The 60,948-nt window shown below is 39.5% G+C and overlaps 1 long non-coding RNA gene across 4 annotated transcripts; it reads right to left on the bottom strand.

The window, feature by feature from the left end:
* Window positions 1-21,021: 21,021 nt before the first annotated feature.
* LOC124235927 (uncharacterized) lies at window positions 21,022-28,487 on the bottom strand. Of its 4 annotated transcripts, none has more exons than XR_006887605.1 (6): window positions 28,407-28,487; window positions 27,762-27,889; window positions 26,575-26,755; window positions 25,516-25,656; window positions 22,605-22,798; window positions 21,022-21,583 (listed from the first exon to the last, which is right to left on the bottom strand). It is a non-coding gene; the product is annotated as an uncharacterized LOC124235927 (long non-coding RNA). The 4 variants fall into 4 exon arrangements; XR_006887604.1 differs by lacking the exon at window positions 28,407-28,487 and adding an exon at window positions 28,004-28,142; XR_006887606.1 differs by lacking the exon at window positions 28,407-28,487 and adding an exon at window positions 28,004-28,142 and having other exon boundaries at window positions 26,575-26,725.
* Window positions 28,488-60,948: the final 32,461 nt, after the last annotated feature.

Here is a 60,948-nt window from a genome sequence, read left to right as displayed (position 1 = left end):
GTGTTCTCTGGAGTACTTTCTTGCAATCTTCATAAGAACCCTATGAGATAGGGAATCTTGTTCTCCCCATTTGACAGATGGGGCAGCTGAGGCTCTGGGAAGTTAAGTAACTTCCTTTTGGTTGATGTTGAAGATCATCTGGAATGGAGAGAGGATGGATCCTCGTAGCAAAACCCATGAGTGGAATAAACAATATATTACTTCTCCCCACTGGGAATTTTAAAAAGAAAAAGGGTATGGGGGAGTGGGGCCTTAAGTCAGGGAGTGTTGGCTTGAAGCTCTTCCAGCTCTTAAGACCTGTCAGCAGAACCCGCTGTACCAGTGTTGGGCAGAAAGAAGGTCTATGGTCAGGAGTTACAATGCCCTGAGTTCATGGTCACCCTCCAGGTGACCAAGACAAGCCATTTTAACCTCTGTGTGCTTTAGTTTCCTAATCTTTCAAAAATGATAAAAAATAGCCGGCCACTTTTGTGACAGAGGTGTTGTAAAAATACAATGAGGCAATGAATGTGAAAATGGTTCATAAGCTCAACAGGACAAAATAAACATAAAGGGAGCATTATTAGGGTTAATGACCATCAGCATTATTTTCAGCTGTTCTCAGCCTGATAATGAGTGTGTATTTTTTACTTATCTAGGGAGGATATGAGACTGGAATCTGGTTTCGAAAGGCAAACAATTCTGGCTGGAAGGTTATTCAGATGGAGTACAGAGAAAGAAATCTGTTTAAAATGGCTTTAGGATTGGTAACTTTTTTTTAATATTTTATTTTTCCTTTTTCTTCCCAAAGCCCCCGGGTACATAGTTGTGTATTTTTAGTTGTGGATCCTTCTAGCTGTGGCATGTGGGACACCACCTCAGCACGGCGTGATGAGTGGTGCCACATCCGCATCCAGGACCCCAACCGGCGAAACCCTGGGCCCCCAAAGCGGAGCGCACAAACTTAACCACTTGGCCACCAGCCGGCCCCAGGATTGGTAACTTTTATAAGAGCTGGCATGTATTGACAGTTTACCACTTGCCAGGCACTGTTCTAAGCACATTTTGCCTGTTTTAACTCATTTATTCTATATAATAGTCCTATGCACTAGGTACCATTTTTATTTTCCCAAAATTTATGGAGGAAGACACTGGGAAGGAAGGTGAAAAATAAGCTTCCTCAAGTTTGCAGAGGTAGTAAGTGACAACCCCAGGTCTCCGGGCCGCAGAGTCCGTGCCTGGACCTGCCGCACTGTGCTCCCTCCGCGGTACCTGTCATTCTTACATTAAAGATAAGTTGGAAGGGTAACACATCAGCAAGTGGGCGTGTAAATTCTTTCTATTTATTTGTTTCTTTTCAGTAAAAGGAAAAGAAGCTCTTTCTTCTAAACTACCTGGGTGATATACATATTTAGCTATTGGGAGAACTAGGGAGCATTAACTCAATAAAATGCTGATTTTTTTTAATATCAGTTATTTCACTGAGGGATAGTTTTAGGAAAATAACAATAAGAGAGAAGCAGTTAACTTCTAGCCAAGATGTCAGGTTATGCCATCATCCATCCAGCTGCGTTCGGCAGCGGCTCTGGAGGCCAAATGCTGCCAGGAACAAAGGATGCCTGTGTCAGTATGTCTGCTCTCCAGGAGCTTTCTGCCTGGATGTGGAGATAGGACGTGTATATGGTGGGGAAGGTAGGAAACAAGAAGTTCAATAAGATGCTCGAAGCCTTCAGAGAGAGAATATCGGTACACCTGCGTGGGTGGGGTGGGGCAGGATTATGCCTTGGTTTTCCCATCCCTTTTTGTCTATAAGTAACCTCATCTCCTCCATGATTATATTCCTTTAACTATCGTTCATATGTGTTACTAATTTACTGTCTCATGCATTCTGCCTATGTCTCACAAGCTACTTGTTTACTCGTTATCCATACTTAGCATATGCTATGAATTATGCCTTCATGTCATAAGCTACCAATTTACCATCTATCCTTAACACTTCTTATGCATTTCATCCATCTCATTTGTTTCGTAGTTTGTAGAGCAGCATTGGATAGTCTCAAACAATATGGCAAATTCAGATTAGAAGATGTGATGTGACTCGACCTGTCTTCAGTGCTTATGTAAAGTTCATCTGGAAGCAAGAAAATGTAGAGATTCGAGAGAAGGGAGCTCAGGATAAAGCATAGGGGAATGCCCACTAAGAGCAAAAAGGGGAAGGAAGATAATCCAGGCAAAAAAAAAAAAAAACCTCAGGTAGGAAAGCCAAGATTTCTTTAAAAAGTATCATAGACGTCAAAGGAAGAGTTTCAAATTGAGGAGACGCAGAAACCGTGAGATTAGGGAGTCAAACCAAAAGGGTCCCCCTGGAAACACTGACAGGAGAGAAGTCTTTCCCAGAAGATAAAATCTCAGCTGAAGCTGTGGCTGTATCCTGGCTCTCAGAGAACAATGACAACAAACAAGGAGTGTGTGAGTGAGGAGAGTGGACATGGGATGGCCAGACGTCTGTAACATGGGTGTTAAATGCGCAGGTGTTGACAGCCATTGGATCAGGCCCCAGCTGGTGGTCTGACTTTGGATAATTTATTTAACCTCTCAAGACCCAATTTCCTCAACTGTAAGATAGGATAATGATAGTATTTGTAGGGGTACAATAAAATGAGATAATGCATATAAGTAAGGACCTAATAAATTGAAGGTATTATTTTTGACTATCATTTTTAACAACCATTAGTGAAAAACATTAAGCATATGGGAGAATTTGTTCAGAACAAAATGAGGGCTCCTCCACAGGACTCAGCATCGAGGTTAACAGAGTGTAAGACGGGAGGCCGGAGGGAAAGATCTTGGGCTGAATGTGTGGAAAGGCAGTGGAGAGGGGCCGAGTGGCCACGTCCCAAGCTGGGTCTTCCAGTTGGCTTCCCCTAGTTCCTTCCACCTCTCACCTGCTTTCATTCGTCTGTAGGCCTGGAGCTAGATGATTAAACTTAATACATTTATTCCTCTCATCAATAGCCACACTCTTGGGACAGTGTCAGGAATTCCTTTATATGTGATCCAGGTTCATGAGAACTCTCTCCTTTCATAAAAAAGGGAATAGTAAGGGGGACCCACAATCACTGGGCCTCATTTTATTACTGGGAGGTCTAGGAAAGGGTCCAGATGCAGTCCTTTTCAGGTAGTGTGGAATTTCTCATGAAGGAAAAACATTTGGAGAAATAAAATAATTCACAAAATCCTCTCGTTAATTATCATTTGAATAAAAATCTACTTCTAAAAATTATTCACAAGCTTATGCACAAAATTAAACTCATAAGCAGTTCATTTGTGGATGCTTAAAAAAAACTTAAGGTCATAGACCCACTGATTCCTTTGGAAGCCTAGAATGAAATTTAATCTTGACTTAAAATTCATCCCCATTCTCTCCCACCAGGTTTCTATCCACCATTACAATTCAATCTTGCTGATTTTGTCATGAGTGGTGGGGTGAGTGACAACAGGATGCCAAGGCAGATGCAGGTGGTGTGAAGGGAAAGGGACAGGCGTGTTTGAAATAAGCAAAAACACGCAGAGGACACAGTCATTGAAACACATTTGAATCAATGTAAGAAATTTGCATATTGTTACCAGACCCATTGTACAGGTCAAAGAACCTATTGTTATTGACACAGGAATGGCACTTCAACAAGGACATCTTGTTTTCTGGGATAAAAGTGACAAAGACACAACAAGTTATACCAACTGGAGAAAAAACTTCAATGCAATTATAAAGATGAGAACTTGATTCTTTTTAGAAGGATCATAGATGAGATCATTTAAAGATGAGTAAGTCCTTTCTAACTATATGCCCTGCTGTTTACGAAGGAGAAATGGTATAAATAGATCCCCATTTTCACCAATATGCAAACAATTTAATAATAGTCAAAGGATGATTGAACAGCCACAGAATGAAAACTCGTCCAGCAAACGTTTCCTTTATTCATTTTCAAGTATTTTCAGAATATTTATATTTGAAAGTATTTGGAAAAGTATAAACACAAGTTATGCCATGTAACTTAGAATATCTGATTAAATAAAGAAGATACATTAAAATTCTTTAATTTGTACCTTGCTTTTACAAAATGGAAGGTGGTATACTGTGCACTTGTGGAAATAGAAGTACTTGGTGTAAACAATCAACAATTTTCTTTAGCCTATGGATGAAGAACAATATTTTTGGACATAATTTCAGTAGAATGAATTTTTTCCAAATGATAAATATGCAAATTACATTACTGTTGTTTCCCCTCTTGGAGTGGTGAATTTTCCAAATCAAATTTTTCCTTGCAGCATCATAGATACAGTTTAGCAAGGTGATATGAAGGGCAATGGCAATATTGGATATTAAAATTCCTCTGGAAAATCTGCATAGCGTATGGAAACCACATCTTTTCCTCTTAAACTTATTTTCTATTTTTACCAAGTTACACGTGTATACGATTTAGCATCAAACAGTGTAACAGGTTTGTTACTAAAACAGCACCCCCCTGACTACCGCTCCCTATTTCCCACTCCTCACACCTTTGTGTTTTGATACTGGCCTACATCTTTAAATAATATGTTTATATTTTATCTTCTCGATGTTCCAATTTTACACCAAAGAAAAATGAGGGCTTAATTCTTTTTCGGTCACCACCCACTATATACATGCACACCTCCCAGACTCTCATCTGCCAGTATAGTTCTGTGGGGTTTTTTTTCAATTTCTTTTAGAATAGCTTTAGATTTACAGAAAAGTTTCAAGGATAGTACAGAGAGTTCAAGTGTCCCTTGCCCCCACTTTCCCATATTGCCGCATCTCCTCTTTATTCATTAAGTGCGCTGGTGTCCTCTCCTTTCCTTCTTGGAGAGGTCTCTCAGAGCCCCGCGCGCCCCGGGACAGACTGAGTCAGCTCTGAGTCAGCTGGAGCTCTGAAGTGGTGGGAACCGCATTCACCTTTGTTTCTCTCTTGTGTTGTTTCCTTGATTCCTGGACCCTATGTCTTTCTCTCTCTCTTTGTCTCTCTCCTGTTTTTTAATTTTTAATTTTTTTGTTTATTGCCTCATTTTCATGGAGCACGTCCTCCAGGGAGACATTGCATGTCCGACAATGACTTTATTTTACCCTTGCATTTAGTGGGTATTTGTTGGGTCTGGAAATTTAGGAAGAAAATGATTTTCCTGCAGTATTGTGAGGCATTCTTCTATTTTTTCTACATTCAACTGTTGTCCTTGTGATGTCCAAGCCATTCTCCTTTTTTTTTTTTAAAGATCGGCACCTCAGCTAACAACTGTTGCCAATCTTTTTTTTTTTTTTTCTGCTTTATCTCCCCAAATCCCCCTGGTACATAGTTGTGTATCTTAGCTGCACATCCTTCTAGTTGTGGCATGTGGGACGCCACCTCAAGGTGGCCTAATGAGGGGGTACCATGTCCGCGCCCAGGATCCGAACAAGAGAAACCCTGGGCCACCACAGCGGAGCGCACGGACTCAACGGCTCCGCCACGAGGCCGGCCCCGCCATTCTCCTTCGTAATCCTTCTTATGAAACCTGTTTTTTCTTCCTTGATACTTTTAGAATCTTCTTTGTCCTCACATTTGTCTTCTAAAACCTCTGCTCTATTCTCTGAATATTACAGGAATCTTGTCTGCTCTTTTGGATTTGTGACCAATAAACCAAACAGTGTATTGAGAGCTCTGTGTGCGAGTATACGTGGTTTGTTTTCTAGGGTCTTTCTCTAACAGAACCTCCAGCGTAAGTCAGTATATGATGCTCTTTCCTCTTGCCGAGTTAGAGTCCTCAGAGAATGAGCTTCTCATCTCCTAGCTGGAGGACAGAAGCCCGGCTGCTCACCCCCATTTTAATATCCAGTCCTTCAGTCTGGAGACAGTATATTTTATATTTTGCAGAAATTAAAACTCCCAGGATGAGGAAGGCACTGTCATCCAGCTGCTCAGGGCAGGGGAGAAGACCTGGGAATCTAACTCCTTTTCAAAAAAGACTTTCAGTTATAGTTAAATTTTTAGTCCCAATCTTCCCTTAGAGGTTAGTGGTATCATTTGAATCTTTTGAGAATTCATCAGTATAAAATTAAGTTGCTTCTCAGATGCCTGCTGCCAGTTTAGGATTTAGCTTCCTTGTCCATCCGCTTTCCAGTTTCCAAAAACTTGTCACCATTGTGTTTTTTCCAATTATCTTTGTCCTTGTTATGCTATTTAAAAAATTCCTTTATTGTTGTGTTACTGGGATCTGAGCAAGGGACAAAAGCTAATACATACAGTCAACTCACCATTTTAACAGGTGTAACCCTGTCATTAACCCAATGAGAGCAAACGTATTAGAAAGGAAAAAAAATTCACATATCCAAAGCTATTTCCTCTCATTTGATGGGAAATCAGGGCAGAAATTAGAGTAAACGCAGAATGTTTAATGCTTTTAGATTTGCCTAAGACCTCTGACTGGACTTTCTAAATTCATAAACCTTCCCTAATTGTTTAAACTTCAATTTACTTGAGTGTTGGGAGTTATTGAAACACAGAGTTCACGAGAGAGGAAAGCCTCCCCGTCACGCTCCAAAACAACTCTCAGTGTTTACTGGAAAATATTTTTTCCTTAGGGAGAGAAGGTTAAGACTCCAGGAAGCTTATCTGGGTCCTCTCAGATCCAAACTGTTCCACACAATGGCTGGATAAACACGGTAGTGACTGATGACGACAAAGATTCTGATACGATACGAAGGAAAACACAAATCTTAGAACAAAGTAACTTTGGAAAGAATTAAGGATATCCTTGGGAAATACGCCTTTCACTACATAGTTAGGAGCACGATAACTTGTCAATCTAGGCATGTGCTGGCGGGAACTGCATAACTGCAACTCTTACTAGACAGCTGTTTCTTGAATAATCACTCTGGGATACTGTCTTGGAGTATCATATCCCTTTTAAAATAACTTGTATTCAAAATCATTAGAGTATATATGTTTATTTATGATAAAGGCCCAAATTTATGCTAGTCTTAAGTTAAGCAGTATCTGGATTGTTCCCTCAGATTCTTTATGTCAGAACAACGTGTGACAATGTGATGAACAAGATTAGCTTTCAGTTTTGACTTGGAGATTTTTCTGTGCAGAATTTTTTATGCTTTTATTCTCCTTGAAAAAATGGCAGCACAGCCCATCTTAAAATAATTATGCTCTGCTCTAAATACTGGTCCCTGGGAAAATTTGATCTACAAATAGGAATTATAATAGAAGCAGCTTTTTAGAAGGACAATTACACAAGAATTGCCAAAGTGTTCATATCCTCTAATTTTCATTTCAAGGAACTTTTCCTTGCCTCAGTTGAGAACCCTTCTAAGTGCATCCTACAGGAGAGATTACACTCTCTGTTGTGGGACTCTTAGACCATTAAACTCCTAAATGAGGCTGTGCCTCCCTTCACAATTCCTGAAGTGCGTTCCTGCTCTTTGACATTCTTCTACAGATGAAAAACAAAAAATTAAAAAGGGGAGAGACATTATAAAAAAAAAAAAGGAAACCTGCTCAAGCATTTTATGAGGCTAACTCTTATGACGAACACTAGGTGGAGAGTTCTTTCTTAGAAACCATGAGCCAGAGAACTGGTTTGGGGGCAGAAGTCAGGAACCACTATGCCCTGGAAGATGACACTGATGCTAGAAAACTTTGAGTCTATTGTTTTGGATTCCACTCTGTGACTTCTGCTGCAAATGGCCCATGAAATATACTCATAAATCAGGATTTTGGGGGGCTTACTTTTTAATGGCAGAGAAGAAAAATCTTAAGCTGATATTGAGAAGATTGAGTATGGATGTAGAGACTCCAAATATGAAGCATACAGCTGCCAAATTTGAGGGTTTCTTCTACGAAAGGAAATCGTTAAAGGAAACATTCAGATGATTCCAGCCCCATCTGTTAAGTCATCTTAGTCGCTGAATCTTCCCAGTTGAGGCTCTAGACAGTCGAGAAGAGAGAGAAGCATTCCTGTGAACATGATCAAACCATTGCTTTAAGCCACTAAGTTTGGGATCATTTGTTACACAGTAGTAGTAACTAGAACAACTGCTTTAGTATTTTTTCCCTCTGGTAGCCTTATCATTGTATTCCAACAAAGAGGGTTGAAGGTGCATAGCCTAGGAAGTCATAAAACATCACTTCTGCTGCATTCTACTGGACACTTATGAGTCAAAACCCTACCTATTTTCAAAGGAAGGAAACATAGACCTCATCTCTTGAAGGAAGGAGTGTCAAGAGCATATGGGATGGGAGATAGATTGTGGCTATATCTCTGGAAATTACAACCTGCCACCAGACTGGTTAAATAAACCATGGTACATCCAAATGTTGGAATATGAGAAACTGAAAAAAAATGCTTGAAAACTATTTAACAATAAAGGTTGTTCATGCTGCAATTATGAGTAAATTAACACAGACACACATAATAGAACTTATAAAGTAGAGTAAGAGAAGAATATGATGCAATGCTATTAATCATTAAATATGAACAAATAAAGTGAATACATTTCTGCAAAAGTATAAAATGCCAAAATGAGCATGAGAATAAATATAAAAGTTGAATAGATTAGTACTTATTAAAGGCATTGAAATAATATACAAAGTCTTTGCCAACTCCTAAAAAGGAAAAAAAGAAGACAGAAATAGATATGTTTGATCAAGAAAGTTTTACAGGTGATTTCCATCAAATATTCAAGGAATAGACAATCCCTATATTTTATAAGTTGTTTTAGATAATCAAAGAAAAACGAAAAGGAAAGCTGCTCAAGCATTTTATGAGGCCAGTATAACCTTGACTTCCAAACCAGATAAGGATAGTACAAAAATTTAAAAATCCATGTCTATTTCACTTATTAACATGCATGGAGAATTCTAAATAAATTATTCACTAGCTTTTGACAGAATATTAAAAATAACACAAGACAGGGGCATGCCCATTGATGTGGCAGTTAAGTTCACACATTCCGCTTCAGCAGCCTAGGGTTTGCCAGTTCGAATCAAGCCATGCTGTGGTAGGCATCCCACATATAAAGCAGAGGACGATGGGCGTGGATGTTAGCTCAGGGCTGGTCTTCCTCAGCAAAAAAGAGGATTGGCAGCAGACATCAGCTCAGAGCTAATCTTCCTCAAAAATAATAGTAATAATAATAAACCAAGGCAATTACTAAGGGTTATCTCAGGAATGCAAGAATGGTTCAACATCAGAAAAATTTATCAGTGTCAGTTACCAAATGTAAATCAATGTAGAAAACAATGCAGAAAAGACATTTGATAAAATTTAATACTTAATTGAGACTGAAAGAAAAAAATCCCAGAAACAAAGAATTGAAGGAAACTTCTTTAATTCAACAAAACCTCTAAACCAAAGCCTACAGCAAATTTTACAACAAATGACAAAAAATTAGACACATTTCCTTTAAGTTTGGGAACCAGACAAGGGTGCCCGCTCTCTCCACAAAGCTTTAACATAGTATAGCTGGACATCCAAGTCAAATCAGTATAAAAAGGGAAAGGACAATTGAAGGAAAATGATAAAACCATTGTTATTTGCAAATATATGATCATCCACATTGAAAACCAACGAAGTCAACAGGCAAATTATTAGTTAGTAAGAGTTTAGTGAGTTTACTGAATAAAATATTAACTTATAAAAATCTATCATATTCTTCTCTATCAACAACAACCAACAGCAAATTAAAATAGAAAATAAAGGACTATGCACAATAGCAACAAAAACTATAAAGATTTTAGAAAATAACATAAAGAATAAAAGACTTTTTGGAAAACATTTTAAAATTTTATTAAAGAATATAAAAAACAAATTGTGAATAAGTGGAGAGGCAAATTATGCTTAGGAATGAGACAACTTAGCATTTTAAAGATAAGTCTACAATTTCAATATTATTTTAACTAAAATTTCATAAGAATTGTTGGGGAAGTTTGAAAACAAATATAAAATATATTTATAAGAGCAAACAGTGATGAGTAATGAAAAATTTTTAAATGAAGAGGAAAATAGAATTTACTACATAGTTGTGAAAACAAAAATAATGTGTTACTGGCTCAGAATAAGCAAATAAAATAGAAAAATAAGTAAAAGAAGTGCCATGATTTACAGAGTACCATTAACTCTGTGTGCCTGAAATACAAGCAAATAACAGAGAAAAAGACAATACACAGTATACAAAATATCTTGTACATGTTGATACCAAAGGAAAAGAGGAGAAAAAAGATTAGGGAAAGTACTTAGTTTTCATTTTTAAAAAATCTTTTCGTTTTTTTAATTGGAAAGAATGACAAAAGTGTTAATAGAGATTATCGTTAGGTGTTGGAATTATGGGTTTTTAAATTTTATTCTTTTCTGTTTCCCAAATGTTTGTAGACTAAACACATATAATTATTATATTAAATAGTGTCCATTTAAAAAAAAGGGAAGTGGTATTTGAACAGAGTCTCTGAAGATGGCCGGGAGCTTGCTAAACAGATACTAGCGGGCCAAGTGGTCCAGATGAGGTGAACAAAGGTGCAAGGGCATGACTGGGTGAAAGGCTGTGGCATTTCAGGGAACTGCTATATAATTTAGGATGGCTGGAACGTAGGATGCACATCTGGACAAGTGGTGGAGATGAGGCTGAAGAAGCCTATAAAGTTCAGATCAAGAACACCTTCTGTTTCATACTAAGAAGTTTGAAAACATAGGAAGGTATCAAACGCTTTGAATAAGGAGAACGGCAGGCGGTGTTCCACATTGTCAGCAGTTTTGAGAATGGATTGGAAAGGTTGTATGAGGGAAGATAGGAGGCTATCGCAGGTGGAGGGTTTCATGTGGTAGCCAAGGGAACAGAAGAAGTCAAAAGGATGCTTCTGAGATTCTGAGTGCTAGTACATGCTGATTCCATTAACCAAGATAGAGAATACAAGAGTATGGACGAGGCTCTGCCAGAGCCTGAGAGTCTATGTGTAAAAATCACACTTTACGAATGAGATTAATTAGATGTATGCTAAATGTAACTTTTTCTGAAACAGAGTTGGGAAGAACAGACAAAGGCAAGCCATACTCGCATTTATATAACGGCTATGGGATAGTTGAACTCCCTCTGTCAATCTGAAACATGATACCTTTGGAAGACAATTTGTCAGAGTAGAGGTGGTGGTGTGTGTTCAGCACTGTTCATTAATAAGAAAGACAGAATATGGAGACATCAACCAGATTGGGTTCATGGTACGCTGGAAGGCTGAAGCCAGGACCTGAACTATGATAAATTCACCAAGTTCTACCCTGGGAGACCGCTAGGCAGCCCAGCCGCTGGTTTCCTCTCTCCATCTGAGATGTATGGGAGACATCTAAATGGAGTTGTCTGAAAGTCACTTGGAATTGGAATGACTCTGGGGTAAAGAAGGAGGGCTTGGACTTCTGGACCACCTAGGTATTAGATTCCGCTTTAGGAGTGAGGGAGGGCCCCCAGGAAGAGCATGTAAAGCGAGAAGAAAAGCAGGTTATCAGTCGAACTTGCACAACATCAACATAAGGGGAGGCGGCAAGGCACAGCGATCGGCAGACTTTCCTTTTTAGGAATATTTACTTATCAGGAAGTCAATAATCCAGGCGAGGATTTGAAGTTCAAGTGGTTAAGATTTAAGTGAGGATGGTGGCAGCAAAAAGAAAGGAAAAGACACAACGACGGAGAGAGACTGTGAAAAAACAACAAAGTTTTAAACTGATAAAACAGAATTCCCAGGAGGAGGATGGCAACAAAGTTGTAGCTAAGATTTTGACCTGAGAGAACGAGCCAGCAATCTAAATGACACAGCAGAAGAATTTCGGTACGCTACCATACGGTACCATACAATATGCCAACGAAAGTCTTAAATTCTTACAGTACCATAAGATTTTATGAAAAAGATTTAATGTTGGTGGAAGAGCAAGAATTTGTTCTGGGGGCATATCAAATAGATATTGACAGGACAAAAGGTGAGGTTTTGAGCAGCCATCTTATTTTTGTTTCCAGGTATTTATTCATGCTTCGACCCTTCCAGGTAGTTAGAATGCACCACTAGAGGAGTCTGGTTTGAGGCTAGAGAGAAAGATTCGGGGAGCGTTCACCTGGCAGCCTCATCTGATACAATGTGAGTAAAAGAAGTTTCTGCCGGGACAAAGTGAAGTGGAGCGTATGAGAGAAGGGCAAAAAGCTATGAGCAGGGCTGTGGGGCATGTTTGGAGGCTGAAGTCAGAGAAATCTGAGGAGAACAGGTATAGCACAGGCTCCTGGAAAACCAAGAGAAGAGTTTCAGAAAGAAAAGATGGGGAGAGTTCCAGGGTCTGGTCCTACATATAAGGAATTTAAAAGTTACCACTTCATCTTAATGAGTAAAAAGCTGAACAAACTGAAAAATCAATGATTCTTCTTGTATCTCTCAGAGACGTGAGGTCACAGGGTAACCCACTGCCTGCAAAATTGCGGAGACAGACACACAGATACAGAAGTTCACACTCACCTGATCAGAGACCTCAGTGGAGACCAGCGCTGGGCTAGGAAAATCTCGACTGCCGCTGATGAATGGCTAGAGGCTCAGTGTGGACAAGCCTGAGAGAGAAAAATCTAGGCAGACCCAGCCATTGGGGGACCCTCATACTTTCTGCGAGTTTTACTCCAGGAACTCTACCATGTTCTCATAATGAAGAGCAGAGAAAAATCCCCTTATGCCTCCCCAGGAGGAGGGGAAAATTAATCATTTTGAATATGCTAGAACACTGTCTGTTTCAACAAGGTCTGCCTTTAAGAGAAACTATTTAATCAGAGCTTAACCTGCTGGGGTTTATCAGAGCTGAACTGACCTGAGGAAAAGGAAATACCCAACTCCAGCCTCCCTAACCTTCCACACAGGAGGAAGGACATCCCGAACAACAGCTGCCTCTAGTCATTCTGTCCCACCTAGAGAAGTGGAAAACAAAACTGAGAATCACTTGTCAAGTTCACAGTCCAACGGCACAGTCTCACTAAAAGACTGGGACCTGGTCGTAGGACTACAGGATGCTTCCTCGCCCCCGTGTCCTTGCCACATTACTACAGGCCTGTTTACGGCAGTTTCTTTTACACAGTGCATCCTGTCCCCTTTTCAACAAAAAATCACAAGGCATGCTAAAAGATAAGAAGCACAGTCTGAAGAGACAGAGCAAGCATCAGAACCAGCCCCAGTCATGGCGTGTATGTTGGAATTATCAGACCAGGAATTTAAGTCAACGATGGCTGATACTTAAGGACTCTAATGGAAAAGTAGGCAACATGCAAGCACAGATGGGTAAGATAAGCAGAGAGATGGAAATTCTAATAAAAGAATGAAAAACAAATAATAGGGATCAAAAGCATTGTAACAGAAATGAAGAATGCCTTTGAGAGGCTCATTAGTAGAATGGACATGGCTGAGGAAAGAATCTCTGAGCTTAAGGAAATGTCAATAGAAACTTCAGAAACTGAAAAACAAAGAGAAAACAGATTAAAAAAAGAAAATGCAACTTGCAAGGACTGGGAGATCACTACAAAGGTTGGAACATACACGGAACGGGACTACCAGAGAAGTTATACAGAGCAGAGGAGAGGGAGGAAGGGAAGGAAGCCAGGAGTGACCACCAGGCTTAGTAGCACGACCTCGTGAAGGTGTGTGTAGCCTGATTAAAATGCAGGAAAGCTAAGCTCTGAAACCCATTGCAAAACAAATAGTGCTGTTCCTGTAATCCAAAGGGTTAGTGTTGTAGAAAAATTACAATGCTCAGAACTTTTCTCCACCTTCAGTTGATAAAATGCAAACTTCACTCAGTGACCCGAAGAACGCAGAGTACTGGTGCGTAGCCACATAGCAAATCTTGAAGAATGATTAGGCATTGTAAAATGGCTTGATAAAAAACTTCTCAAACTGCTCTGTTGTTCAAAATCCTTAACTGGGTCTTGAAATTCGGTTTTATTTTCCTTGTATTTGAGGCTGAATTTTATCTTCAGGAAATAACCTGGAAGGCCATTCTTATTCATTTCCTGCTTTGATATATCAAGTTTCAATCAGGAAAATGAAAAAGGAGGAAAAGAATGAAGTATGAAGTCAAATAAAAGACAGGACTAAAATAACTCTCCTAAAACGAAAACAAAATATGCTAAAATCAGTTAGAATGGGCTGAAAAATTAGGCAAGGAGAAAAATCAAAGCAAGAGTTTCATTACTACGTTCTTTAAAGATGCAAAGTGTTTCCCAGGCTTTGGCTATGAAAATGGGCAGGCATTAATGCTTTCTAGTTAAAACCCTAAGAATAATGTCTTTTTATAATAAGGCCTTGTCACAATATTGCCATAGTATAGTTTTCTTTTTCCCACTTGACATTAAATATGAAGCTTATTTTTATATCAAATAAGAAATGCTATTAAGAAAAGAATGTTAGAAGCAGTGTTGTACATCTGAACTCAGAGACTACTATTGCATGTGAAACATTGATTTGGGTGACTTCTTTGATAAACAAGATTGTTTTGTTGATACTGAATAAGACGGCAAAGCAGATAGGACACAGAGAAGAAATGAGCATTTCTTGCACATAACAGAAGGGCACACTGCTGAATAAATTAAATACAACTTGAAAAAAATGAAGATACCAGTGCTTTAAAAGCCTGAAGCTAAAAGGCGTAAGTGAAAAGGACCAACCGAACAGAGTCATGTGGACTGGATTGCAATTCACGTTCTCTACGCTAACTCCCCATTTTCTTCCGACTTCAAGAGGGGTCACAGTGTCAAAGTCCTGCAATTTGTGCCATTAAGGGTAGTTGACTGCTTAGGAGAAAACATTCCTTTCCTCAGGGAACTGCCATCATCTATCCTTCAGGAAGAGTCCATCGTAGATTTTTTGTTTTTTAATAACATATTACATGTGATTTGTATTTATAAATAAAAATCAAGAGGATCGGCTTATTACTAAGTTTTCTCCTACTACTAGTGCCTGATAGGAAACGAAAACAGAAACAGTACCATTCCCTTCACAGAAAGAAAGTATGATACTTCTGTTTCATAATTCAAACTGATTGCTACCAAAAAGATTGCTCCCTCAATGCAAGCATATCTCCAGTTTTGCCTCAGTCGCTATCAGATAATCTTTCAATGTTTGGGGAAATGTCCACTTTCAGTAAATGTCTTTTTTTTCCTCCCACACAGGATGCGAGAATCAAAGTTGTCCTCAGTGGCTTCTCTCAACTCTTCTGGACCCCATGAGAGAAATCTCTGAAGCTTGCTAGTCCCCCACCGCACCGTGTAAACTCACTGAAAACCCTAAGTGATGGAGTAAACGGCTTCCTGTGGCTTACTGACTCAAATGCGACAGTACTCAAATCCTTTCCTTTGCCAAAGTTAATGACCCAACACAATCATCAATGCTGAAAATTTCATGAAAATATTAAAAGTATCTCATGTATTATAAATGTTTTCTTTCTACATTCAGCTCAACTTCTCTGGTGCTAATTATCCCCAGAATATTTCTGAATTTGTTTGTTAATTCCCTCTTGAGAGCAGTGGACTATAACTGCATTTCAACTGCCTAGAATATTCTATGTATATGGCTCTGACTGCATGTATCCAATTCTTCCATCACTGCTGATTGTGCTCTTCTTATGATCAGTTCAATAGAAGGAGACTTCAAAATATCTGGACGCCATTCATGTACAGAATTTGAAGCGTGTTTTTCATGAGGAAGCTTTAAGGGTTTTTTGGAATTTTTACGTCTCCCTCTATCACATTGAGAAAATTGGGTTCAGGGAAATTTGTACTATTTTTCACATGCTTTTAGCAATGTCTGAGAAAATGCTGTTCAGTACCCCAAATGCCTACAAGACAGAAGGATTTCACTTTTCATCCATTGGCAGGTATGCTACCTCTCCTGGGTTTCACTCATTCACCAAATATTTATTGAAAGTCACCGATTTCTTAGGCATTGTTTCAGCTTGCAGCAATAGGAACAAATTAAACAACATTTCAGTCCTTACATTCTAGAAGGGAAGATAGACAATAAACAAATAAATCAACATGCTACACAGTATCTGGTAACGATGACCGCTATGAAAACAAACACAGTCAGCAACTAGAGTGGCCATGAAAGGGCTGTGTCACATGGATGGTCAGGAAAGTTCTTGAAGAGGGTGGCATTTCAACAGAGATACCAGTTTGTGCTTCATTTGACTTGTGGTTCCTTGTGGAAGGATTCATTAAATTCTACAGCTCTTATTTGTCTCGCGGATATTCTTGAGGTTTCCTGCTAAGGGTACTGTAGTGAACATAAGCCCTATATCTAAACAGGGGCCTATCAGACTACTTAGAAGACTTTCTTTCTCTTACTGAGACCCTATCAAATTTGTGGCACCCTAGGTGACCTGTGAGATCAACATTAGGTTCCACGACAGCAATTAAATATAATAGCATATGGTGATGATGATGATGATGATGATATATAATAAAAGGCACCCTTAAGATAGATTTTTAAGCCTCGGTACACAATCTGTTCTTACTTTAGATACTTCACTAGGCCCTAGAACTCCACATATTTTTCTACTATTGTTTTTATAAAACTAAAATATTGATCATTTCTTCAGAGTTTGTCATATGTTGATTATAAAGGAACATGGACCACTGCTCAGTAAGAGCCTATGACACGTATGATGGATCATTTTAAGGCTGAGTCATTTTAAGTACAACCTTATTGCTTTTTAATGAATAGATCTTCTCTGCTTGTTCCTTTGAAAGGAGCGTTTAGATTGAAGTGTTCCTAGACAGGGTAACGACAGCTTCAGTTGCCAGGTGTCATCGAGAGGCCAGCTGTGCTCTTACATTGCCAAGTTTTCTGCAAAGACTTTGGTAAAGTAACAGGGCAAATCCTAATTTATAAAAATGTCGGGGGGCAAAAGATAAATATACTATAAATGCTGTAATAACACTTTATCTTTTACCTCTTGTCCCTCTTTATGTTGGTTGTATTCAGTTAGATTGATTGTCGATTTGGTGATTTTCTGAACATGATTATTGATTCCGCATCTTGACTTTTTGTTTTACCTTTTCCCATGACTGCTCATGATATTTACATAACTTCAACTAATCAATAGGAGCTTTTCCCCTTTTAATTATGGTGATTCTATTGAAGAATTAATTATTCTCTTTCATGGAAACAATAAAATTAAATCTAAATTTGGTCATCCATTCTTTGTTATTTTATAAAAGAAAGCTTGGTAAGATTAACTGCTCATTAAAGTTAATTCTACTCTCTCTTTTGTTATTAAATGACCTTTTTATTCATTCACCTTTAAGAAAATAAACTAAGTGCTACTAGTCCAAATAAGACAAGACCCCAAATATTTTTACTGTGAAAATTTGGCATATGTATCAAATAGAAAAATGATCCTCAAAAGAATATTTTCTAGCATAACTTTGGGCAAAAGATAGTTGACATTATTTATTAATCCTAATGGAATAGTCACTTGGTTGAGAACTTGGGTGAGTATGACTACACAGTCTTTTTCAAGAAAACTTCAGCTGAAAAATCTGGAATGATGAGGTTAGAGTTTATAAGCCTCAGCCATTCGCCATGGAAATCTACACATTGTCTTTACTTTGTGAAGATAACTTATTTAACCCTTTTAATCATGCCAGAAACTACACTTTATTAAGCTTTACTATAGGTAAACAAATTGAATTCTGCTTGAACAGAAGAATAAACAGTAGATGAGTTTTCAGTAAGAATTGATCTTTTGGATCCTTCACATGAAACTGAGAACACAGAAAGGAACATGCTGTGGATTGCCACCAGTTCAATTAGTAGTTAAAAGGACAACTTAGAAACAGTGGGAACAACAATCTGGAATTTAAATAAAAAATATCACAGTCGTAGAGTAATAGAATCCTGAAAACTCTGAGTTTAAAAAATTAAATTACATGAAATAACCAACTATCTAATGCTATCTCCCCTAAAAATGATTACTAAGTGGTTGTCTTCCAGCCTTGATTGAACACATGCAACAGGCAACTCACTACTTTGCTTCTATCTTTCTATCTTTCTTAGAAAATTGCAATAAGGGGCCAGCCCTGTGGCATAATGGTTAAGTCTGTGCACTCCACTTTGGCAGCCCAGGGCTTGCAGGTTTGGATCCCAGGCACCGACCTACTCATTACTCATCAAGCCATGCTGTGGTGGTGTCTCACATACAAAATAGAAGAAAATTGGCACAGATGTTAGCTCAGGGCCAATTTTCCTCACCCCCTAAAAAAAAATTGTAATAAAAATCAAACCTGCTGTTCATCCTCATTTTATCCTTTGGGGTTTAAATGGAACCATCTTATCAGATAGAACATATCAACAGCCCACTCTCTGAAGACAGCAGTGAACATTGTGGAGCCAAACGAGGCTGCTGTGTCCTTCATTCTAGAATCTAGAAACCATTTCTATTAATGTGGTCTAGGATAACATTAGCCTTTGTGGGTAGACATCATAAACTTGACACAAAGTGAACTCAGTCAGTTCTAACAACGTTGCTGCCAAGTTGTGTATCCTAATTATAACGATTTAGAATCTAATTCTGCCTTCTTTTCAGTTTTTAGTTTAATCTTCTCGTCTTCTCAAAATCATGTCCCATATGTCAGTGTATTGAGTATACGATTATAATTTGGTCCAAATTATTGACAAACATGTTGAAAAGAAGAGATATAAAGAGTTGGGCATTTGATGCACCCCTAGAAACTTCTAGATTTATGTTAAAACTTCAATCAGTGTCATTTGGTACAGTCACTTCACCAGTTTGTAATCTACATAATTATAGTAGAGTTTAGCTATTTCTTCACTTTGGCAAGAAATCTATCATTGAGATGACTTTTATATATTAGCTGATATCCAGATACCTAGTCTGTTATAGATGATTATTCTTTGAACTTAGGAATACCATCAAAGAAAGAAATAGGATTGTTCACGTTTTATTTCCTTTTTCTCCTCCTTCTGCAATCCATTCAATCACCAGGTACAGCAGATTTCCTTCTAACATTGATTTAATCTTTTCCCTTTCCATGTTCCTGCTAGCACCTTTGTCCAAGTGTATTTCACCTCAATTTATTGCCTCCTAACCAGAGGTGGATCCATGTTTGAGGAGATCTGAAGTTTATACAATTCTCAGGGTCCTCTTTAATAAAAATAATACAGAATTACAAAAATAAAATTATGTGTTCTGAAAGTGCCCTGTGCGAGGGAGGAAGCCTGAGGCTCAGCTTCACAGGAAAGCTACCTCTGGGCTCACTGACTGATCAGCGTTTGGAGTAAAGTGTTGACAAGACGGACAAGGGTCCTGCTCCAGTGGCCTTTACATTCTAATGTCAGGAGATATTTCTGTGCGTTAAGACCAGCAGCACATCCAGTCTTCGGGTGCTAATTAATACGAGCATAATGTTGGCACAACAAATGGGAAGTTAGCCCTTAAAACAGATTGTGATTGACAGCTCATTTCCTTCCTTGTTTCCTTCCTTCCTTCCCTGTTTCCTTTCTTCCTCCTTCTCTCCTTCCTTGTTTCCTTCCCTCCCTCATTCCTTCCTCCTTCTTTCCATCTTCCTTCCTTCCTTCTTTCTTCCTCTTTCCTTCCGTCTTGCCCTCCTTGCCTCCTTCTTTCTTCCTTCTTCCTTCCTTCCCTCTTTCCCTTCTTCCTTCCTTCTTTTCTTTTGTTTTTCTTTCTTACTGTTTTTGTTTTTTTGCCTCCAATTCAGATCCCTCTGCATCCTGACCCACACCCCAAACAGAGCTACCTTTCCCAACTTGACTTGATTTCTGCCTTAATGTTTTAAATTAAGGCATCTACCCCTGGGGAGCTATTTTCCAAACTTCGTGTTCCTCATCTCCTGTCTCAGTGGGCCCCCTCCTCAGGGCCGCGAGCACCATGGGAGGAGCCGGCAGTAGAACGAGAGGCTGAGGAAAGCAGGGTCTGGAGCTTCACAATCTGTGCTCTTTACAGCAGCCTACCTCCTTGTTGGGGATGTTGGAGACACTCTGGGACCATATTTGTGTTTTGCTGTTTTATAAAAGCCGATACTCATTATGATAACAAGTATTTGAACATCAGTTTATTACCTTAAATTGTTGACATGTGCTGTATACCAAACTCTTTCTGCATGTGCACTTTTAGACTGTGAAATTATGTTCTAAATAACACTATTATATTATCTCTTAAAATGCAAGCCAGTGAAAATGAGCCACATCAGGAATCACAAGGAATTTAAATCACAAGCTTTTAAAATGCTGATTTCTAGGTCCTGTCCCACGATGTGGTAGAGAGAGGAGCAAAGCCCTTCAGGGAAAAAGACAAGGCGAGTGGTTCTCAAATTTTAGCAAGCACCAGAATCATCTGGAAGGCTGTTTAAAACAGATGGCTGGGCCTCAACCCAAGAGTTTCAGATTCAGTCTGTTTGGGGGGAAACCTGAGAATTTGCATTTCTAACAAGGTCCCGAGTGATTCTGACGCCGCTGGTCCAGAGACTATGCTGTGAGGAGAGTTGGACTAGGCCTCCCACGGCGGCTGACTCACTCCAGCTTCACTAAGAACACCATTCAAACCAACACCTCAGCAAAATCACAAATCTCCATGAGTCACCAATTTAACAATCGTTGTACACGGGCAATTTTCAATCCATAAATGTGAAGAGTCTGCTGAGCTTCATCTGCCTTTTTACAGTTGAGTGCTACACTGAAGCTTAACCTTCGTCTCTTTTATAAGGGACACATATTTCTTTTTTTTTTTTTGAGGAAGATTAGCCCTGAGCTAACTACTGCCAGTCCTCCTCCTTTTGCTGATGAAGACTGGCCCTGAGCTAACATCCGTGCCCATCTTCCTCTACTTTATATGTGGGATGCCTACCACAGCATGGCGTGCCAAGCAGTGCCATGTCCGCACCCGGGATCCGAACTGGCGAACCCTGGGCCACCGAGAAGCGGAACGTGTGAACTTAACCGCTGTGCCACCGGGCCGGCCCCAAGGGGCACATATTTCTTTTATCCAAGTACCTGGACAAGGCTGTGATTTAAATGGTGAAAACTCAATGACAATGAACCCAATGCAAATATCAAGCTTTTATGTAAATTTCCAAGTCATATCTGCTTCTACACATTAGAACTAAAATAGTCATTTATTTTAAATCTATCACAGTGTAGTGAGGACTGTGTATTATCAAATTTTGCTAGGTTATTTGCATGAACAAACAAAGGCAAAGTCTCAATGACTTACACTAATAAAGATTTATTTCTTGTTCATGTTACGAGTCATCTGTGGATCAGCTGCAGCTCCTCTCTATCTATCTTCTCATTCCAGGAGCCAGGCTGAAAGGATCAGTTCCTGTGGGGGGGGACTTTGGCATTGCAGAGGGAGGGAGAAATGGCTGAAGGACACTAGGGTTCTCAAAGCTTCTGCTTGGTTACAGTATACTCTACTTCTGTGTACATTCCACTGGGCAAGTAGTCACATGGTCCAGACTGGTGTCACTGTGTCATATGACCACATATGGGGATGTATAATCCTGCAGGTTGGGCATCAAATAATTGGAAAATAAAGTACAATATTACATACTAGAAACTAAGCTTTTCATTTAGCTCTAAATAGTCCAGAGAGTATGCCCAGGAATTTCAGTGAAATAAGAGAGCTCTTTGAAATAAGACTCCTAAACAAAGAACAAATATTATCTGCCCACTCTGTCTTAGAAAAAAGACAAGGCCAAATGATAGACAAACTGAAAAGAGAAGAGCATTACAAGAGTCCTTTTCAGTCTGCCCCTGAAAATAGAACCCATGGCCAAACTCTTTGGTTTCCCATCTGCAATGCAGAATTAGAAAATATCCCGTAACCCTTTAGGGATAATGTAAGAACTCATTAATTTCCAGAGAGGTTAGCAATTTCCCCCAAGGCATTTTCAAGGTTCTGTGTTCCCTCAGAAAAAAAAAGTGTCAAAAGTCTAAATTTATTTTTAGTTGCTATTAAATTCATGACATTGTACTTATCCTGGAAAGAATATCTGAAAACTTCATTTCTGACCTTGTTAAAGTGATTTTAAAGTGCTTTAACCATTTTTTTTTTTACTTTGATAGATTATGTATGTTCTACTATTAAAGGAGTAGGGCCAAGGGCACTTGGTAATAAAATTAACCTTGATCTCCTTTCTAAACTTAGAATTATCTTATGTACTAATTAATACATATATAATTAATACTTGGCATAACACGTTTTACTCCTCTGGCATAGTTTTCTATTAGCCTATTTTCCATATATACTTAAAAGAAATGTATACTTACTGAAATTTTTGTTCTCTAAGGAAGAAATTCTAATTACTCTTTTACTATAGGCAGCAGCTGAGATAGCAAGACTCCAGCTGCTTTTGTACCAAATTGCTCAGAGGTGTCTAATGTGGTGTCAGTGGCTTCCTGGACCTTTCCCCGGTGGCTTGTGTGAAGATAATGCAGAGTATGATGCTATTGAATTTTCAAATTTGGTAATTCCCAAATACCAAGAAATATGACATAAAACAGAGGGTGCTATTTGCTTACCAGCTGCCACACTAAACAGGACAACTTGTAATTTCCATGACTACTAGAAGCCAACAGTAATGGAAGGGTGCCCGGATGAATCCAAGAGACAATTCAGAACAGCTCTCTGGGGTCTCAGACAAGAACCGTGGCAACAGTTGCCGATGTGAAAGGAGTTGGTCAGAAGTGGAGCATTCCTTAGAGGGGTGTGGTGCCTGATGAGCAAGAGAAAACAGTGATGAAACATGGCTGCCATTCACCGCACCTAGATGCACCTTTTTCTTGTCTCTTAAATTAGGTTTTGACCACCTTATTATTAAGGCACACAGACTTTCAGAGATCTTTTCCATGTCCTGTCTCATTCTCTCCTCGCAGCCTTTCCAGTCCTATCCACTTTGAAGATAAGGAAATCGCATTTCAGAGAATTTAAGTAATTTCTCCAAAGTCCCACATCTCGTTAACAGAAGAACTGGAACTTGAATCCAGGTCCTCCATTTCGTATTCTGATTCCCTTTACCGTAAAGCAAGGCTGCCTACCACTGATTTTTTAAAAAAATAATCAAATTGCTTTACAACCAATTTAGTTCCCTCCTTAACATTTCTGAGAGCACTGAATTGATTATTTTAAATCTTGTGTTCTTTATCACATAGAAGGTATTTGTATGTGTATTACATACCCACCTATTGGACGTGTTTAACAACAGCCCAATCTTGCTGCTAGGCGTAGGATCTGCTTGTCAGAGCAGGTTTGGTAAATTTCCAGAGTTACAGAAAGTGTTTCTTACATGCATCTTTAGGGTTGAATTTGCCAAAAGGTTCTACCAGACATCTGAATCACATCCCCCACAGCTGAGACACCAAACTAGAGCACAGATGATGTATCTGGGAGGGGGCTCCAGGGAGCTTTCTGGGGTGTGGTTAAGTATCTATGTCCTGATTTGGTTAAACAAGTATATACGTATACAAAATGTCGACAAACTTGGCATTTACTATTTGCTTACTTACCGAATGTAAGTTTTACTTCAATACAAAAAAACAAATACAAGAAAAACGGAGCACTCGTGGAGAGTCGGGGGAATGGAGATGGAGTGCTCCCTGTCCCTCAGCTCTCATCTCTACTCCACCTGTACGTCTCAGTGACTCTACCTCCAAAACACATCCCGAATCCAACCACTTCTCTCCATCTCCACCACTTCCTTCCTGGTTCAACCCAATGATACTTCTCATCTGGGATATTCCAGTGCCTTCCTGACTGTCTTTCTGCTTCCACTCCTGCCCCACCTCACTCAGTTTGTTCTTGGCACAGGGGTCAAAGCCAGATATTTTAGGACAGATCGTGTCACTCCAGCTGGAAGCCCCCCAGGGCTGTTATCTTAGAATATAATACAACCAAGCTCCATGTGACCAGGCCTTTGTCTGACTCCCCAAGATCTTTCCACATTATTCCACCTGCTGTGCTCTAGATACCCTGTCCTTTCTTTTCCTCAAACATGCCAAACTCATTCTCCATCTAGGGTTCTGAAATGAGCTATTCTCACTCTGGCTGCAATGCTTTACCCTGAGATTTCTTGGACTCTTTCTTATCACACAAATCTCTGTCTAAATGTCACCTCCTCAGCCACCTTTCACATTCCAATAAAGGGAAGCTGACAATAAGTAAACAAAGAAATTAATTAAATAATAAAAATATCAGCATTAATAAGAGCTACGCAGAGGACAGAAGTAGCATGACATGATAGTGTGACTAGGAAGGCCTCTGCAAAGACCTGCTCAGTGACCCCTCCTGCCCTCATGATGATCAGAGCCCCCACTATGGGACATGGAGAAAGCATTGCAGTCTTAGATATAATATTGTCTCTTTCCAAAATGGCACTTTCTTTTTTTTTAAAGATTTTCTTTTTTCCTTTTTCTCCCCAAAGCCCCCCGTGCATAGTTGTATATTCTTCGTTGTGGGTCCTTCTAGTTGTGGCATGTGGGACGCTGCCTCAGTGTGGTTTGATGAGCAGTGCCATGTCCGCGCCCAGGATTCCAACCAACAAAACACTGGGCTGCCTGCAGCGGAGCGCACCAACTTAACCACTCAGCCATGGGGCCAGCCCCAAAATGGCACCTTTTCTGAGCTTCCCTGAAGGAGTTTGCTAGGTAACCCAAATTACCTTGAAGGAAGTTTCATTAACCACAGCTTGTACTTGTTCACAGAGTCTGAGAGACTACACTCCATTTTAAATTGCTATAGGATTCTGTTAGACAAATCGCAAACCATTACATCAACCCAAAGACAGTAAAAAACACACAGACAATTCCTTCCTCCTTTTCTCCATCTGTGGAGTGAAGTTAATGAGACGTTGCAACGTACCACAAAACCATCTTCGTGAAATGGGTTTGGATATAAATAGAAAGAATGGATCTGTTTCGTCCTAAATATGTGTCATGTTTATGTACTTTGAATCATCATAGGGTTCACAGATGGTCTGAGAACGTTCTGTGGGTTTACAATGATTCTGACAAACAAACAAAAGCATCTAGCGTTGGCTAGGTCTAAAAACCTGGGCACCAAAATTCAGGACACGGCCCTTAACACAAATCTCAGAGTCATCTTGAATTGTTTATAACAAGTTGAGATATTTTAAAACAAATCTAAACTTATGGAGAGAAAAATGACATCTTTGAGAAAAGTATATCGTGGAACTCAAAAGGAACAGCACATAGGCACAGAAGGTCGTAATTCTTAGGGTCAGTTTTCTCTATCAGGTTGCATCTTAATGGATAGGAGCAGCCATTCAAAAGGAGGATATTTTAAGGAAATTTCCCATCACTGCCAAACAGTACCGGTGCTAATTTCATAAAGACAAAAGGTATCTGATGAACAACTCCTTTCTTTGCTGCTTAATATTATAATAGATTTTAAAATTTAATGTGGATTGTCACTTACTATCTCTGTTGTAATATTCTAACCAACAGGAAAAAAATTAAGTTGTATCAGGCTTCTTCTTTTCTTCTTGTTTGGTAAGAATGTCAAGACTCTTCCAACGATGATTCACTTTCTGGTCTTTGTAGTTCCACTCAGGGCTTACTTACATAATAAAGAATAATATTTTTATTACACTATTGAGGATTTTAGTACAAAATAAGGTGATCACTATTAAAAGTGTCAAACTTTTAAAAAGGGAACTCTACAGTCTTGCAAGTCGTCAGATATCTTCAAATTCTAAAGATCAAAAAGCAATTGAAAAGCTGATTTTCAAATGAGTCGCATTTGCAGAAAAAAATGGAAGAATTACTGGAAAGATTGAGGCATTTTTTAATAACAGAAAATTGCATTGCTAAATTTCTCTTTTTTAAAGCATCTTAAAATATTTCACAAAATCCTTTTCATCAAATGTGTGTCTTCTCTCAGGAAAGAGAATATACACCTGGGATGAGATTTCAGCATTATTCAAAAATGGAAAAAGAACTAATATTTAAATTTTATAAATTATGCTAGGATTAGGTTAATACTCACACTAGAATATTGCTGTGAAAATCAGAATATCAACCGTTAGATTAATGTCATTTTACCACTGACTTTAAGGATATATTTTGTCATGTTTTGACTTAGAAAGTATCTATTTAAATCCTTCATTTTTACAATACTCATCATAGCAATGATAAATGATGATTAAATTAAGCTCTACCTGGAACACAGCCATTTTTCCTATATTCTATTAAACATAATCTGCATCTTATGTAGTTTTTAATATGCCAGGCACTATGCCAAATATATTACGTCTCAATTACTACAATGGCCCTGGGAAGGAACCAGAAGCTGGATGATGTGAAGTAGTTTACCTGTTTTGTTCACTGATAACATCTAGTACTTAGAACTGTGTGTCACATAGTAAGGGTTCAATAAATATTTGTTGAACTGAATGACTTTTACGCATGAGGCAAGTGAAAGTGCTACATACATAAAACAAAAGTCATATTCTTGTTTGGCTAACTTCTTTCTTACCTTCCACCTCTGTGGCACCATATGGCTGACTTTCCAGGAAAAACGATTTCTTCTGGGTGGAGAAAACAATCAATAATTCTGCATAAGTTTTGAGTTTTCTTCTGTGGGTTTACAATAGCCGGGCCTCCAAGCTCCAGGTCAGAGAACAGCACTGACAACAGACAATAAATGATCCTAATGCCTAGGGGGGAAGCAACACTCAAAGTGCAGTTTTAGAAGGCTCTGAACATGGGAAATTGATATCTTCTGCCTCTCATTTGCAGGGGCCCTGGGCTGCACTCTGAGCATCTGATGGAGCTCCTGACTCCGGGTGGCAGTGGTAACATCAGGAGTCAGACCCCTGAGGTGCTCAGGAGCTTCTGTTTTTAAACATCTTATTGAACTACAGAGCTTCGGCCTATTGAGGTTGGCTCCAAAGGATCAGAAAAGATGACTGAGTGGTGCTCTTGAGTGACTGTGTAGCCAGATTAACTCACGGGTCACCAAGCCACCTTTATACCTGTCACTAGAGTTAAGATATTGCTCTATCCACAATCAAGGACAGAGAGAGACTGAGCAAGTCTATAGAACCCAAGTTGGAATAGGTGTGGTCATGAGGCCAGGGAGGTCCATGCATAAACCTAACTTGGGATTTGCAGGCCATTGGACAACATCATTTAAGAGATCTCTTAAAATGAAGTGCAGGGGCCAGCCTGGTAGTGCAGCGGTTAAGTTCGCACATTCTCAGCAGCCCAGGGTTCGCCGGTTCGGATCCTGGGTGCGGACATGGCACTGCTTGGCACGCCATGCTGTGGTAGGTGTCCCACATATAAAGTAGAGGAAGATGGGCATGGATGTTAGCTCAGGGCCAGGCTTCCTCAGCAAAAGAGGAGGACTGGCAGTAGTTAGCTCAGGGCTAATCTTCCCCCCCACCCCCCCAAAAAAGGCAAGTGCATGTTGTATTAGGGAGGCCAAAAAGAGGTAACATGGGTGATTCCAGAAAGTGAGGCCCCAAAGATCGTGGCAACCCAAGCTTCTCTTTACAGCTCTTTTTCCAAGCCCCCCAGAGGCATCGAATGCCCTTTCTTTAGTGCAGGGACCACATATTTCTGAAGCATATTCTAAAAGCCCAGTGCTTGAATTCTGACAGAATGAATATCGGCGAACTTAGGGAAGACAACTGAATTTGTGAAATGCCTTATTATTACCAGCTGCTTCCTGCAAGTGCCATTCCGCACACTAGGGATCCTTTCGGCTTAAAGTTTCTTCTGTGACCCCCAGTTCTGAATGTGCTCCTTCCTCTCTTCTTAGATCTCCAGCCAGGAATTTGAACACACTGAGAAAAACAAAAGAAATTTCCAGGGGAGTGTAGATACAAAGGTTATCAATTGAAACAGTTCTCCCTAAAGGTGGTATTTAATACGAATGTTAAAATCTGGTATTACTTTACCTTGGGTGAGTGAGAAAGGCAGAAAGCTTCAATTGTTAAAAAGACTTAAAAAATATAATTCAAAAAAGTCTTGGATAAAAATTCAAGCAGCTGTCTAATATCTTGTAACTGTTTAATATGATTTATTGTGAGTTCTTTAGCTTCCTGTTAGAATGTTGATTAGTCAACGCATACGTATGCGCGCATGCACACACACGCACACACACACAATTATATCATTAGTATTCCTGCAGGTCACTTAACACATCCACGTGCTGCTTCTCTAACCCCTTGATCCCTTCTCAATGCTGGTGACAAGTAGCAATTGCTACTGACACAAAGCAAAAGAGAAACTACAAAAATTATTACACGATCTTGGGATCAATCAATAATCTGAAAAACATGCTGGAAAAGAAATCATTACCTTTTTAGAGCTTTAACAACAGGCTCTGACTCAGACGATTCTGCCTTGACTTTCTGCCTTGACCCTGAGTCTAGATTGAGTAACCACCACTTCCTCATTCGTAAATGGGCTGTCTTGGTACCACCCGTCACTTCCCCTAGAGGGATTTCCTCATAAGTCACTAGACTGCTATTAAAACAAAGTTAAGTTTCAAAAGTTTCAGGAGGAGTCCCATGTAATTATTACAAGCATCATTCTAAATCATATTGTGCTTGTTGCATGAAATACGAGAAGCAAAACAGACATTTTCTTTAAAATTACTATTTTTTTATTTTTAAAATTTTTTCTGACTTGCGAAAGTGGAAAAGCATTTCTACATCCAATAGATGATGTAATATTTTGTAAGTGGTGAACATGTACAGCTGATTAAAAATACCTGTTTTGAGATTAACAGCCGAAGAAGAGTTATTATTAAGCAGAAGTTACTCTTAAATAGAAGAGTTACTATTAAATAGGGCTTTCTAATGAAAATAGGTCTTTATAAATAAGCTATTCGAGGTGCATTGCAGTTCTAGAGACTTACACTGCTCCTGGCACATCGTAAGGGCTCAGTATATATTTGTACCACTGAAGGAATTTTACTGATGAGGAAAGTGCTATGTATGGTAGCGAAAAGTAGTTTCTCGTTAGACTAAATGCTTACTTTTCATCCATACCGCACTGAATAGTGGGACGTTCCAGAAAAAGGAAAATTATCTATTGAACTGTTACAGTTCTTTTATTTACTCCTAAAACAGTGCGATAATATGACTGTATATAAGCAAGCCACTAACTACAGTCTCAAATATGATGTATTATTCCTTCAAACTAAAAGCGTTATTTGAAATTTTTAAAAGTAGAGGTGACTAGAAAGTCCAAATATAGGTGAAACTGAAATACAAGTTTCAAAATCCAGCATGTCCACTGCAGGGGATTGGAATTGGCCACCTGAAGATATGTCTCTTTGGCATGAGGATTATTTTGGGCTGGTTACTTTTAAAAACTGCAGACATGAGAGAAACTCTGAAAAGCAGAAGTTACCTTTGTAAGAGACATTTACATTTGTAAAGGAAATCTCCATCTGTAAAGGTGTTCCCCTCTCTGTACCAGGAAGAATGCGGAGGACCTTATCTCTAGAGACTCTTATCAATGCAGAAGGCAAGGACTTAAATTTGCATAATAACCTTACTCTTGTTTGCTGTGCTTTTCTGGTGATCTCCCACCACTGTATCCTCCCACCCCCGACATCCTCCTTTGCCTTTAGCTGAAAAGGGTATTTAAGATGAGAACCTCTGCCATTTTGGTGAGTTACTTGGTTTTTCTGGGTCTCTCCCATGTGTACATGTTATAAAGCTTTGTTTAATTTTCTCCTGTTATTCTGTCTCATCTGAATTTAGTTCATTGTCTGACCAGAAGGACCCAGAGTGGGTAGAGGAAATGTCTTCCTCCCCTACAGTTTGGAGACTTGGACAGGATAAAATTTAACTGGCTGCACACTGCTCACTCCTGGACTGCTGCAGTCGAGAGATCCTGGACCCCTGACAAGAGCTGGCAAGAGGTAAGAGTTCTTACCATGTCAGTCTCCCGTATCTCTGCCTGCATGGTCCAATGAAAGCAAGAGTGGTGAGTTTTTTTGCTTTTCTTAATTTAGATTAGCAGGAGAAAATTTTGGTGAGGCTAGCTTCTTGGACTCAGTGACTCTAGGATTTGGTTGAGTACTCATTGGTTGTAGATCCTTTTCCTCCCAGAGATATTTTTCCTTGTCTCTGTCTTTTTTGGTTGTTTGTCATAAGACACAGGCATCTGTATAAGCCTGTTGTCTGGGAATATGTGCATAGGTGGAAGCTGTTGCTAAGGGCATCTTGGAAGCCAAAAAGCCTGCAAATTTGGTGGGCGTGGGTCGAGCAGTTAAGAGCCGTTAGGGTGCTCACCACCTCAAGAAGTCTCCTGTGAAAGGATGAGTTGGTCATGGAATGCGGTGGATGACACAGTTCCCCCACCAACTTCAAGAAAATGTCCATGCAATGACAAGGCACTCTGTAAAGCACACACGACCCCCAACCCCATGGCACCTCCCTCTTAGGTATTATTCTGGCTCCAAGAAACCCGAGGCTTAGCTAAAGCTGCTAATGTGCGTATTAGATGAGGTTTTTCTTTCGTCTTGTTCTACATCTTGAGAGCTTGGCTTTGTGACCTTTCTGGTCTCCGCCATCCAGAGGATACATGTACCGCCACGCATCTTGGTGGCCAGTTGAGTAGACTGGAGTCCCAGGACACACTCTCTTCATCTGGATGTGTCAGCTCTCAGGGGATTTTGTCATAAGGGGTCCCAATTGCTTTCATAAGGGGTCTTTGTCATCTCAACCTTCATCGCTTGCTGTGCGATGAAGGTCTTTACTTTCTTAGACTATTTTTGAGAGTGAACTTTCTGGATTTCTTTTGGGGACGCCTCTTGCGTCCGTGGTTAAGCTTATTGGTATGAGTCCCTATTAAGATCCTACTCATCAATGTGACCAGACAATGGATCATTTAAATTGGGAAAACTTCTAAATTCGGGGGAAAAAGTTTGTGAGAGCACTCATCATAACTTTTTATTGGTACCTATGAAAAGGCCAAATTAAAAAGGAAATACAAAAAAAGAAAGACTAGCCTTAAGACGCTGACTCAGATTACAATTGAATTGAGCAAATATAAAAGTGTAAGTGTTAATAAGATTATAAAGGTTGGACTATTTGAGCTGATTTCCTATAAAGAGGTTATATCAACTTTGCCTGAGTATGTTTTAAAATGTCTGGCTGGGAATACTTCCTCTATCCAATATTATAAAGCCAAGACCTATTGACAAAATCCTAATGGAAGCTATCATTAGAGGTATAAGAGTTGATGGAACTCAGATAAAATTTGTAGAAAATTGATATATTTATGGGCTTTATGTAAAGTGATTGTATCTCTTTTTGTCTGATTATATCGTGCCAATAGACGTTGTCTCACTGGGGAATGTTTCCCTGCCTGATTGTAAGGCTCTTAAAGGTGTGATACATTGTCCTGAAAGTTTTAGAACATATAAATCTTTGATTCACCTCTTAAGTTAAAAACTTCCCTGGTATAAAGAAGCAATTGGAAGGGAGCAGCTGGAGGGGCGAGTCAGCCTCTTTTTTTGTCATTCAGGCTGTAATCCAGTTCTTTGGGGAATTGGAAGCAACCATCTTTGTCTTGAAAATCTCTGCAAGGCCTGAGGTGTGGCTCTGGAGGGCAGTTCAAAGTTCACCTGTCTTTCTGCCAATCCCAAAGCCTCCCCTGTTCCTCCCAAAATACTCCTAGATATTGAGACAAAAGATTAAGACATTAGAAACAGGTAAGGCAAATATGTCCCTGAAACTCCACCTTGAAGAAAACTTGACTTATTTCTCTGCCTTTATGATGTAAATTTTCTGCTCCCATCTTCTCTAGGACCTGAGAGCCATTCTTCGAAAAGCAAGTGTTTCTCAGAAACTAGCGTGTTCTGTACTGCACCTGATTCATAACAAACATTTAACCTCTCTGTCAGTCTATCTGTGTGTTCACGTGTGTCCATATGTATGTTATATATGTGATATTCTACCCCCGGATGGTATGGCCAAAATCAAGAGCTCTGTTTAATTGACTTAAAGTAAGCTCTTACGTCTTTCAAGTTAACGTGCTATGAAACAATCTTTGGTGAATGAAAACTTGTTTAGGTTTGTTGGTTTCATTAAAATAGACATGTCCTTAGAGTTATCAGCATTGGATATGATGCAGACACACAGCCTGGGTTTACTAGTCAAATAAGCTCATGTTGTCTGTTACAAATTCACCAGCAAAATAATAGCTTTAAATGATAACTAATTTTGTCTAATGTCTCATGAAGTTTCCGTGGGTAATCTAAACATAATTGTTGGGAACAAATGATTTAGATATAAATGAAATAAGAATTTATAGATAAAATTTTAGCAATAATGATCGTTTATGGTATGTGTATTTAAAATAACTTCCAAAATCTCTTTCGTAACTTGAAACTTTGAAGTTTTGCTGGGTTAATTTAAATGATAAAATTCATTGAGTACCTAGATCATTTCCAAATAAGATAAGCTATTAGACATTAATTATTAAATGTAAGTTTATCTACTTTTAGCTTCTTATTGCAGAAAGGTTAAATGTGTTTGGGTCTATTAGTAAACATGCTTTGTGTTTTATTACCATGAAGTGGTGTGTTTCTAGAAAGTATGAAAAATGTTTAGAATGCTGGTGTAAAAGACAGTTCGTAATTGCTTACCTTTTTGGTTTTTACTAGGGTCTGTAAGGGTTAAAAATTCTAATTAATATATGTAATTAAAGCTACTGGAAATTAATAAGGCAAACATCTTTGTATTCAAGGAAAATAAAATGTATGTTTTTGGTAAAGAAGGTATAAATAATGGAAGTATTTTTGTTGGTCAAGAAAGATAAATTTGTCATAAGTATTAGAAGAAAAAAAAAAGGAAGCATGGGGCAAATTCTGAATGTAAAAAGAAAGTTATAGAAGATTTGTGAAAGAGAAATTCTGAAAGAAGTTTTGTACCTAGTCAAGTTGGCTAAGATTAAAGTAAATCCAATTAAGTAAATGAGTTTTAATGGAAAAAAAAATGAGCTGGCGCAAAAATTAAAATTTGGTTTTCTCTCAAAGGATAATTTTCTTGAACTTTTGGCCTGCTCTAAGTCTACCTAAAAGACTAAAAACCTATGTTTTGCTAAAATAATTTCCTATGTTCGGAAAGAAAGAGATCTCTCTCTTAGGATTTTTTGACTGTTTTAACTGCCCTTGACTGTTTCTGTTGTCACTTTGAATAGATACCTAAGCATTGTTTCACAGTGAGCATTGTTTCCTACTTGAACAAGTGTTTTAAAACCTTTTGATATTTTTGACAAGCCCTGTCCCCCCAAAATATTCAAGTCCTGAATAAAGGCTTTCTTTTAACCTGGAAGAAGGAGGAGAATTTCTCTAAGGATTTTCAGAGGGCCCCTGAGATTTCTCAAAAAAATTTGATCTCTCTTCCTAGAAGGAGGAAAATACTAAACTAAGTAAGCTTATTTGGTATGTTAAATTACATGGGAAGCATTGTCAGATAAGTGATGATAAACTTTCTTAGTTGGTATTATGTGGATAAACATTATTGATACAAATGTTTTGAAATTACATAACATTCCTAAAATTCTGATCTGTCCTGGTTGTCAGCCATAATTCTAGTTATTATCTTGAAGTGTTTTATGTCACAGAAATAGCTGTTTCTTTGTCAATTGCCCTTTTTAGTCTTTTGTCATTTGCAGATAGTTGCTGTTTTACTCTGAAGCTTTCGCAAATACGTTTCATCTTCAGAGAGATTCAAGGAAAGGACTTTGACATTTACTCTGGAAAGCAGGTTTCTGATAAACTTTCTGATTGTAAAACCGAATTGGGTAAGAAATTACAGAAATCAAACTGAGAAACTGATGACCTCATAAATCTGCTAGTAGAAGATTAAGATCAAGAATCGATTATACAGGACTATGTGGACTGATGAGGATAGTTATAATTTTTGATGACTTTTGTATGAAATATTAATTTTTTGATGCTTTATTTTCTCAGGTTTAAGGAAGTCTTTTTCTCTTTTCTCTTATGCTAACTATGACTTACAGCAATTTGGTGAAATTATACCTTTGTGAGTAGAACTAAAACATTTATCTTTTTCTCCCTACCTGATCGTTCCAGAATTTGGAAACTCTTAGTAAGTATTGTTATTTTCATGGCAATATAGTTATTTGCATAAGTTCAATAAGAATCTGTTCTCCTTATAACAGGACATAATTGGAAACATTGGTTATCTTACCAAAGCTTTGACTGGAATGTCATATTTGAGAGAAACAGGCATAAACTCAGATATGACCAGACAGCTTTTGAGAAACAAGGATTGGACTTTATGGAATAAAGCCACTTGGAAATATTGGCCTGGTACCTTGTTTCCTAGCAACCCCAGGTAAGCAAGGAAGGTCACTTATCTGGCAGGTGCCTGGAACATTGAAGTATTTTGGGGAACCTCAAGAGAAGAGAGGAATTCACCCAAATCTAAGGTATTGCAGGCAAGGCCTGATGGCAAATCAGTGCTTGGCTTTCCTGGCCTTGAGAGGCCTTTACAGTTCAATCTGAGATTCCTTATAAAAAGTTCCAGCAAAGCAGATTTAAAAGAGCCTGTATGATCAATGGCTATTCTTGCTGTACTTATGTAAATAATTGGGCCAAGTTTATTGAAACTCAACTTATTTTGCAAACCAATTAGTCTTAATTTGGCTCTCTTTGGTAAAAATGAGGGTGATTTTAGAGAGAAAAGTTATGTTTCAGTAAAAAACTAGAATACAAGTTTGTGGATATTAGATCCTAGTTCTGTTAATTGTTTTTGAGGTTTTTTTGTACCTGTGAACTGGACTGGATCCTGAATTCATCTCCTGAAATATCTGGCTACAAATCTCCAAACTAACATTTTCAATTTTTTCCCTCATTTTCATTTGGAATCACTGAGAACTGAACCTGCACTTTTTCCTGAAGCCTTGCAAACTGAAGCTGAACAATGATATAAACTTAAGAGAGATACATGTCTGTTGCTGTGTAAGCTGCAAGCCATTCAGAAAGATGCTTGAACGACTGACAACATCATCAGAGACATCTCGAGCTGCAAAAGATGCTTCAACACTGACATCTAGAAATCTTGACTGGCTACCCCCTGGGCTCAGGAGCTGGTTTATAATTTGCTCTAACCGTTAGCCTTGTTTTTAACTTTTTACTTCCATGGAAATACTTCTTGTTAAATAGCTGATTGCTTGCTTCCATAATATAGGCCTAACTTTGGGAACCAACCTGCATCAGTACCTTCTAAAATAATTTAACTGGACTGACCTATTATCAGGACTAAAATATGTGTTCAGTGAGATGAAACAATCTACCACTCAGCTTCTGGACTATGAAACTTCTTAAAGTTTCAAAGGACTCTGAAACTTAAAAGTTTCAAAGGCAGTACTGTGGGGGACAGGAATTGGCCGCCCAAGGATATGTCTCTTTGGCATGAGGATTATTTCGGGCTGGTTACTTTTAAAAACTGCAGATATGAGAGAAACTCTGAAAAGTAAAATTACTTACCCTTTGTTAAGAGACATTTACATTTGTAAAGGAAATCTCCATCTGTAAAGGTGTCTCCTTCTCTGTACTAGGAAGAAGGTGGGGGGGGGGTGACCTTATCTCTAGAAACTCTTATCAATGTGGAAGGCAAGGACTTAAATCTGCATAATAATCTTACTCTTGTTTACTGTGCTTTTCTGGTAATCTCCCACAACTGACTCTCCCCACACCCAACATCCTCCTTTGCCTTTAGTTGAGGAGGGGATTTAAGATGAGAACCTCTACCATTTTGGTGAGTTACTCAGTTTTCCTGAGCCTCTCCCATGTATACATGTTATAAGGCTTTGTTTAATTTTCTCCTTTTATTCTGTCTCATGTGAATTTAGTTTGCTGTCCAGCCAGAAGGACTCGGAGTGGGTAGAGGAAATGTCTTCCTCCCCTGCACCACTAAGGAAATCTGTTGAATGTCTGACAGTGAGTGAGGCATCTCCTATTTTTACTGCTTCTTAAGTAGTAAAGTAAAAGCTTGAGTCAAGTAGTGGATCTAAGATCATATTGATCCCAAAACCAAAGTAACCTTCAAGCTAAAATTTTAAATGACATCCTGCTACCTAATTTATTTCGACAGATTTTTCTCATCACTAGTATATAAGAATGGTATTTACGCACATTCAATCCTTTTCTGTCTGTTTAGCAACATTCTTTACATTTTAGTATTGGATGGATGATTTTTTTTTTTTTTTGCCATAAAAACCAATAGGATTACACCATAACAAGGATAATTCAGATACAATTAATCACTTCCAAATTAGGAAAATAATTTTTATCCTCCTTTCATTATTATTATCTTTGGCCGCTTCATTACTTATTTGCTGTCTTATTTCGGGAAAAGAGAAAAACAGAGAAAGGAGGTAAAATTAAGATAGATAGTTATGACTAATTGCTTAAAAGTGATGAAAGAAGGGAAGATTGGAACTAGTCTTGGAGCAAGAACTCTTGAGGAATTTTAAGTAATTTTTTTTTTTTTTTGAGGAAGATTAGCCCTGAGCTAACTGCTGCCAATCCTCCTCTTTTTGCTGAGGAAGACTGGCCCTGAGCTAACATCCGTGCCCATCTTCCTCTACTTTATATGTGGGACGCCTACCACAGCATGGCATGCCAAGTGGTGCCGTGTCCGCACCCGGGATCTAAACCGGTGAACCCCAGGACGCTGAGAAGTGGAACATGCAAACTTAAAGTGCTGTGCCACCAGGTCGGCCCCGAGGAATTTTAATTTTAGCCAAAGGTAATAAATTATGTGAATGCTCTGACATATTAGTCCCTTGCATCATATTGGTCTTAGCTGAGAGTCTCTCTCTCTGCTCATCCAAAGAGATGACTTGGTCCAGGTTTGAAGATAATGGAGGTGGCGAAAGAGGGCTGACATTGGAGCTTCTTACAATGACAATTTATGTTTAAAAATAAATTTTGCAGTTACAATTTCCCAACATTTGAATTTTCTTGTTCAGTTTCAGTTTTATATTACTTGTTTTAAACAAGAAACACTATCCTTTTTTGTATTGAAAATGTGTGCAAATGTGAACTTAATATAATACTCAGAATTGTTGTCCATTTGGCTTCATACCTGCTTGTGTGTAAACATTTTCTCATTTTAGTTATATTATACCCTGGTTGCAATCAAGGAACAGCTGCACTGTGGTTCAACTTTCCGGTTAGAGTGTGGAATATGTGAGACTTACTAAAAGGACATTATCCTGAAAGATGATTGCAAGTACTGAACATAGATGAGTCCATAAAATTTAATAAACTGCTGGGGTGCAAGGCAAGTGAAGTGGAAAACTCTCAGAATTATACTGACTTAAGTAGATTTCTGATTTGTATACGAAGTTGATCATTTGCCATTGATTTTCAAATCATTGGTTATACAGTCTGATAGGCATAAATAATAGATATGTCTTGGTTTGTTTCAGATATTAAAATTCTATCTCAAAATCCTTCATAGAGTATAAAACACACTGAGATGTTGATATCCTTGTGTGCAGACATATTTTATGATATATGTATGAATGTGTGTATTTAAGCCTGAGAATCTTAACAATTTACTGGTCAGTTAATGTCATGAGTTAAAATTAAATGATGTTGCTAATGAGTTTGATGTCATGGGTAGAAATCTTACGAGATAGAATTCCCATTGAGTTATATACAATTTTTTCTATGTTTTACAATTGCGTGCTTTAGCTCGACTATTTCCAAAATGTCTCCCTGATCACAAAGAATGGCATAGGAAAGTGAAAATAATTTTCAGTCATGTAAGTACAAGTAATCAGCATGTTACCTAGCACACAGTGTTACATAAATATTAGCTATTATTATTACTACTACTGCACAATGGAAGGCCAGTTTCTACTAATAGTAATCAATACCAATTTCATAAATGGTCACACACAATGAAAGTGAATGGCTACAATTTTATAGGTGTGACAGATCTTGATAGGTAAATACACATGTTCATTTCCACTAAAAAATTGAACTCTTTTTTGATATCTATAGGAAATGATCCTACTGGATAATGCCATCTAGAAGTGATATATTTTATGGATTGTTTTCTTAAAGAGATATTTGTAATAACAGAGAGGAAAGAATAGACTTTCCTATTTTCAGATTCCTAGTAGATGTGCCCAACATCTATCAAGGGATGATGGTACTGTGGATGCAAATCACACAGTGGTCAGTATGCATTTCTGCTGCAGAAGTTATTGTGACTGCAACTATATCTATAATTTTAAATATTAAAATCTTAATAGAGAACTAAGCTTCAATTAGTGTAAAGTCTATTAGACAATTAATCGAAGCGTGTGTCTTTTCAAAAAAAGAAGTAAACACCATACCAGTGCATGAACATCTTCTGGCAGAGCAGATAACACAGCTCACGTCATCCTTTCACTACAGTGAATGTAGAACAATGAGTGAGGGAGCTTTCAGATCAATAGATTTGTGCACCTCAGAAGTTGGAAAGACCTTGTAGCTAAGCACTGTGAAATATGAGCTTGTAACAGTCACCCAAAAAGAGACACCGTCCAAATTTTAATGTGGTGATTGTCATGAGAGTGATGGCCTCCAGAGCCGACCTTGAGCAACATCAAATTTTATGGCAATTCCCTATAAAATCTGCATAAAACATGACTTATTGCTGTTTTGATTACCTCCCTTCCATCACTTCTCAGTCTGTTTATCCGGTGGTACTAACCCCGAAGAACTACTTCACTAATTTCACCAAAATTAAGAAATGGTAAGCAAGTTTTGGTATTTTTTATACAAATCCATATTCTATTCCTTATCTATGTAGGAGACTTGTCTTAGATGAATGTCAGAATGATAAATCCACCATTAAAATAGCATTTAAGTGAGAGGAAATGTGCTTAACAGGTTAGCTTTAAAATAGAAGAAACTTCTGAGATTTCCATATTAAAAAGGTAAAAATATGTCATTATGTTATGATGTAAGCGGATACCCTAATAAAAAGGAAAATACTTTATTTTCAGGAAAATTCTTTTGAAATAGAGTTAAAACGGTTTCACCTAAAATTGGCAGCAAAAGTGCACAAATGGTAACAGTGTGAAAAGTAAATAGTATAAACTAAACACATTTTATAGGATACAAAGTGTGTCATCTTAGTACGGAGCACTCTATTCACACCAGCATTAACTGTCTCCCTGACAGTGGATGGAATTCATTGAAAGACTAATAAGTCTCAGCATAAAATGTCAAGGAAAAACAGGACCTTGCTTTGGATAACTATGTGGTCTCTAAGTAAATTGACCAGGAAGATGGAACAGCCCATTAAGAGTGATGGAAACAGTAGCCAGTTCTGTGGAATGATGAGATTTAACTCATCGGTATTCGGCTTTAAACCCACTTAAAACATGGGGTTGGATCACATGGTGTTTTAAATTGCATGATTCAGACATTATGTTAACCAGGGCACCCTGACCTTCTGTCTCTACACACGTAAGTCTGAGAAACTAAATCTATTCTAGGTAATGCCTGACGTAGTGCATTTGGTATTTTATTCATTACAGGAATACTTGGGAAAGCAGTTTGTCAGTCTACAATACTGTAAAGTGCTACTTAATTGGGCCCCAAATAAGCTCACCCAATTGCACCCTATAACATGAAGGGAAAAGGAAAATCCAAAGATCAACTTTTCTCTCCTGTGGGCGATGTTTGGGCGATTGATCTACTCGAGCTCTCGAACAATGAGCCTATTTCTGAGCTCTAGTTTCATCTGTTGAACCTATAAGGACTTCTTTAAGTAGATGTTCTGAAATGCACGGCTGATTTACTTCCATACCTGCTGGGAATCAATGGGTTGCATCCACTTAATGTCAGGTTGAATGAAAAGCATCTACGCCTGGAGAAGTCACTGGAACAGCATCTCCCGTTAGATAAGAAATTTTATTATGGGTATTCATTTGGCTTTGATATAAGTGAAGGAGGAATACTGTACATCGCAAATGAGTTCCGAGTACAGACAGAGCAGCCAGAACAACATCGCAAAATGAAGGTCCGGTCATGTCAGCCCTTAACTTAAAACCTTCCATTTCTAAATGCAATGTGGCATCCTCAATTCGATCAGAATCTAGGGAACAGGAAAAGGACCTTAGTGGAAAAACTGATAAATCCCAATAAAGTCTATAGTTTAGTTAGTAGTACTGTATCAGTGTCAATTTCTTAGTTTTGAAAAATGCACTATGGTCATATAAGATATTAACGTTAGGGGAAACTAGGTAAAAGATATACAGGATCTCTAAATCATCTGGGCAATTTTTCCGTGTATTTACAATTATTTGAAAATGAAAATTTTATTTAAACAAAATCTCCTTTTGCTTCCTGTGTCACTCCCAATAAAAGCCAAAGGCTTTACAATGGCCCATGAGGACCTGCATGTTCCGGCACCCGGGTACTTCTCTGATGGCAACTCCTATTCCCTGTGCTCGCTCCTCCCAGCCATCAGGCATGTCTCATGCCAGGGCCTTTGCTGCAACTTCTCTCCTTGAAGCATTCTCCCTCCAGATATCCAGGAGGCCTGCTCTCTCACATCCTTCCGGGCTTTACATAAAGACCTCCTCTGCAAGCCCAGCCCTGGCCTTGTCTGTTTTCCCTGCTAGAAAGCAAACTCCAAGGGCAGACATTTTTCTATGTTTTTGATTTATTAGTTTATCTACTGTGCCTAGAACAGTGCTTGATGTATAGTGGGTATCTGAAAAATGTTTGTTGAATGAATGAATGCACAAATTAAAGACAGAAAGAGATAATGGAAGATAAACAGACATACCAAATAATGGCTGGAGAGCACTAGGTTCTTAAAATACATTTATAATCACTTAACGTCATGGAATCATATAATTTCTAAATATGGATTCTTCTTTTCATTGTTCCATCATCCACTATGTTATTTCTGTAATGATTTATATCTTAGTGCTAATAAAATTGGAAGCAGAGGTTATAACTTGATTTCTAGATCTTGGACAGAGTTGCCTGTGAAAATTTATTTTTGGACTCTCATATTAACTAATTGATATCACAGTTATTTTGCAAGGATGTTCTATTTCATCCCTACCAGTATATTAAGAAAACACATTTTCAACATTTTTTGTAAACTTTCACTTATTCCTGTCATCCTTATTAGGGCTTCCTCCCTTCGTCTCCTTCTAACCATGTCGACCATTACTCATGGCTTCTGTTTGTAGGTCATGTGACTTGACAGGCAAAGGTTTATTTAAATTTCCAGTTCAGGCAAACATTTCAATGTAGATTGAACAATGAAATCCCGGAAGTAAAAGAGTACTAAGTATACATTTGTCCCCTGCACACACACACACACACACACATTATGTAGACCTAAGCACACTGACATCCTTAACTTCCCTATTTCCAAGGCTATTATTGTGAATACGAAAACTCTAGTTATGTATTTCAACATCAGAAGGACAATTGTTGTTTAAATAAAGATAAATGTCGATAAATAAAGATACATGTTTGTAAATTTTATTCAGATTCAATATAAGCAAACATTATAAGTGTGTCATAATGGTGATGTGGGCTACACTTTGCCAAACTAGAGTAAGGAGTTCTGTCACACCCCAGTCCTCCCTTCTCCACCCTCAAAAGGATCAACAAGTAAATGTCCGAATGCAAATGCTCTAGTATTCCATAAGAAATATCTATAATCTCATGTGCTATAAGAAAAAATATATATTTCTTTTACTTTCCTTCCTTATCACTGTCCCTGGGCAGTGTGGCTTACCAGATTGTCTATTTATTTCTGAAAGCTCACAAGTTGTGATGCTGACACTCTCATAGGCACTGTCTCTGCAAAGAGTTATTTTAGAAATCCTGGCCCCAAGGCTGACAGTGGGACATTGTAGCTTACGTCCCCGTAATATCACAGTGTCAACTGAGACCTTCAGGGGCCTATGAAACCCCTGCTCCCCACCCCTAATTTTCCACTCTTCTACTTTATTTCATGATTTTCTTTTTTTTACATTTCCTCAGCAGTCCCTCACGGAGCTGTGATGTGTGCATGTTCTCCACTCTCTAGGATGTGAGTCATCCCGGCCAGGAAGCTTGGAACACATTTAGGACTGCCAGATGTTTTCTTAGATTGTTCTACCCCATCTTGGACTTCCTTTCCTTCCCAACAATGTTTTTCTACACTTTTTGGTGCCAATATTATTCATGATAGAGAAGAAAAATCAGGGTGCTAACTAAAAAGACATTTCAGAAATAAAAAACATCGAGTTTTAGAGACAAATTATGTGTGAAGGGTTAGGGAAGTATGGAGCTGGGGACAATTTCCAGGACTTTGGATGGTGTATCAGTCAGAATTGTCCAGAGAAACAGAATCAATCAATAGGAGATAGGTAGATAGACAGATTTACTATAAGGAATTGGCTTTCATGATTATGGCGGCTGAGAAGTTCCCAGATGTGCAGCTGGCAAGCAGGAGAGCTGGTGGTATCAGCTGATGGTTTCAGTCAGATTCGGAAGGCCTGAGAACCAGGAGAGCAGATAGTCCCAGCCCAAGTCCAAAGGCAGGAGAAGACCCAAAGCCCAGCTCAAAGACAGGCAGAGAGCGAATTCCCCCTTGCTCCGCCTTTTTGTTCTATTCAGGCCTTCAACAGAATGGCCCCTAACTGGGTGAGGGCTTCAGCTGGACGAGGACCGCTCCCATCGCAGTGGGCTTTACACCATCTGCTAACCATCTGCTAACTCAGACGCTAATCTCATCCAAAAACACCCTCACAGACACACCAGAATAATGTTTAACCAAATACCTAGGCACCCCAAAGTCCAGTCAAGTTGACACACAAAATTAACCATCACAGGTGGTCAGGTGAATTACCATGTTTTCATTAGATTTGATGTAAGCAGAAGTTCAAAATGTGCATGCGTGGCTGGGTTTGCCCTCTTGTACTTTTGCCACCACCATGAAACAATCTATCCCAGCCAGCCGATTACTCAAAGAAGGACAGAGAATTATGGAGCAGACCTGGAGGCAACCTGACTTTGGAACTATTCCCAGTTTAATTTTGTCTAGATAACCTGACCTTCAGCCAACTTGCAGACATGATAGTAGAATAAATCATTGTACTATACGCCACTGAGTTTTGGGGTGGTTTACACAGCAAAAACTGACCAATGCAGAGTTCTTGAGGAGAAACAATATGTAAGGGATCAGTTAAGGAAAAGGAAACAGAGGCAGAAAAAAGACTAAGAAGAATAAATCAGATGTAGAAGGGAAATAATGAGGGAATAGTGTTGAGGAAACCAGGATTGAGGGAAATTTCAAGGGAGAAATGGTCACATTCCACAAAGAGCTCACCCTTGTGAATGCAAAGCAAAAATAAACCACTGGCTTTGTAAATTAGGAGTACATTTTTCGTTGACTTTTGCCAAAGCAGCAGTCAGTTTGGTAGAAGCAGAAATCCTATTTCAGTTGGTTTAAAAATAAGTGGGAAGAGAGAAAGTAGAGGCAGGACCTGTAGGCCACCCTTGAGCATGGCAACGAAGCGGAGGAAGGTGGAGTCCAAGAATAACACACAGACCACCAGAGCAAAATCTGAGAGGAGTTTGTTTTCTTGCCAAGCAGAGGGGAATGGAGTCCCCTCAGGAAGAGGGCCTCCACAAGCTGACAGAGGAAGGACTTGATACCACAGAGGGAGTTTGTTCCGCATGAGGAAGAATTCTAGGCATTAAATTCTAGTTTGCTAAGGAGAGGGTTGTAAACTGTCTCTTGGAATTGATCATCAGTCTGCTTCATGTCACAAAAGTATGACAAGGTCTTTAAGAGTCCTAGCAATGCCCTGTTAGGCCTGGGGCTGTGTGCTGGGTGTTTACGTCTGCGCGATACCTCTTCCTCAAACACAGCAGGTGACGCTGAGTGGAAATGAGGTGGAGGGGGAGAAACTGAAGGCGGAAGATTTCACTCCTGCTGACTTCTGCTTTCTCTGAGACATTGAGGGTGGATCATCTGCTAAGAGTGAGGGGACAGTGGATGTGTCCCTTCTGTGATCACCTTCTTGTTCCAAATACAATTTTAAGAACATAGTTCTACCCACAGCAACATGTACACGTCTCAATTCATTTTATACTTTAAACTCCCTCCTTGCTTAATCTAAAATTCATGAATATACATGGGAGGATAAATTGTTACACATTTGGAAGGCAACACGGCAATTGGTATCAAAAATGTTAAATATTCATACACCTTGATTTAGTAATCCCACTTCTATGAATTTATGAAAATTAGAAAACAATACACAAAATTGTAATTGAAGAATTGTTTTATATTAGTGAAAAAATGGATGAAGCCTAAATATACACCAATAGAGATTTTTAAAGGTAAATTGCATTATGAACACACACACACACAAATTCTATGCAGAAATAAAGTTACAATATAGAATTATACTTATGTCTACAACGATGTTGGTGAATGAAGAAAAGTCACAGATTAGTAGTTTGCTACTATAATGTGATTCCATTTATGTAAAATTGTTTACACTGTAGTGTGTGTGTGTATATGTGTGTGTGTGACCAAAATGTTAACAGAACTTATTTATTGGTTGAAGGATGTGGGGTAGTTTTTCCTTTCTTCTTTTTTATTTGTTGTATGGTTTGAATTTTTCAGGTTAAGCACTTATCACAGGTGTGATATAAATGAGCCAAAGATGACCTCTAGGTATCAGAGAGGTTGTTCATTTCTTCACTGCAGCTTGAGACTCATTAGCTCAAAAGCCCACCAGCATCAATCTCAAATTTTGACACATCCAGCTGTTTTTAAAAAAAGCCCAAGCAAGTACATTTTTAGCCATTTAAAGCCTTTCTGCTTTGCATACCCTGCGCAACCTCACTGGACAGCGGTTCCCATTGATAAGATGGAGCCTTGTAGTTATAAGACCCTGAGCTGCTCCGGCCCTTTGGAGCTCTCTGACCTGGAGACTCCTTGCTGCTGCTGACAACATCATCTAGATGTGTCAGCCACCGCTCAGATTCTCCTCTCCCCCCTTTGCCTCCTTTCTTCTCAACCAAAAAATGCTTAGTGCTAGTGCTCCCCACATGAGACACTCTGATTTAACCAACAATGGGGAATGGAAAATCATACTCCGGCATCTCTTTTTGCACACTATCAGGGAAATACAGATAAAGAAGAGCTGAAGAGGGGTCTGAGGTGAATTTCAGTCCATGTAAGCTTTGCCATTCCTCTCTCCCAGATCTGTTGCAAAAAGTGATTGCCCGGTGAATGGGCCTCTGTAGCACGTCCCTCTAGACCATTTTGATAGAATTATATGTTTCTTTTTCACCTAGGATCCTCTCGTTCCTTGTACCTTTTGTTCCCGCTCTTGTCTCTAATTCTCACTGGTCATTGGAAGTGATTTACTCAGGCTACAGAGTGTCACTTTCCTTCTTTCCAAATGTCAATCCTCAGAATTTTCTCACACACTCTGAGAACCACATCAGGGTTAAAAAAGACTCCCAAATCAGAGGTTTACTTACGGTCACTATCGAGGGCACAGCTGCCTCTCAGTAACGACAAATTTAACAGCGTTCAAAGGACAGTTCTAACGGGGATCCAGAGTTTTCAAGCACTGAGTGGTTTCATCATTTCCTTACTTTCATTTCCTTTTAATAAACCAGGAATATGCTTCAAAGAACAAACTTAAAGAATTCAGCTCTTAGACTTGGTTGATTGTTGCATACAATTAATACAATCTTGTTCTCTATTTAATTTAGAACAACAGTAAATTTCCAGGCAACTCATAAACATATATGTGGATTATTGGAACACAGTTAAGAAACCCAGTTGTCAGTTGGCAAAAGCTTCATCCAGAGACATCTGGAGCCCAGTTGACGAGGAATGCTTTTGTGCAAACTTGCCACGAAGGCAGGCTTAGCACATCTCCTTGTTAGTGTGGTGTATTCATTCTCCTTTAAGCACCCTCCCAGCCACCTCATCACCACCCTTGGCTCAGAGGACCCCTCAGGGATGTGAATCTTCCCTTACAGGAAGTGTCTCCCACACTGCAGGGGGCCACTTCATCAATGGAGCAGCTTGATGAACGAGGTATTGGAGTAGCCATTAGAACAGTGGCTTCCTGAACTAACGCCTCTTCTTTGTCTTCCGGACCCATTAGTGGTTCCCCTGGGAGCAATTTCAGACCTGGGAACAAAAACATCCTCTTCTTAGCTTCCCAGTAAATATTCCTCAGTATAAAAAAAGCCATGTGGCAATACTAATAATAATAACAATAGCAGTGAATAATAACAATAAGAAATACACACGCCCAGGGCACTTATTTGGCTTCAAAGCACTGTCGTAAGTGCTTTTCACATGTGTTAACTGATTTAATCATCATAAAAACCCTAGGAGGTTGGTGCTATTATTATCTGGCATTTCACAGGTGATCTTTTGAGGGGGTATAGAGACTGCTTTCCCATTGACTTAGGAGTCTGCAATGACATGCAAAAGCTTCTTAACAGTAGGTAGAACATATCCGGGGTATGCATTGTGGTATTTCTGGTGTCATGGTATGCTGCAGCAAAATCCCTGGCAGGAGAGGATAAGGGGAGTCGGCTCATGGTGCGTGGAGGCCAGAACCAGACGGAGGTTCAGAAAAGATCGGGGGACTTTCACAGCAAAAGGAGATAACTCAGGAGGATTTCCTTGGCTCTTGCAGTTTTAGGATACCATCTACTTATGGGAATGTTCTGAGACACCCACTAAAGACATCCTTTGAGGGGGGCTGGCCTGGTGGCATAGTGTGATGTGGTGGGCTCCGCTTTGGCAGTCTACGGTTCATGGGTTCAGATCCCAGGCAAGGATCTGCACACCGCTCATCAAGCCATGCTGTGGCAGGCGTCCCACATACAAAATAGAGGAAGATAGCCACAGATGTTAGCTCAGGGCCAATCTTCCTCACCAGGAAAAAAAAAAAAGATAGCCTTTGAGGAAGAATTGGTGACAAAAATTCTAGGAAGCTATGGCATAGATTTCTAGTTGCTGTCCCAACATCCATTTATTTTTTCTTTGTAAGAGACCTCCAATTTTATTCAGGTGGCAATGTGCTAGCTAAAATAATGCATTTCTCAGCTGCCCTTGGTACTCAAGTGGCCATTTAAGTGAGCTATACTCAGTAATAAGTAATCAAAAGCTATTAGGTGGAGAAGACAGACAGCTAGGGTGTGCCCCTCTGCCCCTCCCTCTTTCCTACACCTGCTTCCTGGAATGCAGATTTGATGGATGGAGCTCCAAGCACCCTGTTGGACTAGTGAGGTGACCTTGAGAATGGAAGCCAAATAGTAAGAATGGAAAAGCAGAAATAGAAATGGAAGGTGGGTCCCTGACATGCCTGGAGCCCCCACATTTGCCCTGGACTGCATGCCTCCAAACTGATCTTATATGAGATAAAATGCAATACATGTTCATGTGTTTAAGCCATTGTTACTTCTGGCTTGTTATATGCAGCTGAACATGATTCTAACCGGGTGCATAAAGTTGGCTGGAGGTTTTGTGGGCTGCAAAGACTTTTAATTTTTTACGAGGAGAGAAAACTTAAAATATCCCTCTGTCAGTAGACTCATCCAGTAAAGAGAGGCCAAGTGAAGAAATCTGGGCCAGGAATTTCCCAAGCCCTGAAGGAGGGAATTAACCTCTCTGCTTCTCAGTCTTTCATTTTATTTATTTATTTAGTTTTGGTGAGGAAGATTGGCCCTGAGCTAACATCTGTTGCCAATCTTCCTCCTTTTGGTTGAAGAAGATTGTCACTGAGCTAACATCCATGAAAATCCTCCTCTATTTTATGTGGGATGCCGCCACAGCATGGTTTGACGAATGGTACTAGGACTGCACCCAGGATCCAAACACGTGAATCCTGGGCCACCGAAGCAGAGCGCACGAACTTAACCACTCCAGCACCGGGCTGGCCCCTCTTAATTTTCTCATTTACAGAACAAGGATGCTGGTGTTTGGTCATTAAAGCTTGAGGACTCCTTATCCAGGTTACACAGAGATATCTGACTGAATCAAAGGGAACCCAAGGCAGGAAATCCCGAGAGGAGACTCGAACTAGAAAGTGGAGAATTCCCTCTTCTTGTCTCTGGTCAAAGGGATGTGTAATTTCGCTTTCCCTCCTGCTTCTCACTGCTGTCTAGCTTTCTCTGCTGCAGTCCTTACTTGGTAGAAAAATGAAAACGCCTTTCCCAGCTCTACATCATCTCATATGCAAGCTAGTATGCCACACTAATTGAGACACCATGCCGTTCGAGTTCTTCATTGAATCTGATTGGCTCAGGTTACATTAGCAAGGGCCCTGGGTGGGCATGAGCTTCCAGGGTACCCCCCGGAGCAGGTAGGGCTCAGGGGCTGGTTCTCCAGGAAGGAGCATGACTGGAAAGGGACGATTTGCATCCCTAGAGAAATAGTGAGGAGGTCTTCCAGCGTTCCTCTTTAGGAGGGGATGCGTTTCTGTGCAATCTAAGAGCTCTGTCCACGGGACTTTGCTGAAGCAGGGCAGGGCAAACGTCCACACACCATAGCAAGATATTAAGTTGTGCTTCCTAACCTACCTGGAGTGGTGAAATACATCACTGTTTTGAGTTTGTAACACTCACTACAGATGTGCTATATGACATGCGTGTACAGATGTACTTGGAATGATTACAACAAATTGAAAGAAAACTGCTTGTGAAATTTTTCTTGAGAATCCAGCAGCATCCCTTTAGATAACTAAAGTGTCAGAAGCAGGATTGAAAACTGCTAATTTAACCTCTCTTTTGTCTGTTTCTCCAGCTCTTGTTACAATGTTTTCTACTTCATGTAGGCGTTGTCTGGGTTATTCAGCCCTTTCTAATTACTACCTTAACCAGTTCCAAACTCCATTATTTGTGCATCACCTTGATAATTAACTGAATGTTTCTATATTTTAATTGGATAGAATTCATCCATTTACAGCATATTTACAATTATTTTAGTGTGAAAGCCATCTCAGTAACGGATACTTTTTTTCTTGCTGAGGAAGATTTGCCCTGAGCTAACATCTGTGCTAATTTTCCTCTATTTTGTATGTGGGATGCCGCCACAGCATGGTCACTGATGAGTGGTGTAGGTCTGCACGTGGGACTGAAGCAGAGTGTGCCAAACTTAAGCACTAGGCCATGGGGCCGTCTCCAGTAATGGATATTCTTGCATTTTGTTTTTGTTACTATAGTAACACAAGTAAACTTATAGTGTTTTTATTTATCTCAGGATTCGGCTTAAAATAATAGTTTCCATGACATCTTTCATATCTTACAATAATAATTATTTTACCTTTGAAAACAGAAGAAATTTGGTTACTTGGTAAAATGTGCTGGTTTTTCAAAATTTAACTTTTTCTTTAGTCCCTTAAGCACAAAAAGATGAAGTATAATAAAGAGACAACATACTACTGTAGAAGTCATATGATCTGGATTTAAAACTTGCTAGTGATGATAGGTTTGGCAGGTCATTCCATCCTTCTAAACTTCAATTTTCATTATGTAAAGTGACTAAAACAGTATCTGCATCTGCTTCTCCATGTGACTATTAAATTTGTCAAATTAAATAATGGTTATAAAAATAATTTCTAAAATGCTAACATGGGCAGCATCATAAGATAGTATCAACAGGGAGTTTCCCCAGCCTTCCATATTTTGCAAGATGATATATTGCTATTGCCAGAAGCAAAGGAGATGAAGCATAAATAAACCAGGTCACCTGGGCTCAAACTGGTGGACAGCACGGAGAGTCAACAGACCTCTCTACGCTAAGTATGAGTGAAACATCATGATTAGGGGCAAATTGATGTACTGTCTCACCAAGGCAGCGTGTCCATACAATATAATAGAAGGGCTTTAGGAGAGGCTCTCTATATTTAAATGTGATGCTTGCTAATCAGTCATCATTTATTTTTTTTATCACGTAAACTGCCAGACCACTGGTTTCACAAGAATCTCATGAATTAGTTTAAATGTATTCCTAATGTGTAATCAATATCTCCAGCCAACGTCAAGAACGCATTTTAAAATGTTACATCCTTATTAGAAATATCAAAATGAGACTGACCTGAAGCTAATATCATCAAATCGCTCAAGAGCTTAATTCTGGCTCAGTAATCAACTTCTATAAAATTGCCACTGGCGAGGCTGAAGGGACAGCCTAATCGAATATGAAGTTGCAGGCTTGCCTTCCTCATACTTTCTCAAAATGTATTACAGCAGATCTAGTTAGACAGATGAAAAATACCTTAAACTCATATGAGTATCACATGCCTTCTCTAAATAAATTTCATATTCTGAGATCAAAAAGTGTGCAACCATGTAGATCAGGAATTGCAGTACATTTGACTCACTTTCTGGAAATCTTCTGTTGGTGGCTTGCTGGTGTTTGGCCCTGGATTCTGAGGACAGATTTCTTGTCTCAATCATCTCGTGCTTTTCTTCATTCCAGCTATTCAGAGGTGTGCGAGTAGGCTGTGCTCCAGACCCACGGTCAGGAAGGAGTAAACCAAAAACAAGCACAAGGTGACGAAACAAACTGTGGGAACTCCAGCTCTCGGGAAAAGCTATATACCATTTCCTTTTAAACGTGACACTGATTTTTTCAGGAGTCTACCTGAAAATGCGGTCCAGCCTGCTTCCTCTTTGTCAGGGCCCCAACACTCCACTGAGGATGGGCCGGAAGGTCAGATCAGAGGACTACAGGGAGTTCTCCTGCAGAGAGAGGAGGAAATGGAAGTGTCCCTGCTCCTGACCACACCAGAGAGAGAGGACAGTGTGAGACCCTCAAAGACCTATGCCCAACAAAGGGAAATGTTACAAATGTCCAGGGTCACACAGACAGACTTTAGTGACATCTGGGTAAAGGGGGAAAAAAACCTAGTACTCGAAGGCTTAGGAAAATGATTACAGAGACTCACTGAAAAATTAAGAGATGATCCGTGCATGCTAGAAAGGCAGATTGATGGATGGCTCGATCTATCTATCATCTAGCTAGATAGTTATCTGTTTATTTAAACTCTTTTGTTTTTGCTTACCTATGGGTTCAAAATTCTCTATGGTAAACCTGTATTACTTTTCTAATAAGAAAAAGGATTGTAAAAAGAAAAAGCCTACGCTATGATTATGACACAGCAGAAGAGGTCTCTCGTGTATTCACTCAGTCAAGTGACACGTCAAAGGCAGGGACCAGGTATGATGGAGGAAGAAGCTGGATTTTAGCACTCCAGGTCAGTATTGTTTTATCCTTCAGAATATGGTAAGCTCTTAAAATCACTATATATTAATGAATATTTACCATAAACATTACTAAAATAAGTTACTGTTACATTTGAATAAATGTAGCAAAAGAATGAGTTGCTAGTTAGCCTTACCCAGAACAATGCTTTCCCCATCGCTACAGGATGAAGCTTTTATGGGTTCATGGACAAATGAGAAAAATAAGGAAAGAGCGATGAGCTTTACATGAACACAAATTCTTTTAACTTTTCAAACTTTCTTTTGAGTGATAATGATAGCAGCTCCATACCCGCCCCCTACAGTCTATCTTCACAATTCGCAGATTCCATATTTATGAATTCGCCTACTTGCTAAAATGTGCAGACATGCACAGAGCAAAGAAAAATTAGAATCACCCGATGGGCACATTCCCAGCTGAGGTCCGATGAGGTGACACCACTCTGCCTTCTTGTTTTAGCTCTCAGACGGTAAATGTTTCCTTTTTGCAGGCCATTTTGTGCCTTATTCTTTGCATTTTTGTGTTTTTTGTTAATGATTTTGCTGTTTAAAATTGCCCCCAAGCATTGTGTCGAAGTGTTGTCTAGTGTTCCTAAGCACAAGAGGCTGCCATGTGCCTCATGGAGAAAATATCTGTGTTAGATAAGCTTTGCTCAGGCATGAGTTATGGCTCTGTTGGCCATGAGTTCAATGTTACTATATCAACGATATGTATTAAATAAGACGTCCTTAGACAGAGACACACATAAAACTAGGTTATGTATGATTGATTGATGACAATGCTGTGACCAGAGCCCTCTCGGGAACCTAACCTTGTAATTCCCCTAGGAGCAATGGTTCAGTACTTGCTAATTCAGTGTTCCCAGCAACCTTATAGAATGTAACTACCATGAGTAACAAGAAGATACTTCTCTATGTATAGTTTTAATACTAGGTTACTATATGGTAAAAAGTAAATTCAATAGCACAATGTTCATCTTCACAAATTCCTGTTTTAAATATCACACATAAAAATTTCAAAGTCTGGGAACAACTCACCATCATTCGTTCAAACATTATTTACTGAATTCCTTTTATTCTCTCCCAGGTTTTGCTGAAGAAGCAATGGTAAAGAAGACAGTGACAGCACCTGCGGTTTGGAATACATATTTTAGGGGAAGACAGCCCACTCCCCAAAAAAGACAAGTAAGTGTGTGAATAAAATGACTCAACATGGTAATTTATGTTACTAAAGAAACAAAGAGGGGACCAAGGTCAGGAATGAGAATGGAGAAACTTACTCTGGATGGTCTGGTCAGAGCAGGTGTCTGTGGGAGGTAACCTTTAAGACTGAGACCTGAAAGGATAGAGGGAACCAGCCACATGACAGGTGGGGAGAAGAACATTCCATTTAGAGGAGAAAGCTTACGCTGAGACATGAGGCAGGAATGTGCTTGGCACATTCAAAGTGCTGGAAGATGACCAGGGCAGCTAGAAGATGGTGACATGGCATCAGAGCGAAAGTGGAGACACAGGCGGGGGACAAAGGAGCCAGGAATTGTGGGCTGTGGCACAGAGTGTGGATTTGATTTTCTTGTTATGGGAAGCCACTGGAGGATTTTGAACAAGGTGTTGACATGATTCCATTTGCACTGTAAGACCATTTTTGCTACTAGTGGAGAACGGATTGGAGAGCAGCGAGCATGGAAGTGAGGAGACCCAGTGAGAAGTCCATTCCGATGAGGTGAGTAGAAGATCCTGATGCTCTAAGGAAGGGGAAGCGAAGAGACTGAAGCCAAGAAATCTATTGGCAGTAAGATCACAGAGGGCACAATGAAGAACTGACGCTGGGGAGGGAGAGCGAGTACTCAAGGGTAGCCCTGGGTTTCTGGCTTAAGTCTAAAACAGGAATAATAATGTTTACTTTATACAGTTATTCTGAAGATTAAATCAGGTGTTCCATGTGAAACTCTTATCGTAGTGCTTGACACATAGTAAGCACTACGTGAATGTTAGCTATTATCATGAAACGTGGTATAGAAACAAGTTCTATTTTGTGTTTAAAATGGTATTTCTCCACTAGCTAAATATCTCCCTGGATTTGTTATTATAGGGAATGATGGTGAGTTTAAGGAGAAGTTAGAATGCTCTTTGAACAAGGGGCCCAAGAATAATGAAATCCTGACTTGGCCCAATAATCCCGCCTTCTTGTGAAATCTCCAAATTAAAATAACATCTAGAATGTGGGCCCCAAAACCCAATATAATTTAGACAAGGCCATGAGGACACTCTTTTTACTATACCAAGTAAGCCTGTTCTGGCTTCTAACCAAAGCAGAGTTGTTCACTTCTCTGGTGACACCTCCCCCCTCAAGTGGGGCTCTCATCTAAGCTCAGGTCGTGTGAGTAGGAGCCATCCTTGAACTCCTGGAAAACTCCATCCGCTGTAATGGAGCGCAGTCAGGATCTACCTCCTCTTAGGGTAGCAAAAGAGCTGGAGTGAGGCGACACAGGAAGGCATAGTTCCTGAGGCCCCCTCAGAGGATAAAAGCTACACTTTAAATTGACTTAGAACATGCTTTTTCTCGAGACTCAAGCTAAAATGGACTTATTTCACTCTCTGATCAAATTAGCATAGATCCTAAAATTATAAGGGAGTAATATGATATAGTGATTAAATTAGCCACAGTAAAGACCACCTCCCTTAGAGAAGAACATCACGAAGGCTAGGGGATGTGAATTTGGCTCCTTTTGGACAATGCGCCTAATGGCTGAACAAGCCTGGTGGCTGCGGGCGTGCTCACTCACTCACTCAGCAAGCATTTCCCGAGCCCTGTTCATTAGGCCCATCATGTAATAATCCTATCACTTTTAGTCTTCATACTTTTCATTATAAAGAAAACTGGATGATATTACTCATTTCTGATAAAGGTGGGTGTGTTATCTTTTTAAAAAATCAGTAAAGTTCAGCTTCATTAAATACAGCTAAATCTCTAAAATTTTGAGAAAAGTGTAACACAATAGGTAATCTTTCTTTTTTGCATTTATCTAATTGCATCATCACAAAATGTTTCTTTTCCACTCAGGATAAAGCTGTCAAATGAATAATTAATTTTGTGCTGCCTGGGTCTGTTAACATATCAGTTCCCCATAAGGAAGCCACTTTTTACTGCAGGGGCACACTATTTATCATTTATTCATTAGATTTCTGAAAAGGTGCTTGTGTTTTAAGATTAGTTACATAAGAAAAAGAATATTTTTAAAATAGCTATTTATCATATTGAAATCCCCCAAAATACACAAAGGTACACATGCATATGCATGCACATCATACACACACAAACACACACACATGTAAATGTGTATAAACTTGGAATCCCGTTTGTCACTCCAGAATGGTAGCTGGTCAAAAAAAGAAACCTCAAGGGGCCTGCCTGGTGCCACAGCAGTTAAGTTCACATGTTCCGCTTCGGTGGCCTGGGGTTTGCTGGTTAGGATCCTGGGTGCTGACCTACTATGCACCGCTCATCAAGCCATACTGTGGCAGGTGTCCCACATATAAAGTAGAGGAAGATGGGCATGGATGTTAGCTCAGGGCCAGTCTTCCTTAGCAAAAAAGAGGAGGATTGGCAGCAGATGTTAGCTCAGGCTAATCTTCCTCAAAAACAAAAAAAAGAAGAAACCTCAAACATGCTGAAAATAGCAGTGAGAGCAGTCTGAAGATACTGGTGTCTCCCCTACACAGCTAGCTGATTGCAGCTGCTTATGACTGCACAGTGCGAGTTCACTAAATCAATACTCACAATACTAGTTAGCCATGAAAAAGGGCCAGAGATCAACCACATCTGGATAAGAGTGGAGAAAACAATGTATGTGGACATATATTGTAGCTAAGGGAAATATCTAGTCTAAGAACCAATTAATGCAAAGCCAACGAGTCCTCTATTATTTTAATAAGTTTAGTTTATATTCATCAGAACTTAAAGAGACCTCACCAAGATGGTGGCGTAAGCAGACTCTGAACTCATCTCCTCCCACAAACACAACCAGGTTACAACTATTTTTGGAAAACTTACCCTGGATAGAAAACTGAAAACTGGATAAAAAAAAAAAAAAACCCACAACAAGGGACAGTCCTGACTAATGCAGAAGAGGAAGAAATTCCTGCTGGAGTGGAAAAAGCCACCTTTGGGAGCAGCGGAGCTTCTCAGCTGGCCAGGCGGGAGCCGCCCTAAGGTACGCAGCCCTCCCTGGAGGAGTGAGGACCAGAGCGGGGGTCGATACTGCTGTAAGCATCCTTCGGACTCAGCCCCACTGAGACAGGAGTCTTACTGTCTGGCTTCGCTGGCTATTAACTGCAGCGAGGGTACCCCCAGAAAAGCTATTGGCCGAAAGCCCAAAAGACACGGGTCTTAAAGGGCCCACACACAAACTCACGCATCTCAGCAACCCAAAATCAACACAGAGAAGGCTGACAGTCCTTTGGTGAAACAAGACTCAGCTGGTGGGTTCTAGGGGCATCTTGGTGAGAGGACGGACCTCTCCAGAGCCTGAGACATTGGTGGGGACCATTGTTCTGACCTGGTCCAGGCGTGCTGACACAGACCCCAGTGGGCCATTGAGGTTCTTCCCTTGGCCTGTTAGCCCAGGGGTCTGCCACGCCCACTAGAGCACAGATTTAATCCAGTTCAGCCAGGGCAGGCAACCCTAGGGGCCAGCCCCACCTAACAGAAGCCCGAAAGCTACTTTTCAGCCTGCATTGACTGAATGCCTTGATCGTCTACAGGCAGGCAAGGGTGTCTGCCTCTGTGGGGCAGGGCCTGTGTGAGGACCAGGTGAACTGTGAGGGGGCATTGGTGAAGAGGTGGGGGCCTCTGCAGTGTGGCGTCAGGGTACACTCCAGGGGGTTGGGAAGTGTGCACAGGACCAGGACTGTGTTGACAGTGTGTGTGGTCCTCTGGGGTTGAGGCTTATCAGCGGCAGAAGACCTGTACTTCACAAATAGCCAAAAAAAAGGATCAGCCCCACCTTCCAAAGCCTGAAACAATTGAGTGCTCCTGTGCCTAGGGCCAGCCCCACTCAGCTGCACTCCTAAGAGAACTCACAACAGCCTTGTAGGCCTGAGGCCCAGAGCAACTGTAAGCCCCTGAGCCTAGCAAACAGCTACACTGAGTACCAACCCAATTAAGAAGAAAAGTGCAACAGGACTGTGTTGATAGACTTCATAGCCAATGGTGCTGAGGTTCCCCAAACCAGATTTACAAACACCTGGCCAGGGAAGAAAAGGCTAGACTCCCTGGGTACCTGCTGTAAGAGCAACCCTGCCTCAGCAGAAAGACACCAGTAGCCCACAAAGGGGTCACTCCTGGATTTTCTGGACTGGTGACAAGAGGGAAGCACACTGCTGGGCCTCATAAGGCATCTCATACATAAGGCCACTTCTCCAAGATCAGGAGACATAGCCGGCTCACCTAATACATAGAAATAAGCACAGAGAAAGAGGCATAATGAGAAGACAAAGGAATACTTTCCAAGCAAGGGAACAGGACAAAACCCCAGAAAAAGGACTAAATGAAACAGAAATAAGTGATCTACTCAACAAAGAGTTCAAACAAAATATCATAGGGATATTCACAGATATTGGGAGAAGACTGGATGAACACAATGAGCTCATCAGCAAACAGCTGGAAAATATAAAAAAGAACCAATTAGAAATGAAGAATACGATACTGGAAATGAGAAATTCACTAGAGGGACTCAATAGCAGAGTTGAGGATGCAGAAGAACGGATCAGTGAGCTAGGTGAAAGACTAGAGGAAATCACCCAAGCAGAACACATAAAAGAAAAAAGAATTAGACAGAATGAGAACAGTCTAAGGGAACTCTGGGACAATATCAAGTGCACTAACATTTGGATTATAGGGGTCCCAGAAGGAGAAGAGAGAGACAAAGGGGCAGAAAATTTATTTGAAGAAATAATAGATGAAAATTTTCCTAACCTAAGGAAGGAAACAGACATCCAAGTACAGGAAGCACAGAGAGCTCCAAACAAGATAAGCCCAAAGAGGCCCACACCAAGACATATTATAATTAAAATGTCCAAAATTAAAGATAAAGAGAGAATCCTAAAAGTAGCAAGAGAAAGGCCACAAGTGACATACAAAGGAAAGCCCATAAGGCTATCAGTGGACTTCTCAGCTGAGACCCTACAGGCGAGAAGAGAATAGCATGACATATTTAAAATGCTAAAGGGAAAAAACCTATGCCCAAGAATACTCTATCCATCAAGGTTGTCATTCAGAATGGAAGGAGAGATAAAGAACTTAAAATACATAGTGCTAGTAATGGCTAATTGTCCCAGTTATCATAGCATGAGTGTATAATACACTGGAACTGACTCTGGATGCCATCTGCTATAGTGCAAAGTTCAGTAGAACACAGAGTGATGTCGGACTCCTTTAGGTTACAAACATATTCCTTATAGCAAAACTCATTTGTCCCAAGTGACTAGACATACCGTCATCTCATTATTTCAGAATTAGTATATAAAATATATTGTATTCATGTGTGTGTGTAAACACAATGTATGAATTAAATAATTTGAACATAATAAAACATAATCCTTAAAAAGTGCTTGAATAATGACTGTCTTTCTTTGCTATTTCCTGAAATATTCAAATTGCTTTAAGGTTATTCTTTCAAACACCAATTATCTATATACAATACAGCATCATAAGTTCTGCACTGGTTTTGTGAATATCAGACAAATGAGTCTTTGCTGTATTCTGGGCAACCTAGTGTCATAAGGTAGACATTGGGGATGTTTTGGTTACTCAGTCCTATTGTATGACAATGATATTTTTGATTCCCCTGGAATTTCACAAGTTCACTTACCAGCTGTCTCAGAGTTCTAGAATAGCTTTTATCCTGATGGTAGAACAGTTTATATCTAGTCATTTCATCCCCTAAAAAAAGGACAAAACAGAAAAACAGCATTACAAGTTACATTAAATTGTAATCTTTAGACTGTAAAATAACCAGGAATACAATTTCCACCTAATTAAGTAGCGGAGAAGACATTCTAATGACTGCATTTGCAGAAGATACTAGCAACCCCTGGTAAACAAACTGTATGCTAATTCACCAGGTAACTGAGAACACCAGGATAATAAAGTTCCCTTTAAGTGTGCTGAATATAAGAACAAATAAGCAAAAACAACAAAAAGTGTGCAGCAATCAAACAAAGCCTGCCTTCTTTGTAATGAACCATGTAATTACCAAAAACGCTAATGTTAGTGAAGATAAAACAGAAACCTTCTAACTAAAATCTTCATAGAGTTGAAATCTAGTTAAATTTTGTTAAAACACTAGTGCAACGGAAAACAAGCAGAAAGACAAAGGAATAAAATTTTCTACCTCCTGGGAGGAAAATACAGAATGTGCTGACAGAGGGGGAGGAGGTGGTTTACTTGGGTGGAATAAAAAAGCAATAAACAACAATAATTGAGTCTACCAGCTAGCATTCCAACTGTTGAATACCAATTCCATCTAGTCTAATTAAAGAACATAACAAAGGGAGAGTATTTTGAGATGGACCATCCATCTCCTGCTGTAACAAAATGCCATGGTATTTATGAAAAAGGCAGACCTGAGGCATTCACTTTCGTACTGAGGCAAATTTTCCTGTCGAAATGTTCTCATTTAAAAGCTTCATCCCATAAAGTAATTAAACAAAAATGAACAGCAGGCAAGCTAGTCAGCTGGCCATCTAAGTGCTTACTTTAACGTTTATGCAGAAATAATGTCAGTAGCATGCCTAACAAAGTGGTCTTCCTTGAGCTGACCCCGTGATGGTGACAATGTGAGTTGACTGTGTCATAAAAACTTTCTTAACTATAGAGTCTTTTTTAAAGTGCGTTTATCATTAGATCGGCAATCTATTGGCTCAAATGAGTTACTTTTGTGTATAATGTGATTTAGAATATTAGATGTCTTCATATAGACTTTGCAGTAAGAATGCGGACATCAGATCTGATGGGATGCACTTACTCTGTCCTCCATAAGAGGAGATGTAAAGAAAAAACTTCACTGTGATTGACTGAGGCCGCTCCTCCTACAACAATCTGAAAAAGAGCACACTGCAGACTGAAATCGAATTTCCCAGCCCTTCCAGATTAAGAGAACTGTGTGTTCAGGCTTATTTTTAGCATTGTTTAGGAATGGCCATGAGTGGTATCTTCATGTTAAGGTCTTTAAATTTTTAATTTATTTAGAAACTAAGTTCAAAGATATTTTAGAAGCACACAGAGATCTTATACATTTTGCGCTTTCTTGATGGAACCATGGTAATCCATTTTTTCATCTTCCTATTGAAATGATCATGAGTTACAATTTCCTCTTATCAGACTTCTTATTTTATACTCATTTGAAGATTCAAAGCGAAGTCCTTAGATATTTGAGATACGGCTGATTTCTCTCATTTTGTATCTTCTCAAGGTGACGGTGACAATCCAGTTATCACGCAAAATGAATCATGTGAATGAATCTGTCACTGTGAAAATACCATCTCCTTTTAACAAAGGAGAAGTGCCTTCTTATGTTTAAAAGCGTCAATATTTAGCCAGGAGTTACCTCTACTAAAAGAGGTTTAACTATTTGGATAGAGGTAGGAAATGCAAGCTGCACTAACTTCTGACACCAACTACCCAGAGCTGGGCCAAACACCACAGGCTAAAGGCACAGTCTTTCAGAAGACTGTTCTTATTTCAGAGATCAGCCACAAGTTCAGGAGTCCCCAGGCTACCCTCACTTCTGACCAGCTGGCTACAGATTTAGAGGTTTCCACTATCCATCAGAATCAACAAGTCACCAAAGTGACTCATGGACTCAGGAAAGTGCTATACATGTGATTACAGTTTTATTACAGCAAAAGGATATAAATCAGACCCAGCCAGAGAAAGCTGCATTGGATGAGGTCTGGGAGGGGCCCAAATATGAAGCTTACGCTGTCCTCTCCCCATGGAGCCAGGGCACATGGATGTGTGGCAATATGCACAGTTGAGCTTCTGTGTCCAGAATTTTTATTGGGATTTCATATGTAGGCTTGATTGGTTGAATCATTGGCCCCAAGGTTGAACTCAATCTCTAACTCCCCTCCTCTCCCTGGAGATTGGGCTGGTATCAAGGGGCTCAAATCCCCAACCCTCCAATCTACATGATTGGTCTTTCTGGCATTGTCAGACCCCATCCTGAGTCCTTGTTAACATAAACTATCTATGAACCCACCATAATTAACAAAGAAACTCCTATTACTTGGGAAATCCCAAAGGTTTAGAGGTCACTCCTGGAAACCAGGGAAAAAGGCCAGCCAAATTTTTTATTACACAAAGCCTATGAAGTCTTATGTCTTGCTAGATTATTTTACAATCAATTTGGAACATTTTGGGGGCAGTATGAACATTTAGGGAAAGTAGTCTTAAGCAAAACCCACAACTGGTCCTTGTCTATTGGCTTATACTCAAATTAGGCAAGAAACAGTTAACAGTTTCTAAAAATAAAACAAAGCTTTCTATTAAACAAACTCTTACTATAA

The sequence above is a fragment of the Equus quagga genome, chromosome 2 (genome assembly GCF_021613505.1).
Source record: "Equus quagga isolate Etosha38 chromosome 2, UCLA_HA_Equagga_1.0, whole genome shotgun sequence".
NCBI classification, from domain to species: domain Eukaryota; kingdom Metazoa; phylum Chordata; class Mammalia; order Perissodactyla; family Equidae; genus Equus; species Equus quagga.
Note: the sequence above shows the minus strand (reverse complement) of the source record. Positions and strands in the feature narration are given on the sequence as shown.